Below are 68,399 nucleotides of genomic sequence, written 5' to 3'. Positions count from 1 at the left end.
CTTAAAGCTGAAAAGACCTTAGCACACAGTCCAACTGCCTAGGAAACAGAGGTCCAGACCTGAGGTTATATGGTTAGGTAGAGACAGAATTTAAAGCTGTCTAGACTGGGGGTTCTTTCCAGACCACCTACTCTCTCACACAGTTGGAAGGAAAAATCCCTGAGAGGCAAGTACTGTAAGGACAGAGAACTAGCCTTGGAATTAAGAGGACCTGGGTTGAAGTCCTACCTTTGACATATCCTGGCTGTATGACCCTGGCCAAGTCACTTATCCTATTCATTGGTCTCTATCCAAAGCAGGCTTTTCAGCCCTGGAGGATCCCTGGTCCTCTGAGATCCCAGCCCAGGCACTGCTTCCTCCATATCATTGGAGGAACCCTTTAGGAGCATAGGATGTAGCCCTGGAAGCGTCCTTAACCGTCTTCTAGTCCATCTCTGGGCCTAGGGGAAATGATTTGTCCAAAGTCACGGGGGTGAGAACTCCAGCTTCCCAGGCCAGGGCTCTCCCTGAAGCCTCTCTGGGCCTCCTCGAGGGGGTTAACAGGAGATTAGCTATGTAGATCTATGTCTCTCTAGCAGTTTTCCAAGGGAAAGGGCTTATGTCTGAACACCCATACTTAGCTCTTCTAACCTCTGGGGACAATCCTCATCTTGGAAAACCCCAAATCATAGGTTTCCTGTCCCTCTTGCTCTGTTTGCCACTCCACCTTCATAGAGTGGGTTTTGTTTTAGAGTTCGGAGGGGAAGGTCTGAAAGGAAGAAGCTTAACTTGGTGGAGGGAAAGAGGTGTCTCAGTCTAAAGGCATTGAGGTGAGAGAGACAGGGGGACAGCAGGTGGGCTGACAACACACTCCCTTTGCCAGAGCAGGGTCCAGCATCTGGTGCAATGGACGACTCACCCTGAGGACTGACATCAACATTCCTTTTTAGAAAGTCATCCCAGAAATAAGCAGTCTTCAGGGTAGTTAGAATCAGTCCAGGAAAATAAAATCCACGGGCAAGGCAATTAAAAACAAGAATGTTCCCTGTTGTCTCAGGAGTTCACTGAGCCACCCAAATGGCACACGCCCTGGCTCCAGAGCAACATTAATTTTGTTTAGTTGCTCAGTCACGTCTGACTTTTCACAGCACACCAGGTCCTTCCATCCACCAGTGTCTCTCCAAGTCTGTCCACGTTCCCGTTCATTGTTTCCATGATGCTCTCTAACCATCTCCTCCTCTGCTGTCCCTTTCTCCTTTTGCCCTCGATCTCTCCCAACATTGGAATCTTTTCCAATGAGTCTCATCTTCTCATTATGTGACCAAATCAGTTCAGCTTCAGCTTCAGTATTTGACCTCCCAGTGAACAGACTGAATTAATTTCTTTAAGTATTGACTGAGTTGATCTCCTTGTCATCCAAGGGACTCTCGAAAGTCTTCTCCTGGGGGCAAAATTAACTCGTACTGCCTCAGGTGTGTTTATAACTTCTTTGTTCACAACAGTCACTGATGGCATTGTGGGAGACTGAGGCAGGGGCGTGGGGTGGGAGGGGGTGAGGATTAGATAATCACTCAAGCCTCCCCAGTTCCACCAGGATCCTGGCCCCTAACAGGCAGGTCACTGACTCCATGCCCATTGTTCCTAAGTGAGCAGGTGATGTTTGGAATCAGTTAGAAGCACCTTCCATTGGCAAGATACCAAAGAGAAAAGCAGGGTTTTCAAGCCTTCCAGTTCTTAGCAGATCTTGAGTCTGGGCTCGGGGTTTCCAGAGGCCTCATGGCCTGAGTTACTGAGTCTTCATCTAAAGTCTAGCCCTGCTAAATCCATGAATTGAACCCCAGTTGCTTAACTCTGCTATGTTGTCTACAGAGGCCCATGACAGAACCAGATTAACATGTGATTGGGAAATATTAAACAAAATAAATGAAAATGCAATAAAACATAGGAAATCATACATTAACATTATCTATGTTAACCATATATTAACATGATGTAAGTCAGTCTGCGACCCACAAGAGAGCTTTATGTACAGTTTCCTGGCTTCCATTTCTATTTATGTTTGCCATGACTGGTCTGAGATACCTGGAGTCTGGGCCTGGAGTCAGGAAGATCTGAGTTCAAATCTGGCCTCAGACACTCACTAGCTGTGTGACCCTGGGGAGCGTCACTTAATCTCTGTTTGCCTTAGTCCACTTGAGAAAGGAATGGCAAACCACTCCAGTATCCTTGCCAAGAAAACCCCATGGACAGCATTGGTGTCCACGAGGTCACAAAGAGTCAGACATGGTGAATAACAACCACCAGTGGTCTATATTCTTTTATGCATCTCCAGGTTAAGTGGCTATGGGGTCTATCCCATACTGAACTCTGCCTTTCCTATATTGCTTGGGTTCAGGGCAGCCTATATGCTGCCTGAAAACTGCCCAGGTCTGGGAGAGATTGTAAGGACTCTGGCCAACCTATAAAAGTTGGATTAGAAGTTGTTTGTTGCTTTTATCGATCCAGTGCCAGGAGTAAAGTACCATATCCAACTAAGTATTCTTTGTCAACTCCCATGGAAGAGGCAACACCATCAGGCCATCATATGACGAGGGTAGAGGAAGGAGGCAGTGTTTGGGGGTAGAATGGGGGCTTAGAGAAGATTCTGATTTGAATTCTCACACCCAGAGAGTGAGCTGCAGTCGACACAACATCCAGAGAGAAGTGGGGCTGGGGTGGCGAGGAGGCTCGGGGCACAGAAGGGCATCTGCTCTTGGAAGGCCCTTTTGATTGTGTAGTGGCCTGCCATGACACAAAGAGTCATGAACAGGGCCTGAATAGGACCAGGTTAGGGACTGCGGCGCCACCTGGTGGTGGTATGTAAATGTCTCAGCTTAGCTCCAAAAGCTCTCTTCAGTCTGGTTCCATCCATATTCCCAGGCTTATCTCATACTCCGCCTCTTCATACAGTCTACTAGCAGCTCCCATATCTCACAGGCCAATGCCCATCTCTGGGTCTTTGCACCAAATGGCACACCTGGAAGGTATTCCTAGATTTAGCATCAGAAGGAATATTAGAGGTCACCAGATTAATCCCAGCCATTCAGTTGACAGATGAGAAAACTGTAGTCCTGCATGTTGTGAGATGTAGCAGGGGGATGTTACCATGTGTGGCTTGAAGAAAGGCAGAATAGACATCTCTAGCCTCCTTTCCCCCCACCCTTCTTCAAGGGACACATTCATTCCTGCCAAGAAGGGGAACAGGAAGTTGGGGCCAGAGGCCACGCTGCTCTCCTCAAAGAGAGGGGGCACCAGGCTAGAATTCAGTCTATCTGCTCACCTAAATACTACTAGTCTAGGGGATTTGATCAGGTTCAATCTAACTTCTGATCATCATTGCACTAAATGGGGGGAAGGAGAACCCCAAGCTTTATAGTCAAGGCTTGACTCCTTTCCCGCCAAATACCAGTTCCACAATGAACACAAGTAGCAAGTAGCAAAGAAAGCCATTTAATCCAAATCATAGCGAAGCAGAAATCAGAGAAAGTATGTATGGGAGAACATGTGCCAGACAGTACGGAGTGAAGGACCTCTCCCACTCATCTCAGCTGAGAGATTATCCTCGATCTCACCCAAAGGGAAGTTCCCTGAAGTCTCTAGGGGAGCACACTGAGGACAGGGACATGATGGAGACTGAGAGTCCTTTCGTGTCTTCTCAGAGTCTTTTCCTTCAGCAGCCTGAAGTGGGATTGGCCTTTGCCATCTTCTCTCTCAAAGTTGGAAGCCAGCTGCACCTGAAAAAAGACTGGATGAGAATGAAAACTGAAACTCTTTTGCTCTCACCAATCCTGTTCTGCCCCTCCTGGAAGGCAGGTTATTCATCTCTTCCAGTAAAGAGAAAGTTCCATGCCAATGGGCAGCTAGACAGTAAAGCAGATAGAGCACTGGGCTTGATATCAGGAAGACTCATCTTCAGGAGTTCAAATCTAGCCTCAGACACATACTAGCTGTGTGACCCTGGGCAAGTCATTTCACCCTGTTTCCCTCAGTTTCCTCATCTGTAAAATGAGCTGGAGTAGGAAAGGGCAAAACCATGCCAGTATCTCTCTGCCAATAAAACCCAAATGGGGTCACAAAGAGCTGGACACGACTGAACAGAGACAACTCATACCAATGGCTCACCTGTGAAGTGCATGGAAGGGAAGGACAATGGGAAATTCATAATGCAAAATAAAAAGGCTTTTCAAAAATAAAATCAATGTATTTAGAACCAAAAGATGAAAAACTGGGATTTTGAATGAATGGATGAAAAAGCGTTAATTAAGTGCCAACAGTATGCTAAGTGCTACGGATACAAATAAAAAAAGCAAGAGAGTGTCTGCTCTCAAGGACCACCCACTCTAATTTGAGGAGATAGCACAGCAGAGAGTTTAGCTGCAGGTGAGAAAGAAAGATCCAGAAGTCCCAAGAATCTGGAAAGGCCCCAGGGTCTTCAGGATACATCGGCAGATCAGATGACAGTGTCCAGGACTCTGAAAGGCCAAGAGGCCAAGCACACAGAGGGCCTTGGGATGCCATTGCAGAGAGAATGGCAAGACCTTGTGATCCTTCATCTTAAAGTTTATAGATGATGGTTCCTAGCTCATCTAAGTAGTATAAACAGCCATGTCCATTCTTTAGGGAGGGGGGCTTGGCCTACCAACATTGGGAAGCAGGGAGCTGAGGAACTGATCTCAGGGACTGACTGGTGTGTGGATTCTGCATTCCATCCCACACAGGTGGGGCTTGGGTGGGCCATCTACAAGGGAGGGAGAGGGGATGGGAAGGAAAGCTGGGGAAGAAGGGGCCATACTGTCCTAGCCTTGATACCCAGATGAGATCTGGAGAGCCTGAGCCCAGGATGCTAGAAGGGGGTAGAGAAATGTTGGCACCCTGAATAGGATTAGACAGCTTTAGTATGGGGTAGGTGGGGGGAGGAATGAAGAAAAGGAGACACATGTTTGCATTCCATTTCCAGATGAAAGTCTGACACCTCACATTTATAGGAAATCAACACAAATATCTAAAATTAAGAACCATTCCCAAGAGGACAAGTGGTCAAAGACTACGACAAAAATTTTTCAAAACAAAACATACAAAGTATCGATACACCTGAACAAAATATTCAAAATCACCAGTAATAAGAGAAATACAAATTTTAAATCCCTGAGGTATCACCTCAAAGGCATCTAGCGAACAAAAGATATTGAACACCTCATACTTATCAAAAATAACAAATGCTGGAGGGGATGAGGGAAAATAGGTACATTAATGCATTGTTGGTGGAGTAGTGAATGGGTCCGACCATTCTGGAGAACAATCTGGAACTAGGTTCAAAGGGCTATAAAACCATGCATCCCCTTTGGGGTCCAGCAATGCTACTGTAGGTCTATAGCCCAAAAAGAGTAAAGGAAAAGGAAAAGGGCTTACATGTAAAAAAAATACACAAAGATTAATAATACAAAATATAAAGGCTTTTCAAAAATAAAATCAATGTATTCAGAATCAAAGGATGAAAGACCAGGATTTTGAATGAATGAAAAAGTGTTTATTAATTACGGCAGCTCTTTTTGCGGTGGCAAAGAATTGGAAATCGAGGAGATGCCCATCAATTGGGGAACGGCTGAACAAGTTGTGGTGTGTGATTGTGATGGAGTACTATTGTGGCATAAGATGACAAGGGGAGGTGCTTTCAGAAAAAACATGGCAGGACCTACATGAACTGATGCAAAGTGAAGTGAAAAGAACCAGGAGATTGTTGGGCACAGTAACAGCAATATTGTACTGGTGATCAACCATGAAAAACAGTGATCAATACAGTGATCGGAGGTAATTCCAGAGGACTCATGATGAGAAAATGGTATCCATCTTGAGAAAGAGAACTGATGAGCTCTGAGTGCAAACTGAAGTATAATTTTCTCACTTTTTTGGCTTTTTTATGGTTAATATGGGAATATGTTTTGCATGATTTCACTTGTATAACTGATATATTGTTTTCCTTCCCCCACTGAGTGGGGGAAGGCTCGGAGGGATGGAGAGAATCTGGAACTCAAAATTGAAAAAGAAAATAATGTTAAAAATAAATTAATAATGATAAAACAGAAAGATAAAGAGGGGAAAAAAGATGTCCAACACTAAGGAACCCATTAATGAAGGCTGGAGAAAGACCACTGAGGAAAGTCAAGCTAAGATGATTAGCAATAATGAAGAGAAAAAAGCCAGGATGGTAGCCAGATGGGATAGGAGGGCCAAAGGAAGAATTCCTTACAGTTGAGAAACCTGAGGATGTTTGTAAGCAGATGGGAAAAGGCCAGGGGAAAGGGAGCTGGTGAAGGTACAAAAGAAAAAGAGGAATATGCTTGTAGATAGATTAAGAGAGCGGAAGCTCCCTGCAGGCAAGGATCGTCCTGCTTTTGCATTGGTATCTCCAGTGCCTAAGATGGTGCCCAGAATATAGGAGGTGTCTTATAAATGTTGTTGATCGACTGACCTCTTCTTTGCCAGAATGTGATGTGGTCCAAAAGGGAGCTGAGAACTTTTCAGTGAATGCTTCCCAGTCAACAAATATTTACTATGTGGTTACTATATGCCTAACACTGGGTAAGTATTGTGGGTGATAGAAAAGAATGCAAGACAGCATCTGCTCTCAAGTAGTTATAAGTCTTTTGTGGAAGCCAAAGTTTGTAGATGAGACAAGATGAAGCAAATAAAAAAAGCAAAAGATAACATATAAAGCAATCCTAAATCATGCAGCCAGTGACTTAAATGTTGCATGAAACCTTGATCCTAAGGTGGCCATTGCAGAACGGCTATGGGGTATAAGAGTTGGAGGGTGGAAAGGGGCATGGCTGAGTTCTGCAAAGGGAAAGAAAATATTTAGATAAGCAAAGGTTGTCCCAGTCAAATTGGTTGGTTGATTGGTCCTTTGCCTCAGTTTCAACATCTGTAAAATAAGCTGGAGAAGGAAACCACTCCAGTATCTTTGTCAAATGGAGTCATGAAGAGTTGGAAAGGACTGAACAACTGACAACAACAAATTCTTATTAGCTATTATTGTCATTCTAAGCCCGTGTTCCCTCTTTTGAAAAAATGCGATCATTAACCTCATTTCACAAGGTTGTTTTGAGGATCAACTTCAAACCTTTTTTTTAAACTGAACTCTGGATAGGGTGCTATAAACATGAGGTTCTGTTATTATTTCTCCTATCTTTTAAAGTCTGACAGTCATTTTTTCTTTATGAAGGAGACAGGATACAGGACTAAAAATCATGCTGGGGAGAATGGGAATTTTGGATTTTTTGCCTTGCTTGTTGGAAGAAACCTTTTGAAAACCAGGGAGTCAGTTCCAAAACTGTGCATTTTTATGGATTAGTCTTCCCAGGAAACACTGATAAGGATGGTTTCTGCATCTCCAGGTTGTGAAAAACCTGGGGAGGCAGTGCCAGGGTAGAGAGAGCGCAGCAGATCAACGAGGAGGAACATTTCAGGGAAATAAAAATCACTGAAAGGAACACTCTTAGCAAAGTGAGAGGCCATCAACCTGATAAGTATGAGAGAAGATGCAGCCAAAGGCCAGCACTCTTTCCTGAACAGATAAGGTTAGTAGGAAACAGGCTGCAAAATTGTCAAACACATAGAAATTGGTTTTAGGCTGTATTCAGAACCGAGTAAATGTGATATCTAGACAAAGAAGATATTGTCTAATTGTGAGGAACTTGAGAAAGCCTTCAATTACAGTCAGATCTCTTTGGAAAGTACTGGTTAGAAACCTTATGGATGGAAGCATATGGGAAAGTCTCCAGCAGGAGGGAAACCTTACTAAACATTGGAGAGAAGTCATACTAAAAACAGGATTTGTATAAGCACTTTAAGGTTTACAGAGATCTCATGGGACCCTCACAGCAACCCTGGGAGGTAGATGCTAATTACGATTCCCATTTTACAGCTGAGGAAACTGGGGAAGACAGAGGGTGTGACTTGTCCAAGATTACACAACTAGTCAGCGTCTGAGACTAGATCTGCACGTGGGTCTTCCTGACTCGAGGTCTAGTACGCTATCTGCTGCACCATCTCGCTGCCTCTTATAAGTAGAATGAATGTGGATTTGTCCTTCATCAGAGACTTCACGTTGGAAAGAGACCATGTGAATGTAAGGAATATGGGAATGGCTTCCTTCCATACGCCTGCCAGAGTACTCATCTTACCCACCATAAATCGACCAACAAATCAATTAATAAACATTTACTAAGTGCCTACTATGCGCCAGGCTCTAAGGCGCTAAGCTCTCATGAGAAAATTCATACTGGAGAGAGACCTTATGAATGTAATCAACATGGGAAGGTGTTCCATCTGAGCACGCAATTTATTCAACATCAGAAACATTGTGTATGCAATGAACATGAGAAGGCCTTTTGAGGAAGTTTTGGTGTTGTTTAGTCATTTTCAGTCATGTCTGACCTTCCGTGATCCCATTTGGTCTTTTCTTGGCAGAGAAACTGGAGTGGTTTGCCATTTCCTTCTGCAGCTCATTTTATATTTGAGGAAACTGAGGTAAACGGGGTTAAGTGACACAGCTAGTAAGTGTCTGAAGCCAGATTTGAACTGAGGAAGACAAGCCTTCCCAATACAGGCCGGCACTCTAGCTGCCCCTCTGAGGAAATACACATCTTACTCTATGTGAGAGAAATCTTATTAATATAATGCAATGAATATGGAAAACCTTCCATCATAGGACAGTGTTTACTCATCATCTAAGAATTCATAATGGAGAATGACTTTATGAATATAATAATTGTGCATAAGAAGGCCTTCTGCCAAGGTCCTTGTCTTATAGACAGAGATTACATACTGGAGAGAAACCTTATAAAAGGAATGAATCTGGTTGGGCCTTGTGCAGATAGACACAACTTCTTACACACACAAGAATTCATAATAGCCAAAAAAACTACTAATGGTTCAAACATGGGAAGGCTTTCTTCAAAAGAAAGTACCTTATTCAACACTAGAAAATTCATTCTTACCAGATCTTAAACTACATTACAAGGCAATACTTATCAAAACTACCTGGTACTGGCTAAGAAACAGAAAGGTGGGTCAGTGGAACAGAGTGGACACACAATACACAGTAGTAAATGATTATAGTAACCTCGTGTTTGACAAAAGTAAAGAGTTAAGCTTTTGGGATAAGAATATACCATTTGGTAAAAATTATTGGGAAAACTGGAAAGCAGTCTGGCAGAAATTGGGCATAGATCAATATCTTATACCATTTACCAAGATAGAGTCAGAATGGATACATGACCTCGATATAAAGGGAGATGTGGCGTAAGAAAACTAGAAGATGGATGACATTACCTACCAGACTGACGGACAGAAGAATTTATGAATAAACAAGAGATACAGAGCATCATTGTAAGATGTAATAATTTTGATGACATTAAATTTAAAAGGTTTTGCACAAATAAAACCAATCTAGGCAAGATTAGAAGGAAAGCAGAAAATTGGGGAAAAGATTTTATTGACAGTTTCTCCGATAAAAGTCTTATATCTCAAATATGTAAGAACTTTGTCAAATTTATAAGAATGCAAATGATTCCCCAATTGATAAATGATCAAAGGATACGAACAGGCAGTTTTTCTTTTTCTTTTTTTTTTTTAATTTATTTATTTAACATATTTAGTTTTCAGCATTGATTTTCACAAGAGTTTGAATTACAAATTTTCTCCCCATTTCTACCCTCCCCCCACTCCAAGATGGCGTATATTCTGGTTGCCCTGTTCCCCATTCAGCCCTCCCTTCTGTCACCCCACTCCCCTCCCATCCCCTTTTCCCTTCCTTTCTTGTAGGCCAAGATAAATTTCTACGCCCCATTGCCTGTGCATCTTATTTTCTAGTTGCATGCAAAAAAATTTTTTGTTGTTTTTGAACATCTGTTTTTAAAACTTTGAGTTCCAAATTCTCTCCCCTCTTCCCTTCCCACCCACCCTCCCTTAGTAGTCAAGCAATTCAACATAGGCCACGCATGTATCATTATGTATAACCCTTCCACAATACTCATGTTGTGAAAGACTAACTATATTTTGCTCCTTCCCAACCCATCCCGCTTTATTGAATTTTCTCCCTTGACCCTGTCCCCTTTCCAAAGTGTTTGTTTTGATTACCTCCACCCCCATCTGCCCTCCCCTCCATCATCGCCCCCCCTTTTATTTTTATTTTTATCTTCCTCCCTCTTCTTTCCTGTGGGGTAAGATACCCAATTGAGTATGTATGGTATTCCCTCCTCAGGCCAAATCTGATGAGAGCAAGATTCACTCATTCCCCCCTCACCCTGCCCTCTCCCCTCCTCCCACAGAACTGCTTCCTCTTGCCACCTTTATGTGAGATAATCCACCCCATTCTATCTCTCCCTATCTCCCTCTCTCAGTATGTTACTCTCTCATCCCTTAATTTGATTTTATTTCTTTTAGATATCTTCCCTTCATCTTCAACTCACCCGAACAGGCAGTTTTTCAATGAAGAAATTAAAACCATACATAGTCATATGAAAAAATGCTTTAAATTTTTGATTAGAGAAATGCAAATTAAATCATCTCATACCTATCAGATTGGCTAAAATGATAGAAGGGGAGAATGACAAATGTTGGAGGGAATGTAGAAAAACTGGGACATTAACACCCTGTTCTAAAATATTTATAGCTGCTCTCTTTGTGGTAGCAAATGTTTAACAACTGGCTCTCAGTGTGTGGGAGGGAATGCACAAAGCACGCTTTTAAGTTTAATCTGCAGTATTAACATTTTCTCTATCATTTTTGTAAGCCTAGACAATCAACAAAACAATAAATGACTCTTGATTTGTAGCATTTGCTGAATTCTGAGGTGTAAAGGCTCACACTGAAAATTTAACAATCAGCTCTCCTGGCTCCAGCCTACCCCTCAAAGTCACCTAAAAGCAAAGAGGTGAAAGGATAGACAGATAGATAGACAGATAGATATATAGAGAGATGGACAGACAAATAAGCACTGCTACTTGAAAATTCTCAGAACCTGCCTTTACTAACTCTAATCCACTAGAGTATGAGTTCCTTGAGGGCAGGAACTTTATTTATTTATGTATTTATTTATCTATCTATTTCTTTCTTTATTTATTTGATTCCCCAGTGCTTTGCACAGTACCTAGAATGTGATCGGGCTAAGTGAATGCTTGTTTGATTGCTTAACTAGCACTGGTAAATCTAAATCAGAGTTTCCCAAACTTATTTGGCCTACTGCCCCCTTTGTAAAAAAATTTACTCAGTGCCCCGCTGGAAATCTACTTTCTTCAGCCCTGTAATGTTTTTATAAAATTTCACCATATATATACATATATATATATATATATATATAATGACACATCTTAAATTTAATAATCTACTATAAATTTGTGGGGGGTTTCCTGCATTTAAATTTTGATGATGCAATATTGTGTCATGTAACTGTCCAGTATCATATTGTAAGCAAGTCATTACAAGCACATATCCCTGCTGATGCATGCTGTACTGCTTGACAATGCACAACTCACTCAGCTGCCAAAGCTGGCTTATTAAGACCTGTCAACAGACTTGAGCACTGATTGGTTATAACTTACATTTTGTGTTTATTTGGAAAATAAGGTAATCACTATGACTTTAGCTCTGTTACACAACAGATGAAATACGTACTAATGGTTTTTTCAAAGTTTTCTTCTCTTATCTTCCTTCCTTATGCTTCCACTGCCCTCTTATTTTTATTCAATGCTCCCCAATTGCACCTGAGGCTACTACCATCCTCCTGGATTGTTCCAGCACCCCACAAGGGGCAGTATCACTCACTTTGGGAACCTCTGGTAAATCTTCCGCCTATGCCCTTGATTCTATCAGCAGCTGCCTATAGCAAACCATTCCTTACTCCAGTATTAATCACCTCTCTCTTACACATGTTCCATCTACCCCTCTCCACTGACTGCCTTGTTGTTGTTCAGTCATGTTGTGACCCAATTTGGGGTTTTCTTGGCAAAGATACTGCAGTGGTTTGCTATTTCCTTCTCTAGGTCATTTTACAGATAAGGAATTGAGGCAAACATGGCTAAGTGACTTGCCCAGGGTTACACAGCTAGTAAATATTTGAGACCAGATTTAAACTCAGGAAGATTAGTTTTCCTGACTCCAGGCTGAATGGTCTATCCACTGCAGTGCCACCTAGCAGGCCAGTAAAGATGCTTTGCAATTTCCTGGAAATGATCTGGCCCACTCTCCTCCTCTTTTTCAACCCTGGGCCTAGTTCATTATCCATCTTTTTTCCCTATCCCAGACATACATCCTACTATCCATTCATAAGCCTGTTGAATCTGAATAATAGACATTCTTCATCCATTTGATTTTTCATGTGTAGATGATCAGGCCAAATTCCTTAGAGTGATTATAGATCTTAACCGGGAGATTGTTCTACTGGGTCAAAAAAACTGTAAACAAATTCTAGAGCAGCAGAAGCCACAAAATGACAGTGAAACAGGTTTCCAGCCCAAGACAATCTGGAAGGCAAACAAGAAGGGTCTATTGCACCTGGCCCAGAACAGAGTGCAGCCCAGAGTGGGCCACGCTGGCACAGAGGGGGCTGGAGCAGGCCTCGGGGCACTGAATCACTGGCAGCTGTGGCGGTTTCCAGACTTCTCAACCCCAAAATGCCAAAAACAGCTTTGAAGGTCAGTGGGAAACGTCTCTGGGTGAGAGAGGAACATGGTACCCCAGGGTGGCAGCAGCCACTGCCGCAGGGGTGGTTGCTTCTGGAGCTCTCAGCCTATAGACGGTGGTAGAATCGAGCAGCTGATCTGGGTTGCAGTCCTGTGTGGCAGTGCTGGGGCAAGGAGGAGTGCTGGCGTGGCAGAGCTTGTAGCTGGGGAGAGGAAATCCTCCTCACAGTTCCAAGGCAGCAAAGCGTACTTGTGGTTGCTCACAGACCAGAGCATAGGCCAGGAGAGGGGTAAATACTTCTCTTTTGATTATACCACTTTGGAAGAACTGAAAATTTACAGGTCTCTAGAAATATCTCTGAAAATAGCTGCACAAAACCCGAGAAGCTTGGGGCAGTATGCCCTCCTCTTAACAAAGAGCTCAAAAATCAAGTAATTGGCTAGGAAAATGTGCAAACAGGGGAAAATAAATCTATAGGTTACTTTCATGTGAAAAGATATTTTCTTACATAGTGTACAGAGTACTGGGCCTGTAGTGAGGAAGACTCATCTTCCGGAGTTCAAATCTGACCTCAGACCATACAAGCTGTAGTAGGCAAGTCACTTAGCCCTGTTTGTCTCTGTTTCCTCATATGTAAAAGGAAATGTCAAACCGTTCCGATATCTGCCAAGAAAATCCCATGGACTACATCCATGGGGGTCACATAGAATCAGACGCAACTAAACTGAATGACAACAACAACAAACATACAAACATATAGAAGGTGGTGTTGTTATTTTGCTATATTTACAGTTTGACTGTTTTTGATGGGAGGGGACAGAAGATAGGACTCAGTGTAATGCAGGAGAAATGAAGGATATTTATGGTTTTTTCTTTCAGATTGGGAGCTTAGCCTCCAACCCTAGCTGTTAGCTGCCAAGATGGGCATTTCTGTGGAAGAATTATCCCAGGAAAGGTTCACAAGATATGCTGACTTTGTTGCCAAGCTGGGAGAAACCTGGGAAGGAGGTGACAGCTTAGAGACACCAAATAGTGAAGAGAAACCTTGTGAATGTAATCATTGTGGGAAGGCCTTCCATCAGAGGACAGGACTAACTAATCATCAAAAAAGTCCATACAGGAGATAAACCTTTTGAATGTAACATCCGTGGGAAGGCCTTCCGCCGGAGCACACACCTTACTCAACATCAGAGAATTCACACTGGTGAGAAGCCTTATGAATGTAAGAAGTGTGGAAAGGCCTTCCACAGGAGGACAGGACTTCATGAACATCAAAAAATTCACACTGGAGAGAAACCTTATGAATGTAATATATGTGGAATGGCCTTTCACTGGAGCACGGGACTTCTTCGACATCAGGCAGTTCATACTGGGGAGAAATCTTATGAATGTAACATATGTAGGTTGGCTTTCTTTGAGAGAAAGTCGCTTGCTCAGCATCAAAGGACTCATACTGGAGAGAAACATGATGAATGTAATACATGTGGGATAGCCTTCTTCAAGAGAAAATCCCTTACATAACATCAGCGAATTCATACTGGAGAGAAACCCTATGAATGTAATGAATGTGGGAAGGCCTTCTTCTGGAAGGCAGGTTTTATGTGCCACCGGATAGTTCATAATGGAGAGAAACCTTATAAATGTGACAGATGTAGTAAGGCCTTCTCTCAGAAGGCAGGACTTATTCAACATGAGACAATTCATACTGGAGAGAAGTCCTACAAGTGTAATAAATGTGGGAAGGCCTTCTGGCAGAACACACATCTTGCTCAACACCAGAGTGTTCACACTGGACAGAAACCTTGCGAGTGTCATGAATATGGCAAGGCCTTCTCCCAGAAGACAGGACTTACTCAACATGAGAGAATTCATACTTGAAAGAAATTTTAGGAATGATGTGTATGGGAAAGTGTTCTGTAGGAATGCATAACCTTTTCAACATTATATAACTCATTTGGGAGAGAAACCTTTTGGTTTTGGAATGGTTTTCAAGAGCAAAAAATTCAGTTGATATCAGAGGAGTTATACCAGAATGAAATCTTACGAGAATAAAATTTTATTATATTAAAATATATCTCAGAAATAGTTGTACCAAAGTACATCCATGTTTTACTCAAAAATTTAGAATTTAAACTAAAAGAAAATCTTATAGACGAAGCTGTCCTGGACTTCTGGCTATTCTAAACTTTCTCTCTCTCTGGAAGCCCCCCAATCTTCCTTCCTCCTGTGGTTACAGAAGATGACTTAGATGATTCACTGACAACATTGTTGATCTCACAAATGTCACTCAGTTCTTTGACTCTAAACTCCGGAGAACCATCCCCAATTTCTCTTTCTTCATTCTGGTCAGAGGGGCGGGCAGAGACATAAGGCTAAATACTCTGTGTATGCCCTTGTTCCCATTCCCTCCTGCATACTCCAGGCCCTTCCTCTAGCACACATCTGTTCTCCCACGTACTTTTCATCTGTCACTCTCTATTGCCTCTTTATCATCTGGTTAAAACATGTGCTAGTCTCCTTTTATATTTGGGGGGTTTTTCCTCAACTTGGGTAATATAGTGAATGCTTAACAGCCTCGATACCCTCTAGCTGTCTGAATAAGAGGGAATAGTAGAGTATCCTGTCTCTCCCTCACCTTTCTCTTTCCAGGACTGTGCTGGGATTGTCAGAGGAATATGAAGTGACTTTCCATTATTCAACAGAACAAGACCATCTTGATTCAGTGACGCCCTTGAGGGGTTATATGGATTGGACCAAAAAACATGGCATTCTTTTCACTGAGAAAGCTCCCATGAAGGAAGACTTGGCTGGCAAGTCCAGTGTGTCTACGACAGTTATCAATCAATTTGGAACCTCTTCAGAAATAATTGTGTGTCATATATTTCAGATTATTGTCAATGATTTTAGTCTCATCATGTAGGGATCATTTTTGAGAAGTAGGTTGTCTTCTGAGATACAAATTTCCCCTCCCAGTCCCCATTAAATACTTCCCTTGGGCAAAATGGCATCTCTATTGAGATTTAACTGAGTCTAGGCAGTACCAGAAGTCCCTGAGAATGCTGGCCCTCAGCAGGTCTGCAATGTGGCTGGCTTACTAATGGTGCTTACACAGATAGAATGTGGAGATAATCATAGTAACAATTAGCTTAGCTCTTTGGCATTTACAAAGTGCTTCACAAATGCCATCTCCTTTGATCCTCACAACAATCTTCTCAGATGGGTTCTAGATCAGAGAGAGCTGGGGCCCTGCCAAGGACCCCACAGCAGGACTAAGTGTCTGAGCTAAGGTTGGAGCCCAAGCCCTTCCTCCTTCATCCAGTGTGTTGTCCTCTAGGCTGGTGCCATGCTGTTTCATGTAAGCCATGAGCCTGGGCCACCTAAGGATAAACAAATCTCTTCATGAGGTTATGTCCTCTTACTTTGTAAGCTCCTTTGAGGGCAGGGACAATTGCCAAAGAAAGTACCAGAGTGCCTAGATATCTTAGAAGAGTTCAAGCATCTGGATCAGATGAACTCTGTCCTGTACCCCTTTGGCAGTCTGGTGAAGCCTATGGACCACTTTTCAGAATAATGAGCCCTGGATACAGAGGCTGGAAGATCTGAGTTCAAATCCCACCTCACATACACACTGGCTGTGTGACCCCGGGTAAGCCCCCTAACCTCTGTCTGCCTGTTTTTTCAACTATGACATGGGCATAATATTAGCACGGCTACTTCCCAGGGGTTTGTGAGGAAAAAATAAGATACACACTGTGCTTTATAATACACACACAGTGGGGCAGCTGGGTGGCGCAGTGAGTAGAGCACCAGCCCTGGAGTCAGGAGGACCTGAGTTCTAATTTGAACTCAGATACCTGACACACTTACTAGCTGTGTGACCCTGGGCAAGTCACTTAACCCCAAATTGCTTTCCCCCCTCCCAAAAAAAGGAAAGGAAAAAAATAAAATACACACAGTGCTTTATAAACCTTACAGCATTATGTAAATGTTGGCTACTATTGTTACAAAATAAAAGAGAATTAGTTATCAAAATGGTTTTTGAAAACAAGTTCATGGGGGGCAAGATGACGGAGTGGCAGGAGGCACTGAGGGAGTTCGTGGCAGTGACCGAGGTGGAGGAGGACCGGCCCGCTTCTTCCTTGAGTCGGCCGGATGGGACCTGCGGATTGCCCTGGCCAGCTTTTATGAGGATGGAGGTGATGAAGACCTTGTTTCATGTTCCCAGCCAGCACCCAGTTCAGTGTCCAGAGGCACAGTGTGTCCAGTGACAATAGGGTGACATCATTCAGAGACCTTGCTCATTCCCAAGATGATGATGATGATGAAGAGGGTCAAAGGTTTTACTCCGGAGCCTCAGAGAGACGTGGACAGCAGATTGTTGGTCCCCCAAGAAAGAAAAGCCCCAGTGAGTTGGTGGAAGATCTCTTTAAAGGTGCCAAGGAACATGGAGCAGTGGCTGTCGATTAAATGGCCAAAAGCCCTGGCGAGAGTGGCAAGCCAAAACCGTTTTCAGGGCGCAGATACCGTCTTGGGGCAGCTCCAGAGGAGGAGTCTGCTTACTCAGCAGGAGAAAGACAACTTTCTGGCCAAGATGTGGAGGACAGGTGAACTTGGACATGGAGGACCATCAAGATGAGGACTTTGTAAAGCCCAAGGGAACCTTCAAAGCATTCACTGGTGAGGGTCAGAAACTGGGCAGCACTACCCCCCAGCTGTTGAACACAAGCTCTCCAGCCCAGCGGCAGAAAATGAAGCCAAAGTCAGTTCCTCCATTGCAATCGATGAGTCAGAGCCCATGACCAACATTCAAATCTGGCTTGCTGATGGCGGGAGACTGGTACAGAAGTTTAATCACCTTTACAGGATCAGCGATATCCAGCTTTTCATTGTCGACGCCCGGCCAGCGATGGCAGCCATGAGCTTTGTTCTTATGACCACCTTTGCCAACAAAGAGCTGGCTGATGAGAGCCAGACTTTGAAGGAGGCCAACCTGCTCAACACTGTCATTGTCCTGCGGTTAATATAACACCTGCCCTCTCCCCCCCTCCCCTACACACACACTCTCCCTTTTCCTCTTGTTTCTGTCCACAATTGTCTGCTGCATGCAAGCGTCACGGCCCTATGTGTGCACTGTGCAGCTCACTGTCATGTCTCCCCTTAGTTCTGGGTTCCTACACCTCCGTTGGACATTTTGTTCTATCTTTAGTTGCATTTACTGGGTTTTTGTGATGATCAGTGAACTTTAAAAAATATTTAACAAAAACAAAAAAATTTGAAAGGAAAAAAAAAAGAAAACAAGTTCATGGACCCTTGGTTAAGAATACAACCTTCAGGATGCAAAGAATTTTCAAATGCAATTATGATACACTGTCCTTGAGCTTTGAGAGATCATTAAGAAAGGGAACTATACATACCACTACAAGATTGGGAACAAGCAGTGGATTCTGAAAACTGTTGGTCAATGACCTTGACTTCCCATCCAAATTCTAGAATGTAGTATTAAAGGGGTGATTACTAGGAACCCCTAGGAATAGAAGCGGTGATCCCAACCAGCATGGCTTTACCCAGAACACGTGCCATCAGAGCAGCTCTTTTTCCTTCTTTGACAGGACCTTACAATGGTAGATCAAGAACACTACTCAATTCTTTAAGGAAGCCAGGAGAACCACACCTAGGGGAACATCACGGGGATTCCACAAGAGGAGGAAAGTCCCTGAGGCACCAAGCAGCTATGAATCGCCCCTTTGCCACACAAGATCTTCAAGCCGGAGCCTCCTTACTATGAGCTATTCCTATTTCATGCATTTAAAACCATTCTGAGGCTTCACCAGACTGCCAAGGGGGTCTGTAACCCAAGAACCCCTGCTCTAGAGAGGAATCAGCCTCTCTCAGGGGCCAGCTCTTTGTAGCCGATGACAATCTCTGGGAAAATCACTGAAATCTCAGGTTTCCCCCAAAAGGGACGCTCATCTTCCCATCTGCCCTGCCACTGCCTCCTAAGGTCCTGGACACCTAGCACCTGCTCTGTCACTGTGTTCCAGAGACAAGCGGTACTGTGACCTGGCCCACTGATGTAACCTAGGGTCCTTGGGCCTTGCCATCCACCCCTCACTGACCCCTTTGCATTTCCAGCCCTTTCTTTGCTCCACCCAGCAGGACTTTCATTTGTGTGGGCTCCCCCACTTAGAGGGTGTGGTCCTTGAAAGAAGACGGATTTCCATTGTCCCGTTGGCATTCCCAGTGCTTGGCACACAGCTGGCACTTAATAAATGCTCATTCCTACCTAAGCACATAGATGCAGAATAAGTACAAAGTTGCTGAACAGAGAAGGGTCTCGTGGTCGGGCAGATGGCCGCGCTGGAGCCGTGTCTGGGGCAAAAGGGGCTTAGTGAGGTAGAGAGGAAAAAGGAGCCATGAGCAAGGTCAGGGGGAAAGCCCTTCAGGCCCAAGTCGAGGATGCAATACGTGGTCTCCCCATCCCTGGGGACTTTGCCTCCAATGCGCATGCTCACAAATCTGGAGCCAGGGAACTAGGTTTCCCAGAAGGCTTTGCCGGCTAGAAGGAAGTGATTAATTCCCGGCCCCGCCCCCTTCCGTTTTACATAAGTTCCTTCCCCAGCCACCTTGTTGGCACCGGAAGTCAGCCACTTCCGGATCTTACACCGCTCTCGACTACCCGGATTGTTCTCCGGCCCCTCCGTGGGGCGGGCTCCGGGACGGACCAAGGGCTGACCCCGCTGGAGAGCGAGGTAGGTCCAGGCACGGCCTCGGGCGCCATGTTTCCCGGTCTTTCTCTTGGTACATGGGGCGATGTGGGGGGGTGGGAAGGAAAGGCGGGTGGTGTGCCCGCGGCCCTTGGCTGATCGCCGCTCCCATTGGCCGGTGAGGGGGCGGGCCAAACGCCTTATCCAATCAGAAGTGGTCGCCGTCCCACGCTCTCACCTTCTCTCCCGACCATGTCCGGACGTCACCACTGACAGTTACCAGGGCTTTTTTGTAAGTGACGCGTGGGAAGGGGACTGACCCCGGCGCCACGAGGCAGTTCTTCAGGGACCTGAAGACTCCTGCCGTGACACGGCGCCCCTCTTCCCCAGACTTCCTTCTACTTATTAATCGCCTACTGCGTACCGGGTACTGGGCTAAGCGCTGGGGATACTAAGAAAGGCAAAAGTCAGTTCCTGCCCTGGAGGAGCGCTCAGTCTAATGGGAGAGACAGCAGGCAAAAACCTGTGAAGAAGCAAGATAGAGAATGAATGAAGCATTTATCAAGTGCCAGCTGTGTGCATAGCAGTGTTTTCAGTGCTAGAGAAAGAGATGCCAGACAGCCTCCGCTCCTCGGGAGCTTACAGCCCAACGGGAAGACAGCAGGCAAAAACCTGTGAAGAAGCAAGATAGAGAATGAATGAAGCATTTATCAAGTGCCAGCTGTGTGCATAGCAATGTTTTCAGTGCTAGAGAAAGAGATGCCAGACAGCCCCCGCTCCTCGGGAGCTTACAGCCCAACGGGAAGACAGCAGGCAAACACCTGTGGACGAACAAGATGGAGCCAGGGGCCGGCAGAAAGGGGAGCCCTGGAAGGTGGGGTTTTAGCTGGTCCTTGAGGTGAGCCAGTGTCACCAGGTTGAGTCTCCCAGCTTTTTTGACTAATGCCTTTGACTCACAGTATTCTAAAAGTAAATAAAAACCTGCGCAGAAGATTTTAAAAACTAGGGTTTACCAGCCGCCGCCACCCCCACCCTGCCTGCTTGTACGTTAGACTTGAGTTTCTGGATCCAAGTGAAGAGTTGATGATCGTTCCAGTTGCATTCCTCGTACTCAGTGCTCTGGTCTATCCTTTCTTCTTCTCCTCTGTCCTCTCCCTTTCTTCCTTTTCTCCCCTTCTTCCTTGTCCCCCTCGCTTCCTCTTCCACGCATTCTTTTCGCCCCCTTCCATTCTCTTCTCTTTGTCCTCTCCCATCTCCCCACTGTCCTTTGTCCGGTTGTTCTCTTCCTCCTCCAGCCTCATCTTCCCATCTATCCTCTCCAGCCTCTTATTCACTTCTCTCTCCATCTGCCTTAGCCCCTCCTTCTCTAGTCTTCCTCCTCTTCATAATCTTTCCTCTAGTCTAGTCCTAACCTGTTAGTCATCCCCTTCACCTGACCCCATTGACTGTTTCCCTCCTGTTCGCCTTGTCATGTCCTTGACCTCCTATCTTCATCTGCCCCTCTTCTCTCCTTTTCCTCCCTTTTTCTATATTCTCCAGAGACCCTCTGGAGCCCTTTCCATCTCTTAGATTCTGGGTTTTTGATCTCTTCTACTCATTTTTCTCTTGTCCCTCTTTTCTTTTACGCATTACCCCTTCCCTTTCGCAGTCTCCCTTTCCAAACAAGAAGGAAGTCATTATCTCCTCTCCTATAAACTCTTTTTCTAGAAACATGACTTTTTCTACTAAGCACACTACCATCTTCCGATAAGTTCCAAACCTTAAAATCATCTGTGGCCTTTCCTAATCCCTTCCCTGTATGACCAATCAATAACCAATCTTAGGAGCATAGATTTAGAGATGGCTCTCTGCCTCTCTTTTCACATTTCTTTCCAGAAAAACAGTCATTTATGAAGCACTAAGCACAGCCAATATGCTGAAGGCAAAAGACAAAACTCAAACAGTCCCTGCCATCAAGTTTACATTCTAGCAAAGGAAGCAACATGTAGACACATCAGTAAACTCAGAATTGTTGTTCAGTTGTGTGTAATTCTTTGTGACCCCATTTGGGGTTTTCTTGGCCAAGATGCTGGAGTGGTTTGCCATTTCTTTCTACAGCTCAATTTACAGATGAGGAAACTGAGGCAAACAGGATTAAATGACTTGCCCATAGTCATACAGCTAGGAAGCATCTGAGGCTGAACTCAGGTCTTCCTGACTCCAGACCCTGTGCTCTAGCCACTGTACCACCTGGCTCCTAGGTGCCCAGACTCAAAATAGTTCATAGAAAGACACTGGACGTGATTGTCCACTTGGGGAGGCTGAAGCTGGTGGATCCCTTGAGTTTGGGAGTTCTGAACTGCCAGAGTGCTATAGCAGATGGGGGTGTCTACATGAAGTCCCATATTGGTGTGGTGAGCCCCTGGGTGTAGAGGGCCACTGAGCTGCCCCAGGAGGGTTGAGCCAGCCCAGCCAGAGAAATGGAGCATGTTAAAGCTTCTGTGCCATTCAGTTTGGTGATGGGCCCTGGGAGTGGCCACCGTACTTTTAGACTGGGCAAGCTAGGAAGACCTCATCTCACGATTAAATACATTCAATTTTTTTTCTAAAAGTAAGAGATATTTGGAAGAGAGAGTGGGGAAGGGGTCACTAAAGACCCCTTGTAGGAGGTGGCCGAGCTTTGAAGGAAGCTCCAGATTCTGTGAAGCACAGGTAAGGACAGAGGAGATTTGTTCCCAGAAGGAACCACCAGAATGTTTTTAGACAGGAATGATGTGATTTAGAAAGGTCACTGTGGCAGTTGTTTGGAGCATGGAGTAGAGAGGGAGAGAGATTGACCAAGGGAAATCAGGTGATTGCAGTGTCCACAAGAAGTGATGAAATATGAAGTAGGGTGGGACTTCTCTGGGTAGAAAGGGAGCTGCTGAGCATTAGAAGTGAGACTTGGCAGTGGGTGGGCATGTAGGTGGGGATGGGGAGGACTGGCATCCCCTGGTGTGTACTCAGGTGGTGCCTGGGGAAGGGTCCCTCCCCTGTCCTCTCCCCACATTGCCATGGCCTGTGTTGAGCCTCTCCTCCCATGTTATTCTACAAGGTTCCCACCTGCTCCTCTGCTCTTCTTCCATACCCTCCCCTGCCCATCTTCTAAAATCACCTCCCTGAGGGCCAAGTGGGAGTGTCCCTCCCCTACTCACCAGTGACCAGCAAAGCACCAGTGACTGCCCGTTGTAGAAGGCTTATCTCCCTTTGGCTGCCCAGGCTATGCAGACTTGATTCCCATCTTTACTCATTACTGATCTAAGTGCAGCCAGGTGTTGTCAGTTGTGACTTAGTGGGGGTTTTCTTTCCATAACTATGACATACACAGAGAGACCTTCCCACCAATTTCAGATCCAAGCTGCTCCCTCTTCCTGAACTAGACCTTTGGGCAGCTCGATGGCACAGTGGATAGAGCACCAGTCCTGGAGTCAGGAGGACCTGAGTCCAAATCTGTCCTCAGACCCTTGACACTTACCGGGTGACCCTGTCACTTCACCCTGATTACCTCACACATCCAAAAAAGGAACTAACAAACTAGATGTTCCATGGCCTTCTGTCTCCAGGCATTCCCAAAAGTGCCCACAGCCCTGGGGCCTAGAATTCCCTTTGACCTTTGCCTCTCAGGCACCCCCTCCTGTGCAGCCACCCCCAGTGGTCAGTACTCCCTCCCTGCGCAGGCTGTCTGGTGCCTACTTTGTGCACGTTGGATTGCCCACCAAAACGTGAGCTTCTTGAAACCAGGAACTGGTTCGTTTCCGTCCTTACTTCCTCAGTGCCCGGAGCAGGGCCTTGGACAAACTAGATGCTTATTAATTCAGTTGTTATTGAACTGAATCCTGGGAGCGGCTCCCGAGCTCCCTCTGATGTGCACCTCAACAGCTTGGTGTGTGGGCACTTCTAGGTCTGCGGTGTAGACACCTCATGGAAGGACCAGTCCTGCTCACGGTCTCCTTTTTCTCCTTAGCTCCAACTTCTGAGAAGTCTGCAAGGTGACACAATGGCTCCTGTGCTCCTGCCCTCCAGGGATCACCAAGTACGTGAGAGTTTCCTTTTTCCTTAAATGACATCTTGGGTCTTTTCCATCTCCTATATCCAGTAAACTTGCTCTTTCAGAGAATCATAGATTTAATCCAACTCCCCATGTTTTATTGTGTTTCCTTCTTAAAAAATTATTTGAATATCACTGTCACTTCTCAGCATCTCCCTTTCCCTCCACCCCCCACCTTTCATTCTAATAAAGAGAGTCCATTAAGCCCCAGCTGTCAGAGCCTCGGGTGAGCCTGCCGGTGTGCGCCGTCCTCTCTGGGGAGAGGAGAAGCATCAACTTCATCCTTTGTCTCTTGGAATCCTGGTTTGGCATCAGTTAGCCTGAATTCTGGAGTCTCTTAGTGTTGTTTTCCATTATGTTCTTAGAGCGTATTGTCATTATTCTGTGTATTCCGCTTTCTTCACTCTTCATAAGTTCATTCATTTTTTCTAAATTCCTTACGTTCACAGGATCAAAGAATGACAAGGCATTTACTAAACCTACTAGGCGCCAGGCATTGAACCAAATGCTGAAGACGCAAATGTAAACAGGACAGTCCCCACCCTCAAGGAGCTTATATCTGAATAGGGAGAGACAATACCAGGAGGGGGGAGGGTAAAAGAAAGAGGGGTATAGGATGTGTGTAAATAGCTCAGAAAGCATGTGGAGGCCTGTGTGTGGGCAAGATAAGGCCGGATTCCCCTGGTATAGAGCCCATGGCTCCAGGGAGAAGGGTTTGAGGAAGATAGGGAGAGGCCAGGTGACATGGTTTAGAGATGGTTGGGAATTGGATGGGACCTAAGCAGCTGTAGCCAAAAAAGGACCCCAACCCCAGCACACTGAATAATGATGACGATGGCTGTGCTGGAAGACGTAATGGAGGGAGCCCATTCCTCTTGGGGAGATAGCGTTATTAGGAAGCTTTTCTTTCTGTCATTCCTCACCTTGCCCTTTTGTGACTTCCACCTATCAATGCAAGTTCAGCTCCATGGGGCCAAACAGTGAGTCTGATCCCTTTTCCTTGGGACAGCCTTTTAAATGCTCCACTCCCCAAGTCTTCTCTCACCTGAACATCTCGATTCCTTCAGCTGATCTTTGTACAACTTGTACTCTCAGGCATTCCCCTCTCGGTGGTCTGTCCCATCTTGCTAAGTGTGGTGCCCAGAAACTGATGGTGCTGCTGATGTGGTCTGAGCCAGGCAGAAGCCTGGGGCTCTGCCTCCCTCTTCTCTCTTCTGTCACAAACCCAGGAGGGAATTGGTCCTGCCTCCCCAGGCTCCCATCCATTCTGCCTCAGTGGTTCCTCGAAGGTGTGGAGATTTGTATAGAGAACAGAATCCCCCTTGTTGGTACTTGCACCTTTCTGAGGATGAAATTATCATTTAGGCAAATCAAGAAGTTATTGGCTTCTCTGCCTTTTACAGAGAGAAGTCCTCTAGCAAACAGCTGAATAGGTGAAATCATTCTCCCTGCCCCATCATGCCTAGGTACCCAGTTCATCATCTCTTTCCCAAACTCCACCTCTAGATCCATCCCCACCTGCCTCCCATTGGCTTGGCTTTGTTGGAACAGTCTCCAAGCTTTCTGTAAACCTGCTTTCTCTCTATAGCTTCTCTCTGTTTTATGTGGTAGTCTTTTTCCGTGCCTTCACTAGGATTTTTTTAAAAGAGTTTATGTTTAAAAGGTGGTCTTGCCTTTTATTGTTTTGTCTCTCCAGGAAATAAAATTGTTTGTTGCCTCTTACTCAATTTCCAGGCTTCTTATGGCAGTTTGTGTACCAAGCCTTGTTAAGGACACATGTATGATGCATTGTGTGAGCAGTACCCCTCAGATGGCCTCAAAGACAAATACTCACTGGACCCTCTACCCTTAGCCTGCTGCCACCTAATTAATTCTTTATCTCTCTGAGTTCAAAAGGCAATCCACGGGTATGTTCTGGAATGACCTCGCAGATTACTAAAAGTACGAAACTCTCTCTGCTTAGCTCAAGCCCCCACCTTGGAAGAACTGGGGACATCTCTTCAGTCAGGTTTTCTTTTTTCCCTTCATGTCCAACACTGAATTGATTGGCATTAAGAAACTTCACTGTTACCAGCCATGAGATATATTAACAGAAACAGAATAAATTTAACAGCCATGAAGGGAGTTGGACCCAAAGTCTTCTCTGTGCCCTGTGAAAGCTAGGGAAGGAGGCTGCTGATTAAATAAAAGTCTTCTTGCCTGCTGGTTGTTAATTGTCTCTGTGTCATGGGAAGTAGGACTGGCAGAGCAGTGCCTACCAACAGATCCTTGGAGACTTTCCTGTGGGTTGTTGTCATCTCATATTTCTTCATTTCATAATTGCGTGTTCATATCTTTGTCTGTTGAGGAATGGCTCCTGTTCTTTTATATCTCTTTTCATATCAATGCCCTCTTACAACCTGAATATCAGACTTTTCACCAGAGGAGGAGAGGACCACCGATCTAGCGGCGGCAGGGTCCTCAGGCCAAGTGACTGGTTCATGGTCACACTGTGAGCATCAGAAGCAGAATTTTAACCCAGATGCTCTGGCTCTGGAATTTTTCACCTCTCCCTTTGCCTACTCTTGACCTCCTCATGACCTCCAGCCCCTTGACCCCTCAATTCTGCCCCAGGCCATCTGCCCTGCACTGGAAACTCTTCCCTCTTCTCTCTATCTTCACCCCTTAGTGAGCCAATTCAGCCCCCCACCATCTTCCTCTCTTGAATCCCTCACCTCCTTATATCATGGATTATGCCCAGCCAGGCCTCAGTGTAGACCACTCCCACCATCTGTTGTGTTTATGCCTATACACCCACTGAATTAAGGTGGAGAAAATCATACAACCATTGTGACTGGGTCCCCTACCAATGTATGATACACAACGTCAACTGGGCCCTCTCTGCTGCTTGGCAGTCATATTTTACCTCTCATCACCTCACTCTCTTGCTCTCCACCAAGGCTCTTTCAAGGCTCTTTTCTCATCCTTCTTCAATCTCCTGTGGCTCCCTCTTCCCCAACCCTTTCAGCTGAGAACTCTGAGAGCATCACTGAAAAAAGTTGGGTCCATTCACTGGGAGCTTCCTTTTCTCCCGTCCTTCAGGTCCCCTCTTTGGCTTTGTTCCCAAGCTGCCCCCCAGGACTTGGAATCGGGGGCTAGAACAGTGTGGAGAGGACAGACCCTCAACAGAACTTTGTTTAGACTTTTCCTTTGAGTTGGGACTTTGGGTGCCAAGAGGAAACCTGGAATGACAGTGTGGGGAGAAGGACCCTCCCTCAAGAAGTGCTTCACTTGGACACTCTGATTGGTTGAAGAGATTAACTTACTTTGACCTAGGGGGACCATGTTACATTGTAAACAAGTATATCGGGGATGATACTGAATGATATGTTTTGTTATAGTTCCTTGATTGATTGAGGAGATTAATGTGCTTTAATCTAGGGGTGGAGGGTATATTGTAAACAAGTATCTGGCAATGACACTGAATGATATATTTTGTTTTGTTGTGAATGATATGTTTTAGTTTCCTGACTGATTGGATCACAGTGTATAATGCTTCTATTTGCTCCAGGATCCATGGCCATTTAATTTAGATTTTTGTTAGGCCATGGATCCTGGAAGGGGTGGAGTATAATATTAATTAAGTTGGAACATTTTTTACTGTTTTAGAATGATAAATTAAGTGACTTTGATTGAGCTTTACTAGGTTCAGCCCCAGGCCCAAACCCCTGTCTTCTAGGTTCTAAGCCTGTGGTGCCATGAAGCCCTCAGGGTCCAAAGGGTAATTGCTAAGACCAGATCCAATAGTAGGAGCCTAATTTCTGGTCGCTTAGATGACGTTTGATGATGGCTAAAGAGTGTATAAAAAGAGAGAACGGAGCTATTTGCTTGGGGCTCTCACTCATGGAGGAGTGTTGATGTGGAGACTCTGGGCAGCTGTAGTTAAGAGCTCTCTAGCTTGTAAACCCACTTGGTAACTATGAATTGTATTTGGTCTGTTTATAATGTATATTTGTAATTTGTTTGTATTTGCTCTGAAGTTCAGGGTGCTGGCTTTTTCCCCTGCTCTGAGTGAATGATATTTGTATGTTGGATTGAAATAAGATAGTTAACCCCTTAATGTTGCTTTCATTAGTAAAGCAGACCAAAAGAAACTGTGCTGGCAGCATTCTTGTTGTTGTGCTTGTGTTGGTCTTTCACCCACACAGCAGCTACTAGCCAAATTGTTGCAACACACCCATCCTCCCATGTCTGTATAATAAAGGGGACCCAAGTATGCAGAAATATATTTGGTATTTCAGAAATTGGTGACATTCAAGGATGTGGCCGTGGAATTCACCCCAGAGGAGTGGGAGCACTTGCATTGTTTTCAGAAAGCGCTGTACAGGGATGTCATGCTGGAGAACTATAGGAATCTGGTCTGCCTAGGTAAGAACAGCATCCCCCTTTGTTTCATATTCTTCCCATTGGAGGTATTTTGCTTCCATCATTAATAGCTACCATTTATACAGCACTATTTGTATAAGTTTTCAAAGCACGTTACAAATATTATCTCATTTAACGCTGGGAGATAAGGGCTGTTATCCCTACTTTTACAGATGAGGGAACTGAGACAAGCAGATGGAAGTAACTTCTTCAGGGTCACACAAGTAGTAAGTGTCTGAGGCTGGATTAGAACTCAGATTTTCCTGACTTCAGGCCCAGCCCTGTATGCACTCTGGCACCCCAGTACATGCTGTAGGCTTCTCTAGTGAAGGGGATTTCTCATCTTGTAGAAAACAGATATGGTTCATTCTTTTGTGGATGCAGGATGGGAAACTTGGGAAGGTATTTTGGTGTGTACCAGTGGCAGGTGGCAGCTTGGGCTCCTGCCTCTCACTCTGATCTGACAGCTCCAAGATTCTTCCCTTCAGACTCTGAAGATATGAAATGCCTCTTTCGTCTGAGCCTATGTCCTTTCCCTCCTAGTTAAGGGCATTACAAGGTCCTTACAAGGTCCTCGTGTCCTTGTCTAGGGCTAGGCCTTGCTAAACTAGCCTTTTGTCTCCAAAGAGATGCTGGTCACATCCTGAGTGTAACTTAACACATTTCCTCTTTCCACTGATAGGGCTGGCAGTTTCCAAGCCACATGTGATTTACCAGTTGGAGCAAGGGAAAGTACCTTGGATGCCAGAGGGTGATATGCCAAGAGCTCCCTACCCAGGTAAGTGAATGAGACCCCAGTCAGTCATTACCAGCAACACCACAGCTAATCATTGAGGGGGAGAGAAGGCTGAGAATGTTGGCCAGGGAGGTCTCCTTCCGAACTCCCTCTGCCTGGGAAGATGAGCAGAGGCTGTCCCTGGTGAGCTGGTTTGGCTTATCTGCACTGAAATAAAAGGCTTCCTGACACCCCACCTCAACCCCCCCCCCCCCCCGCAACACACACTCCTACCCCATACAGCCCTCTGTTCTCATATGTGAAGAGTGTTTTTAGGAAGTGTTAGCTTGCTCTTTTCCAGCTTACTGCCCTTCTTCAACAGCCATTCTCCTTCCCATCATTATTCACTCAATATCCTTTTTTTAATGTGTGTCTTAACCCAAATTACACTTTTTGTGTGTAGTATTTGTGCCAAAGCTATCCTGTTAGCTTACATGACACCCTCTGGTCAGTTTCTTAGTGAACATTTTACAAGGATTATGTTGCTGTAATAATGTGTTCCACATGTGTGAAATGCAAAGGGCTTAAGTGCCAAACAGAGTAACTTGGATGTGATTTTAGAGAATTAAAGAAAACTCCATGAATTTTTTGAGCAGGGGAATGAAATGGTCTGACTTGTGCTTAAGAAATATCACTCTGATAGCATGGGGTGTATGGAAGAAAGATGAGAGAGACTAGTGGAATCGAGACTAATTAAGGCCATCTCCAGGTAGTGCTGGTGAGAAGTGATGAGACTCCAAACTACAGTAGCAGCCATATGAGTGGAGAGATGTATGTGGAGGTAGAATCAACAGGAATTCACAAGTGATTAGAGGGAGAGTTAGGTGTCTGGATGACACTCAGGTTGGGTACCTTGGTAATTTGAAAGATGAAAGTACCCTTGACAGAAATAGGGAAGTTAGGAAAAAAGGTAGATTATGGGATTCAGTTTGCTTCATTTGGAAAATGTACCTATTTCACAAGGTTGTTTTGAGGATAATTATTTTTATAAAATATAATTGACTAAACAAACATAAAGCAGAATATGTTTGACAACAGTTTTGTTTAATGGAGGAGAGAGAACACAGGTCTAAGTCTTAGGCAGAAGAAACAGAAAATATTTACTTTATTAAAATTTTCTTTCAGATTGGGATACTAGACCTGAAACCATGGAGTCAGCCCCAAAGATGGATATCTCTATGGAAGAATCATGTCAAGAAAAATTCACAAGGAGTGGTCTCTTTCTTTCTAAGTTTGGAGAAGCCTGGGAATATAATGCCAACTTAGAAAAGGAGCAGGGAAGTAAGGAGAAACAGTCAAGGCAAATTAAAAACACCCCAAAGAAAGCTCCCCAAAAAGGAACAGGACATGTATATAATAAATATAATAGAGGCTTCTATCTAGGACCAATCCTTTTCCCCCAACATAGAGTATCTGTTGAAAAGAACCTTCATCAGTGTGATGTTCACAAAAAGAACTGTAGATTCTATTCACACTTGAATAAATGTAATAGCATCTACTCAAAGAAGATGTTTTCTAAGTTTAATGAATGTGAGAAATTCTTTAGTTATAATTCAGACCTTAATGACAGCCATAGAATACATCCTGGAGTGAAACCATTTGGAGGTGATGAATGTAAGAAGGCTTTGCCCAATAGCATGAACCTTATCCAACATCAAAGAATTTCTACTGCAAAGAAGCCTAATGAATGTAATGTATGTGGAAAGGTCTTTAGTCAAAAGACAGGACTTACTCGACATCAGAGAATTCACACTGGAGAGAAACCATATGAATGTAATGAATGTGGAAAGGCATTCAGCCGGAAGACAGGACTTACTGAACATCAAAAAATTCATAATGGAGAGAAACCTTATAAATGTAATGAATGTGGAAAGGCCTTCCGGCAGAGAATACGCCTTATTGAACATCAGAGGATCCACACAGGAGAGAAACCTTATGAATGTAAGTCATGTGGAAAGGCCTTCCGGTGGAGCTCAGAACTTACTCGTCATCAGAGAGTTCACACAGGAGTGAAGCCTTATAAATGTAATGAATGTGGGAAGACCTTCTGCCGGAGGACAGGACTCACTCAACACCAGAGAATTCATACTGGAGAGAAACCTTACATATGTAAAGAATGTGGGCATGCCTTCCGTCAGAGAATACGACTTATTGAACATCAGAGAATTCATACTGGAGAGAAACCTTATGAATGTAAGGAATGTGGGAAGGCCTTCCCCAGGAGCACAGAACTTACTCAACATCAGAAAATTCATACTGGAGAAAAACCTTATGAATGTAATCTATGTGGAAAGGCCTTCCGGTGGATCACAGAACTTAATGAACATGAAAGAGTTCATACTGGAGAGAAACCTTTTCTCTGTAAAGAATGTGGGAAGACCTTCCGCCAAAGAAGAAGCCTTATTCAACACCAGAGAATTCACACTGGAGAGAAACCTTATAATTGTAATGAATGCGGGAAGGCCTTTCGGTGGAGCACAGACCTTACTGAACATCAGAGGATTCATACTGGAGAGAAACCTTATACTTGTAAAGAATGTGGGAAAGCCTTCCGTCAGAGAGCACCACTTGCTCAACATCAGAGAATTCATACTGGAGAGAAACCTTATAATTGTATTGAATGTGGGCAGGCTTTCCGATGGAGAACAGGACTTACAGAACATCAGAGAATTCATACTGGAGAGAAATCTTATAATTGTAAAGAGTGTGGAAAAGTTTTCCACCAAAGAACACGTCTTGCTCAGCATCAGAGAATTCATACTGGAGAAAAACCATATAAATGTAATGAATGTGGGAAAGCCTTCCACCGAGGCACACATCTTACTCAACACCAGAGAATTCACACTGGAGAGAAACCTTATAAATGTAAAGAATGTGGGAAGGCCTTCCGCCATAGAACACCTCTTGCCAAACATCAGAAGATTCATACTGGAGAGAAACCTTATGAATGTAATGAATGTGGGGAATCCTTTTGCCAAAATGGAGAGCTTAGAAAACACCAGATAATTCATTCTGGAGAGAAAATTCAGGAATTAGGAAAGGGCTTCCTGGATCAGCTGATTGCTTAATCAGCATGAGTGAATTTGATTTCAGGAAACTGAATGTAATGAATATGGAAAGTTCTTCCTTGAAAACAGACATGGTAGGAATCATATTGGACAGAAACTTTGTGAATGCAATGATTTTGCATTTAAGTAGCGTGAGCAAGATTTTAGCCAAAGCACATATTCTTTTAATATTAAAGAATATAAAAGGAAATCCCTATAAATGAAGCAAATTCCTGTCTTATTTCTCTGGCTATTCCAAACCTTTTTCTCCTTAAGACCACAGGTAGCTCCTTAAATCTTATGAAGACAATATACAACGTGTGTGTGTGCATGTGTGTATGTACACATATATTTATATGTAAGCTCATAGCAAAGGTATTTATGAAACTGAATGGTAAGAACAGTAGTTGTAAAACCCTCCTACAACCTGGGGTACACTCACAAAACTACAGAATGTCTGTGGGAAGAGTGACCACCAACCTGGAGTGTAATAGGAATAAGGCATACATGTAAGGAAACACACATGGCTAAGGCCACTCTTGCCCCTTGTATGCCAAGGACTAGGGGTCTTTTCCTTTTGGAGCCCTATCTATAGCTCAAATCTTGATTACCAAGGTCAATATAATATATTCTTTACTGAGAAAATTATGGTAATCTTATAGTTGTTCACTCCCTTAACTCCCAGTCCTCCCAAATCCCCACAGCTTTCACTCCAAACTGTCTTCCAGTCACAGAAGAATATGTAGACTTTGCTAAGGCTAAATCCTTGCCCTGTGCTCTTGATCTTATCCTTTCCTTACTATTCCAGAACCTTATTCCAGTACACATGCCCTCGCGATCTCTCTTTCTTCTCTCATACGCACAATCTCTCTCTCTCACTCGCTCTCTCCCTCTCCCTCTGTGTGTGTGTGTCTTTCATCTTCAGTCTTCAAGTAAAGACTAAAATCTTTACTGGTTTTCTAGCTATGCACAAACATACCCCAATTCTCCCAATACCAAAACAGAAACAAACCCCAAATCCTCATGCAGCTATACTTTTTCTGCAGTTTACATCCTATATATCTTCTGCTCTTCACTTCCAAACTTCTCTTAAAATTTTTTCTTATACACATTTTCTGTAATTCCTCATCACCACCCCTATCTCTACAATGCCTTGCAGTCCAGTTTCTTCGCAACCGTTCACCTAAAACTGCTCTCTTAAAAGTCATCATGGACTTCCTAATCACAGTATTCAATAGCCAAAAACCCCTTTCTTTCTGAAGTCTGACACTATTGATTGCTAACTTCCTTTTGCATACTCTCTCCTTGTCTTCAGAGACATTGCACTTACTAGATTTTCATAAGATTTTGTATGTTGGATTTTTCCCCTTTACTGCTTATTTTTATGTTCCATAGCCCTTTAAGGGGGCTGTTCCCCCAAGCTTTTAACCTTGGCCTTATTTACTTTTGCTACTCTCCCCATTGGGTCTGTCATTGGACTTCCATTTGGGGAAAGGGCCTACGACAGCCATTCCTCATTCTCTAGGCTTCACCACCATTCCCCCAAGTTGGCATCTCCTTCCCTTCCCCCCACTTATCACCTTTTGTTTTTCACCTTATCTTCTGTATATTATCCTCCTACATTAGAATGTAAGCTCCCTGTGGTCAGAGACCTTTTTTTTTTTGGCATATATTTGTATCCTCAGGGCTTTGGCACATAGTAATAAATGCTTGTTAGCTGACTGAAAAAAGATCCTCAAAAGTGTGTCAGAGGCCAAAGTGGGAAAATTAAAGTGGCGTAGAGAAGGTGTGACGTAAGCAAAACCTTTTTCACCTCAACTGTAGTTTTACAGAAAACCTTCACCAGCTTCAGTTTTATTTGGCCTTTCTTAGAAGAAAGAAGCAAACACTTCAAAGAGGCAAATTTAGGCTTGATGTTTGGAAAGCCTTCCTAACAACTCAAGCCATCCAGATTGGCTTCCTTAACAAGTGGTGATCCTGCTCTCATTGGAGGTTTCCTATAGGCACAATCTAGATCAGAGCTTCTTAAACTTTTTACACTTGACCCCTTTTCAAGTTTCAGCAGCATTCATTGGCATTGCATGATGTGACAACATGCTCAGTGCAAAGTGCGCATGCTTTGTGTTCAGAACCAAGGCTGCAGGGAAGTTCTGCAGTGCAGCAGGGGCAATCATTGCCAGAAACACCTTGGATTCATCACGCATTTGATTTTGAATTAATTTTTGGTCATTACACATTCAGAAACCTTTTATTGTTGCCAAATTTTTCATGACCCCATATGGTCAAGACCCACATTTTAAGTATTGCTTTTTTAGATGACACACTTGTCAAGTGTATGGTAGCAGGAGTTCCTCTTTGCCCATGGGTTGGATTAGATGGCTGCTGAAATCCTTTTCTACCTAATTCATATCAAATTCAGGAATGATTTCTATATCAGTAATAAGAAATTCTCTTTAAAAAATTTTTTTTGTAATGTAATTCAGTGGTTACCATATCAGATGCCTCCCTGTTGTAAACGGGAAGAAGGTACTTAGGATGTATAGGCATGAAAGTCCTATGTAGTGTACAAATCTTGATCTCATCTATTATTTGTGATCCATATTTCCTGTATTTTTCTCTTTTTTCTTGACTTCCATCTACAATACTTTATAAACATTTTACCAAAAATAATGTGATTTTTTGGTAAACTTTTTATGTTAATTACAAATGAGAGAAAAAAAAACATCGTCATGTACACAGCAGACCATAAGAGAGGATTCAGTATAAAAAATAAATATCCATTTTAAAGCAACCTATATAGTAAATACCACACATTGTTTTTAAAGCTGCCCAGCTTTTCTTTGCTTCCTTGTTGGTTTTCTTTTGTTCTCTGCTGTGCACTTTTTACTTTTCCCTTCTCCCCCAACCCTAAAGAAGGCTACAATTAAGCATGGAGATATATATATATACACACATACATACATACATACATACATATATATATATCCATAGGTATGTAAACATACACCTATATACACTGATACACCTATATTGAGACTGTACTATGCTTTACTATCTCCTATCCTCTGTTTTTCTGAAGGTGGATCGCGTAAGTCCAAGTCTTTCAATGCTTTTCTAAATCAACCAGCTCATTATTTCCTATGCCACAGCAGTATGCCAACTCAACCACATCCTATCTGAGAGATTGGCTATGAAAATTTTCCTCCTCCCCCCCCGCCTCCATTTTCTACATTTCTTTCTGTTCTTGGCTATATAGGTTTTATTTATGCAAGAAATTTTTCATTTAAAATAATCAAAATTATCCTTTTTACACTTAATGCTCTTGCCTTATGCATAGTTTAAGGTCTGGTACTGCTGACTCTACTTCCTTTACATCTTTTTCCCCTGGTTTCTTTGAAGTTCTTCCAAATGAACTTTTTATTCTTCCAAATGAACTTTGTTATTATTTTTTCTACCTCAGTAAATTAAATTTTTTTTTAGTAATTTAATTGGGATGACCTTGAATAAATAGATTATGTAGGTAAAATTGTCATTTTAAAAATTACATTGGCTTTACCTACCCATGAAAAATAAATATTACTTTATTTAGATCTGAATTTATTTGTATAAAAAGTGTTTTATGTTTATGTTCATGTGTAGTACCAACAGCCAGCAAGACACGCCACAGAGTATAAGTTTTAAATGGAGAATTTTATTATCCAGCGTCCATTCAGGGGCAATTAACAGCCCAAATCAAAACGGCCCCGAGTTGGGGTGCAGAAGTCGTTTTTATACAGAAAAATCTAGGTGCAGTGGTTAATTATCTCTAGAAACTTACATATGTTATTTTTAGCAGACTCAGCAAGCCTGTGTTATTTCACTTTTTATGACCATGATACAAGAAGAGGAACTTCCTCAATAGAATAGATTGTAAATACAACAAATCAGATAGCTGACAAAGTGTCAACTGAAATTACAACCCAAGACCTCTGTGTCCAATTTGCCATTTACATCCCACAACATGGTATATGCTCATAAGATAAGGATAAGAAACAGTCACATAATTCAAGAGAGTGTCTGGGGCTGAGGCTTTCATCCTTAATGGCCATAGAAAGACCAAGGGATGCTCCAGCTGGGTTTGTTGACACAAGATAGAGACATCTCTGAGCCTGCTCAGGAAACAAAGAGACTGTTAGCATCAGGCTTTTCCTCTGGTTAATTAGTCTACATTCCTTAGAACAGTCACGGGGCCCAGGGACATTTGCTGAATGTCAAATGGCAGGAACTAAGTCCGTTTTTCTTATGCAAACTGGGGTTTTTAGTAAGGGGCTGGGGGCAGGGTTTTTCTAGCAATAGCTGGCTGCTCAGGCATCACACATGTAGTTCCTGTGTCTGTTTTGGCATGCATATGCTCAGGTATTTTATACTGTCTAGGTATTTTAAAACAATATTGAATAATATTGCTGACACATCATGTGTAGTTTCTCTATTTTTCAACTTTGATTAAATCTATTTTAAGTTTAACTTTGAGATGATTACTATTCCTGCTTTTTTCACATACTAAATTCTATTCTCACCCTTTATTTTATCTTTGTGTGTATCTCTCATTTTTATAATGTTTCCTGAAAGCAACATATTGTTGAATTCAAATTTTTAATCTACTATCCATTTCCACTTTATGGGTAAATTCATCCCATTCACATTCTAAGCTACCATTACTTGTATATATTCCTCCTTCCTGTTTTTCCTCACTATCCTCCTCACTCCTCTACTTTACTTCTACCTGCTACCTTGACCTCCTATTATTTAACCTACCAACCCCCTAAGAGTCCCTCCATTATCCTCTCCCCTCACCTTATCCCCTTGTTCTCTTATTTCTTTCTGAATTTAGAAGACTTTTATACACTTCTGGATATATATGTTGTCCCCTCCTTAAACTGTTCCCGATGAGAGTAAGGTTCCCGCCCTCCCCATGCTATCTTCTTCTGTATCAGTTTTTCCTTAATGCCTCATTTGTATGAGAGAATTACTACTTTTTATCTCTCCCTACACGGTTTTATTTTTCTAGAATTACCCCATCACACTCAGCTCAGCACATGCCTTTCAAACTACCCAAGTTATGATGACATTCATAAGAGTACTGTTAATATTTTCACCTCAAAGTAAACAATTGGACCTTATTAAGTACCTTATAATTGGTCTTTAATGTTTACCTTATATTTCTCTTGGATGTTTTATGTTGAATTTTTCCTTAAGTTCTGGTGTTTTTGTCACAAAAACTTGAAAGTTTTTGAGTTTATTAAATGTCTTTTTTTTTCCTTCAGGATTATACTTAACTTTGATGGGTAATTACCCTTGGTTTTAACTCCAGTTCTTTTGCTCTATGGAATGTAGTGTTCTAAGACCTATGGTCTTTCAAGGTAGTAGCTACTAGGTTTTGTGTAATCTTTATTGTAATTCCATGATATTTAAATTGGTTTTTTTCTTGTTTCTTCCAATATTTTCTCCTCAACCTGGGAGCTTTGAAGTTTGGCTATGCTATTCCTGTAAGTTTTTCTCCTGGTATCTCTTTTAGGTGGTGATCTGTGGGCTTTTTCTTTTTTTACTTTGCTTTCTTGTTCTAGAACTTCAGGGCAATTTTCCTTGATAGTTTCCTGTAATATTGTACCAAGATTCTTTTTTTTATAGTAATTTTCAGGTAGTCTGACTATTCTTATATTATTTCTCCAAAATCTGTTCTCCAGATCAGTTGTTTTTCTGATGAGATAATTTACATCCTCTTCTATTTTTTCATTCTTTTGATTTTGTTTTATCATTTCTAGGTGTCTTAGAATGTCATTAGCTTCCCCTTACCCAATTCCAGTTTTCAAGGAATTATTTTCTTCCTTAAGTTTCTGATTCTCTATTTCCAGTTCATTGACTTTCTTTTCATAATTTTCTTGGATTGCTCTTATTTTTTCCTAATTTTTTTCCTCCATCTTATTTGATTTGAAAGTCCCTTTTAAGTTCTTCCAAGAACTCTTCTTGTGCTTGGGAGCATTTGATATTTTTCATTGAAAAAGGAATGGCTTTTTTAGCTCCATTATCTTCCTCTGAATATGAATCCAGGTCTTCTCTATCCCCATAGTAACATAGTTCTGTTCTTTCTCCTTTGCTTACTTTTATTTGGCATTTGAAGAGCAGTTCTTTGATTTGGGCATCTAAGGGCCATGAAAACAAAGCCTGTGAATTCTCCTTTCTACAGACATCCTTTGAGGCCATGAGAAATAGTTCTCATCCTGTTTCAGGCCTTACCTTCCCATCATTTCTATCAATCTTATGTTAGATAGACAAGGCTTCCTACTGAACCCTTATAATACTTCAGCCAACTTACTGGAAGGAATTTGTTGTGTAATCTGACAAGCACAATCTATTGTCACTCTTTTGGGATCTACCTAGACCCCATCTAGGTCTTTCTCAGATCAAGTGATCCTGAGATTTTTGCCCCTCCTAGGAGATAATGTCATCAGTGATGACCCTCATTGCATTGGAACTGTCCCTTCTCAGCTCTGGGCCCCTTGTCAATGAAGAGAGCCATTTGCTTTGAATGAGCTCACATTTCCTTTGCAAGGCTACTCCTTTGCATTCCACAGTCCGGGGGGGGGGGGGGGGGGAGTCCTACCTGGAAAGAATTCAGATACTCAAGCCTTCTTTCAGTCAAAGTGGCAAGGTTTATTGTAATACCAATAGAACAGGCTAGATTCCTAATGAATCTGCAATTTGATGGAGGTGAGATTGATACTTATGTACAAAAAAGGAACAATGAAAAGATCTGGATGGGATTAAGGAGTGGTTAAAAAGCCTGGGGTGGCCAGGACAGTGAAAGAAGCTAAGTGATCTGCTGTGGGTCAAAAGTCACTGGGAAAGGACTATTAAGTATCTAGGTGACCTGGGATGGTCCAGATACCTCAGGTGGGTATGGCACTAGTGATCTGGGCTGCTGAAATGTGTGGGAGAATTCAGGGACTGGGTCACTTTCAAAGACATCGTCTTTTTCTTCTAGGGGTCTGGGCCATCACCCCATCGCATAGATCCTCTGTACTGGGTGGTAGGGGTCACAAAACCTCTATGAGTAAATTGTAATCCTGTCTCTTTAGTGTCTACTATTTAGGCTGATATTTTATTTGGGGAAAAGTACCTTTCCATTGTGATACTTGAGTAGCCAGCTATTGCTAGAAAAACCCTGCCCCCAGCCCCTAACTGCAAACCCCAGTCTACATAAGAAAAAAACAGACTGAGTTCCTGCCGTTCGGTGAGTGTCCTGGGCCCCTAAGACATTTCCAAGGAATGTAAGCTAATTACCAGGAAAGCCTAACGATCTTCCTTTGTCTAACTGAGTGGGCTGAGAGATGACTCTATCTCCTTTCAACAAACCCAGCTGGAGCATCCCTCGGTCTGCCTATGGCCTTGAAGGATGAAAGCCTCAGCCCCAGATATTCTTTTGAATTATATGACTTCTGCCTTATCTTGAGCCTTCCTTGTTGTGGGAGTTATGGCAAGATGGACACAGGGATCCTGGGTTGTAATTTCAGTTGACACTTTGTCAGCTATCTGATATGTTGTATTTACAATCTATTCAGGAGGTTCCTCTTATTGTATCATGGTCATAAAAAGTGAAGTAACACAGGCTTGCTGAGTCTGCAAAATGACAGTTCAAGAGATAATTAACCACTGACTGTATTCTCTATATAAACTACCCTTTCCCTTCAAACGGGGCCATTGATTTGGGAAGACCCCGATGGCCGCTGGCTAAATAAATTCTCCACTTAAAACTTATACTCTTGTGTGTCTCACTCGTTTCTGGTATAACACCATAAACAGAGTTCAGGTTGTGTGGGGTACAAGACCCCTACCAATATGAAATCAAAATTCATAAAATAAAGAGGTGTCTCTAGGAGGAACAGAAAATAATTTATTCAATTCTCGCGAGAAAGGGGCATGGCCTTCACTAGGATGGACTAGCAGAAGGAGGCGAATCACAAAGGCAAAGCACCAACATATATCCTATTGCAAAAGAACTCCCACCCACCACTACCCCTCCTCTCCATTGGCTGGAAGGCAGGCTTACAATCTAGGCATGAAAAGCTAGACAAGGAACCAGGAAATCGAGTATAGCCAATCCGAAGCATATCTCCTTATTTAGTAACTAGCTGCTGATGTGACAATAATATGGCTAAGGTAAAGAGGAGGAATGAGGAAACAGGGAGGGGGCTTCCTGGAGCAAGGAATGAACAACCCCTATGCAGTCCTTTTCGTCCTTATTTGGTAACATCTCTGTGCCAGCATGAGGGGAGAGAGAGGCACTTATTGCCCCAGGAATCACATTCCTACAAGGTTAAATCCCAAGTCTATCCCATCCTCTCAATGCCCCTGCTTATTCCAGAAATAAAAAAAGTAATTTTTATATTTTCTCTCTCTGTGAAGTCTTCACAAGAATTATCCCCCACTCAAGGTTATCCTTAAAATGCCACACCCTGAATTCTGGAAAGAGATACCATGATTTTATGTGCCACTGACTATCCTAGACCATAAGTTTTAGGATATGTTGTAATATTTACCCATATCACTACTCCCAAGCCTTAATTCTGGTCCAAGAAAGCTCTTTGAAATAAGCCCTATCCTTAGCCCCTGCCATTGGCCTTCCAAATTATGAAAAACTTCACCAAGATTGCATTTCTTGGGGAATCCTGACAGACTCAGTGACAGGCACAAAACTGTAGCCTACTTTAGCAGCAATCTGGATCATTTAGCAGCAAACTTGCTCATTATCTTTGATTTGCTGTTCGGTTGCTTGAGAAGGTGGTCTTGGACCTGAGAACACCCTTTCCTAGTTGTCGTTGTTCACTGTCAGAAATATGCTTGACACTGAAATTCAGGTATCAGGGACAATTTATTATTATTGAAGAGTTCAAAGGAAACATTACTGGCCAGGAGTGGACTCTGCCCTTCTCTAGGAAGGGGGAGTGGGGAGTACAGGAGTGAGACCAACTTTATTCTCTTAGACTGACATAGATTGATGTATCATCAGCTCAGTACCTCCCCTTGGAGAGCAGATTGGTCTGCTCCCTTCTGGGTTACAATCTTCCCTACATGCCCTTGGCATGTTCTTTCCTTGGTATGTACAAGCATGTCCCCGCTCCATACGTTCCATGTTCAAAAATGGTGGAAAATTCCTCCCTTTGGTTGTGTGAGGTAATATTCTATTAGCCAATTTAATGCGTAGTAGCCATTTTACCCAGTTTTCTCTTTAACCCTGACCATTATCTGGCCAGTTTAGACCAGTTTTCCTAACATCCTGGGTCTTCAGTTTCTGCAAAACCACAAACTCTATTCCCATTGACTGGGGACCCTCATCCCGGTTAATTTTTACTCCTTCTTTGTTCAAGTTGACACTTCATTAATTATTCTGTGGAACTTAATTAACTCTTCTGTGGAAACAACTTTTACCCATCTCTCACATTCACAGATTTGTGCCTCTCCTTAGAAGAAAACCCAGCAGATTTCCAATTCTGGGCCCAATAAATATGAGAATGTTCTACAGTCCAGTAGTAATATCACCCTAATCCACTGCCCTGTTCTTAATTCTGCTTTCTTCTTGCCTACCCACTCTAACTCTGGGCCTCATGACTATATTTCCATTTCTGCATGGTTCCTTACTCCCAAGTTTGACTTGCAGGATGTTTCTCTGCAAAACCCTGGCCTTATCCTCTAGGTAGAAGGCTCTTACTTCAAGGATGGTTAGTTACAGGACATTCTGTCTGCTGTGTTGGAAACCTTTTCATTCTCCTAGGTCCACACTGCCCAAACTACTGAACTTACTATGTTTACCCACCCATGCCTTCATTATTGCTCAAAGCCTAGACTGTAACCATTCATACAGATTCAAAATGTGCCTGTGGTGCTGGGCATGACTCATCAAATCTGAAAACAGAGGGTCCTTCATTCCATCTGGCACTCAGATGACTAACAGTTGTTAGGTTAACAGTTCTGTTATATAGCATCATATTATCCTCTATAGCAGTGACAAAATTCAAAGCGGATATAAGCCCCTTAGGGACTCCTGATGCTTGATCAAATACAACCCAGCCATATTCTTCTACAATTGATAGTATCACTAAAGAAAATGACCTAGCTGACTGTTTTGTCAGGCACGTGGGTCTTTCTAGGCCTCAGGCTCCTAATTCTGTTCTTGTTTGTCCATCAATAGATGGGTCACCGCTGATCACTTTTGTACCTAGCTCTCTCCAAGAACAGATATCAAATAAGAGAAATGGCTTCATGCAAGGTGTTCACTGACAAGGACTCTGCCTAGTGCTCCCTGAAAGGGCTGCTTAGTAGTGCCTGGAGTGCTACTTCTGCTCAACCATCTGATCCATTCTGTAGCTCATGGGAACAAAGGGAAATGGGTCCTACAGTACAGAAAGATTGGTTTGCCCCAAGTCTTCCCTTCTTGGCACAAAGGTGCTGTAGTGCCTGCCCAATATGTTTGGCCCACGACATTGGCCAGTGGGTAAAGAGCTCCCCTGCCATCGTTCGTCCACCATGGGGACCCTTTGTAAATTTGATCACTTGAGAGATGCTTCTACAAATATTCTTGTTCCAGTACTCTGGATGGGCTAGTTAGTCAAGCACTATGCTAAGCACTGGAGATACAAGGAAAGGCAAAAATAGACCCTGCCCTCAAGGAGCTCACCTTCTAATGGGGGAAGACGACATGCAAACCATTATGCACATACACGCACAATACATGGTAAATAGAAGTTTAGTTCAGAGTGAAGGGATGAGCAGTGAGGGATGGGGAGGGGAGAGAGGCTGGAAGGGATCTCTGGCAGAAGGTGGAATTTAAGCTGTCTCGGAGGAATCCAGGACATAGATGAGGAGGGAGAGATTTCCAAGCATTGTGGACAGTCAGTAAAAATGCCCCAAAGTGGGAGATGAAGTGTTTTGGAGGAACGACCGGGAGGCCAGCATCACTGGATCAAAGATTATATGGAGGAAAGTAGGGAAGAAGACTGGGAAGGTAGAAAGGGGCCAGGTTGTGAAGGACCTCAAAAGCCAGAAGATTTTAATATCCCAGAGGGAAAAGGAGTTTACTAGGTAGGAAAGAGACATGGTGCAACCTGCCCTTTAAGAAAATCACTTTGGGGGCAGCTAGCTGGCACAGTGAGTAGAACACTGGCCCTGGAGTCAGGAAGACCTGACCTCAAATCTGGCCTCAGACACTTGACACTCTCACTAGCTGTGTGACCTTGGGCAAGTCACTTAACCCCAATTGCCTTGCCTTCCCCCCTCCAAAAAAAAAAGAAAGAAGAAAATCACTTTGTTAGTTGAGTGGACAATAGACTGAAGTGGTGACTGTCTTGAAATAGGAAGACCAACCATGAGGCTATTGCAATAGTCCAGGTGAGAAGCGGTGAGGGCTTGACATGACCAGGGTGACAGCAGTGTCAGAGGAGAGAAGGAGGCATATACGAGAGCTATGAAGGTAGAAAGAGCAAGACTTGACAACAGATTGGATTTAGGGGTGAGAGAGAGGGAGGGAAAAGTTGAGGTTAACACCGAGGATGTGAACCTGGGTGACTAGAAAGTTGGCGGTAGTCTCAACAGCAATAGGAAAGTTTAGAAAGGGAAAAAAAGAGAGGAAAGTTTTGGGGAAAAGTCAAGAAGCATTTATTTAACACCTACTGTGTGGCAGAGGCTACTAAGTGCTGAAGATACAAAGAAAGGTGAAAATAGTCTCTGCCTTCAAGGAGCTTACAATCTAATGGGGAAGGAACATGTAAACTGGTATGCATGAATAAGGCATGTACAGAATACTTTGGAGATGATTGGAGGAATGGCATTAAGGGGGATGGGAAAAAGTTTCAGATAGAAGGTAGGATTTTATTTCAGATTTTGTAATATCAATTAAGTTGGAACTTTTTTACTGTTTTAGAACGATAAATTAATTGTCTTTCATCGAGCCTTACTAGGTGCAAAGCCCCAGGCCCAAACCCCTATCTACTAGGTGCTAAGCCTATGTGGGCATGAAGGCCTCAGGGTAAGGGGAGTTGCTAAGACCAGAGCAAACAGTAAGAGCCTAAGTTCTGGTCGCTCAAATGACATTTGATGACAGCTAAAGAGTGTATAAAAAGAAAGAACAGAGCTATTTGCATAGGGCTCTCACTCTTGAAGGTGTGTTGGTGTGGAGACTCTGGGCAGCTGTAGCTAAGAGCCCTCCAGCTTGTGAACCCGGATGCTGGGACTTTGTTAAACCCTGGTAACTATGTATTGGGATTTGAATCAGACAAGGGAAATGGCCTCCTGCTGAAGCTACAACCAGAGCTGTTCCGAAGATGTCAGGATTCCTTTTGTGTCACTCCCACCAAGCCCTCCTCATGACTTTTTGTCCTTTGATACTCACTCAGTTTTTGAGTTACGTGGTCATTGTGTGCACCTGATTCTTCTGGTTCCCCTCTTTTCACTTGGCATTCCTGATGCATTGCAGATTTCTTTGTGGTACCCATGGTGGATCCACTTTAATTTTATTATAATGTTCCACGACATTAATGTCACAGTGTCCCTTCTAATTATACATTTAGATCACTTGCAGTTTTTTCCAGTTATGAATAAGGTCATCATGAAAATCACTGCATACATAGCTTTTTTGTGTGCTTTGTGTTGGGATGTAAAAGTAAGCTCTTTGAGTGCAGGGAAGCTTTCCCTTTTATCATTCAGCACTCAGCACAGTGCCTGGCACCTAGGAGGCCTTTAGTAAATGGATGGGCATTGATTATTGATTGATAATTCTCTCAGCATGTATTCCCATCATAGAATTATTGAGTCGAAGGCTATCCTGGTGGGATTGCAGAGGAAGGCAACCCGGAGTGTGAAGCTCTTGGGTCTGTGACCTGTCATGACTAGTTGAGGGAACTGGGGATATTCAGGCTGGAAAAGAGAAGACTAGAGCTTGATGTGGGGATGGGGGAGATGAAGGATCATTTTCTTTAAGTATGTGAAGGGCTGGCCTCTGGAGATTGGTTCTGTTTGGCCTCAGTGGACCAAGCCAGGAGCAGTGGACAATGAGAGCTGCCAGCAAGTGGTGCGGGCCGCCCTACAAGTGGTGGCTCCTTCTCCCTTGGAGGTCTTCATACAGAGGCTGGATCATCACTCACCATGGATGGAAGAGGGAAGATTTCCTCCATGTGTAGTTCAACTAGGTGGCTGCTGATGCTCCTCTCCCTTTTAAATCCTGTGGATCTGATCCCATAGGATCTTGTAACCTTGTACTACACCCTTCCAGATTGCTCTCCAAAAGCGTTTTACAAAATTGCATTTCCCCCATCAGTGAATGAGTATCCCTGTTTGTCCAGCAGTTATTCCTCCCTATTTGGTGGGGGTGAGATGGCGCCTCTGAGCAGCTTGATTTAGCATTCTTTTAACTAATAGTGTGTTTAAGCAGGTTATCAAATGATTCTTAGCATCTTTTGTTTCTTCTTTTGAAAACTAGCTGTTCATATCCTAGGTGGCATTGCAGTGGGTCGAGTGCCGGGCCTAGAGTCGGGAAGAGTTCAAATCTAGCCTCAGACACTTACTAGCTGTGTGACCAGTCCTGACTCCAGGCCTGGCATTCTAACCACTGCACCACTGAGCTGCCCCACACCCACAGATACTGTTGTGGTACTTCTGTCAGAAAGAAAATGAGAGTCTCGTCTGGCATGTCCTATTTTGGGTGAAGCCACAAAATCACTACTTTTTTCTCTAGATATTCACTAACTATCCCTTAAAGTAAGCACTTCTCAAAGTGTGGTCTGTGGGTCTCCTAAAAGGGGGATCACAAGGTCAAAACTATTGTCATTAACAACACTAACCAATTACATATCTGTGTGAGGCCAGGTTTTCTTCAGGTGAAACTTCAGCCAAAGCCGCAGTATCACAACAGAATGAATGCAGAATAAGAGCGGGGAATCCGGATACCTTCTTTTGAGCCAGACATTAAAGAGATTTACAAAAATATGTAAAATAATGCCACTCTTCTCACTATTTTGGGGGGAGAACACATAGTTGTTTTTCTTTTGTGTGTGCGTGAGGCAATTGGGGTTAAGTGACTTGCCCAGGGTCACACAGCTAGTAAGTGGCAAGGATCTGAAGTCAGATTCGAGCTCTGGTCCTTCTGACTCCAGGGCTAATTTTCTATCCAGTGTGCCACCTAGCTGTCCCTACAATTAATTTTCACAAAAAACATTATTTATGTTGTAATGGGTTTATTATTTTAAGTGAGTAAATGTTTAACATTTTTTGCTCAGTTTTAATGTCTAATATGGTAAATATTGTTGGCATAAGCCACATGAACAAAAGCTCCTTGGGGTTCTCAATAATTTATGGGTATAAAGGGATCCTGAGACTAAAAGAAGTTTAAGAATTGTTATCTTTAAAAATAGGTTTTAAAAAATGTCATAACTGACCTATGTAACTCACAAGCTTGTTTTGAGGATCAGAGTGAGAGCTCTTCTAAGCTATAACTATACATATGTATAAGGTGGTACAGTAGAGCACCTGACCTGAAGTCAGGAAGATCTGAGTTCAGATGTGGCCTCAGACACTAACTAGCTGTTTGATGAATTTTGTGAACCTGGAGAAGTCATTTGACCCCTGTTTGCCTCAGTTCCTCATCTCTCAAATGGGGGCACCCTGGAGAAGGACATGGCAAACCATTCCAATATCTTTGCCAAGAAAATCTCATGGACTACAACCATTGGGGTCACGTAGAATCAGACGCAACTAAACTGAACAACAACAACAACAAACATACAAACATATAGAAGGTGGTGTTGTTATTTTGCTATATTTACAGTTTGACTGTTTTTGATGGGAGGGGACAGAAGATAGGACTCAGTGTAATGCAGGAGAAATGAAGGATATTTATGGTTTTTTCTTTCAGATTGGGAGCTTAGCCTCCAACCCTAGCTGTTAGCTGCCAAGATGGGCATTTCTGTGGAAGAATAATCCCAGGAAAGGTTCACAAGACATGCTGACTTTGTTGCCAAGCTGGGAGAAACCTGGGAAGGAGGTGACAGCTTAGAGACACCAAATAGTGAAGAGAAACCTTGTGAATGTAATCATTGTGGGAAGGCCTTCCATCAGAGGACAGGACTAACTAATCATCAAAAAAGTCCATACAGGAGATAAACCTTTTGAATGTAACATCCGTGGGAAGGCCTTCCGCCGGAGCACACACCTTACTCAACATCAGAGAATTCACACTGGTGAGAAGCCTTATGAATGTAAGAAGTGTGGAAAGGCCTTCCATAGGAGGACAGGACTTCATGAACATCAAAAAGTTCACACTGGAGAGAAACCTTATGAATGTAATATATGTGGAATGGCCTTTCACTGGAGCACGGGACTTCTTCGACATCAGGCAGTTCATACTGGGGAGAAATCTTATGAATGTAATATATGTAGGTTGGCTTTCTTTGAGAGAAAGTCGCTTGCTCAACATCAAAGGACTCATACTGGAGAGAAACATTATGAATATAATGCATGTGGGATAGCCTTCTTCAAGAGAAAATCCCTTACATAACATCAGCGAATTCATACTGGAGAGAAACCCTATGAATGTAATGAATGTGGGAAGGCCTTCTTCTGGAAGGCAGGTTTTATGTGCCACCGGATAGTTCATAATGGAGAGAAACCTTATAAATGTGACAGATGTAGTAAGGCCTTCTCTCAGAAGGCAGGACTTATTCAACATGAGACAATTCATACTGGAGAGAAGCCCTACAAGTGTAATAAATGTGGGAAGGCCTTCTGGCAGAGCACACATCTTGCTCAACACCAGAGTGTTCACAGTGGACAGAAACCTTGTGAGTGTCATGAATATGGCAAGGCCTTCTCCCAGAAGACAGGACTTACTCAACATGAGAGAATTCATACTTGAAAGAAATTTTAGGAATGATGTGTATGGGAAAGTGTTCTGTAGGAATGCATAACCTTTTCAACGTTATATAACTCATTTGGGAGAGAAACCTTTTGGTTTTGGAATGGTTTTCAAGAGCAAAAAATTCAGTTGATATCAGAGGAGTTATACCAGAATGAAATCTTACGAGAATAAAATTTTATTATATTAAAATATATCTCAGAAATAGTTGTACCGAAGTACATCCATGTTTTACTCAAAAATTTAGAATTTAAACTAAAAGAAAATCTTATAGATGAAGCTGTCCTGGACTTCTGGCTATTCTAAACTTTCTCCCTCTCTGGAAGCCCCCCAATCTTCTTTCCTCTTTTTACAGAAGATGAGTTAGATGATTCACTGACAACATTGTTGATCTCACAAATGTCACTCAGTTCTTTGACTCTAAACTCCGGAGAACCATCCCCAATTTCTCTTTCTTCATTCTGGTCAGAGGGGCAGAGACATAAGGCTAAATACTCTGTGTATGCCCTTGTTCCCATTCCCTCCTGCATACTCCAGGCCCTTCCTCTAGCACACATCTGTTCTCCCACGTACTTTTCATCTGTCACTCTCTATTGCCTCTTTATCATCTGGTTACCAACATGTGCTAGTCTCCTTTTATATTTTTGGGGTTTTTCCTCAACTTGGGTAATAAAGTGAATGCTTAATAGCCTTGATACCCTCTAGTTGTCTGAATAAGAGGGAATAGTAGAGTATCCTGTCTCTCCCTCACCTTTCTCTTTCCAGGACTGTGCTGGGATTGTCAGAGGAATATGAGGTGACTTTCCATTATTCAACAGAACAAGACCATCTTGATTCAGTGATGCCCTTGAGGGGTCATATGGATTGGACCAAAAAACATGGCATTCTTTTCACTGAGAAAGCTCCCATGAGGTCATTGTGTCATGCTTGAGGATGAGACTGAGGCAGAGCCTTGGGCCCTAGCAGGAGAGCAGACGACTGTAACAATAGGACCTAATTTCTGGAGTTTTATTCTTTGACTTTTCTTCCTCTATTTCTCCTCCTCGCTGACTGCTGAGGGATTGGAAGCTTTTCAGTCCCCCTCCAACTCACACTCTTTCCTGCTGGCACCTCCAGTTACTGGCACTTCCCTTCTCTCTTCCCTTCCTTACAGTAGCAAGTGGAGAAAGTAGTGAGCAAAGAGACCCTCGCTGACCTTCTGATGTGGCAGAACTTGGAATCTGGAAGACATGGATTGCCTCCTGCCTTCAGGGTCAGCTGATGAGGAGCAGGCCTGGTCTTCGCACATAACCCCACTTGATGAGAGATAGTTGGTGGGGGCCTTTTAGACTCGTCTTCTAGAATCATTTCAGTGCCTTTCATTTTCCTCTACTTGATCAGGAGAGTAAAGACTTGGCTCATTCCCCTGAATAGCCAGAGGAGTGGAGTTCTCTGTATCCTCCTCGCCTTGCTCCCTGATGGGCTAGGGAAGACTTGCCTCGCAAGTCCAGTGTGTCTAGGACAGTTATCAATCAATTTGGAACCTCTTCAGAAATAATTGTGTGTCATATATTTCAGATTATTGTCAATGATTTTAGTCTCATCATGTAGGGATCATTTTTGAGAAGTAGGTTGTCTCCTGAGCTACAGATTTCCCCTCCCAGTCCCCATTAAATACTTCCCTCAAGCAAAATGGCATCTCTATTGAGATTTGACTGAGACTAGGCAGTACCAGAAGTCCCTGAGAATGCTGGCCCTCAGCAGGTCTGCAATGTGGCTGGCTTACTAATGGTTCTAACACAGATAAAATGTGGAGATAATCATAGTAACGATTAGCTTAGCTCTTTGGCATTTACAAAGTGCTTCACAAATGCCATCTCCTTTGATCCTCACAACAATCTTCTCAGATGGGTTCTAGATCAGAGAGAGCTGGGGCCCTGCCAAGGACCCCACAGCAGGACTAAGTGTCTGAGCTAAGGTTGGAGCCCAAGCCCTTTCTCCTTCATCCAGTGTGTTGTCCTCTAGGCTGGTGCCATGCTGTTTCATGTAAGCCATGAGCCTGGGCCACCTAAGGATAAACAAATCTCTTCATGAGGTTATGTCCTCTTACTTTGTAAGCTCCTGAGGGCAGGGACAATTGCCAAAGAAAGTACCAGAGTGCCTAGATATCTTAGAAGAGTTCAAGCATCTGGATCAGATGAACTCTGTCCTGTACCCCTTTGGCAGTCTGGTGAAGCCTATGGACCACTTTTCAGAATAATGAGCCCTGGATATAGAGGCTGGAAGATCTGAGTTCAAATCCCACCTCACATACACACTGACTGTGTGACCCTGGGTAAGCCCCCTAACCTCTGTCTGCCTGTTTTTTCAACTATGAAATGGGCATAATAATAGCACGGTTACTTCCCAGGGGTTTGTGAGAAAAAAATAAGATACTATACACACAGTGCTTTATAAATCTTACAGTGTTATGTAAATGTTAGCTACTATTGTTATAAAATAAAAGAGAATTATAGTTATCAAAATGGTTTTTGAGAACAAGTTCATGGACTCTTGGTTAAGAATACAACCTTCAGGATGCAAAGAACTTTCAAATGCAATTATGATACACTGTTCTTGAGCTTTGGGAGATCATTAAGAAAGGGAATTATACGTACCACTACAAGGTTGGGAACAAGCAGTGGATTCTGAAAACTGTTGGTCAATGACCTTGACTTCCCATCCAAATTCTAGAATGTAGTATTAAAGGGGTGATTACTAGGAACCCCTAGGAATAGAAGCGGTGATCCCAACCAGCATGGCTTTACCCAGAACACGTGCCATCAGAGCAGCTCTTTTTCCTTCTTTGATAGGACCTTACAATGGTAGATCAAGAACACTACTCAATTCTTTAAGGAAGCCAGGAGAATCACACCTAGGGGAACATCACGGGGATTCCACAAGAGGAGGAAAGTCCCTGAGGCACCAAGCAGCTATGAATCGCCCCTTTGCCACACAAGATCTTCAAGCCGGAGCCTCCTTACTATGAGCTATTCCTATTTCATGCATTTAAAACCATTCTGAGGCTTCACCAGACTGCCAAGGGGGTCTGTAACCCAAGAACCCCTGCTCTAGAGAGGAATCAGCCTCTCTCAGGGGCCAGCTCTTTGTAGCCGATGACAATCTCTGGGAAAATCACTGAAATCTCAGGTTTCCCCCAACAGGGACGCTCATCTTCCCATCTGCCCTGCCACTGCCTCCTAAGGTCCTGGACACCTAGCACCTGCTCTGTCACTGTGTTCCAGAGACTAGCGGTACTGTGACCTGGCCCACTGATGTAACCTAGGGTCCTTGGGCCTTGCCATCCACCCCTCACTGACCCCTTTGCATTTCCAGCCCTTTCTTTGCTCCACCCAGCAGGACTTTCATTTGTGCGGGCTCCCCCACTTAGAGGGTGTGGTCCTTGAAAGAAGACGGATTTCGATTGTCCCGTTGGCATTCCCAGTGCTTGGCACACAGCTGGCACTTAATAAATGCTCATTCCTACCTAAGCACATAGATGCAGAATAAGTACAAAGTTGCTGAACAGAGAAGGGTCTCGTGGTCGGGCAGATGGCCGCGCTGGAGCCGTGTCTGGGGCAAAAGGGGCTTAGTGAGGTAGAGAGGAAAAAGGAGCCATGAGCAAGGTCAGGGGGAAAGCCCTTCAGGCCCACGTCGAGGATGCAATACATGGTTTCCCCATCCCTGGGGACTTTGCCTCCAATGCGCATGCTCACAAATCTGGAGCCAGGGAACTAGGTTTCCCAGAAGGCTTTGCCGGCTAGAAGGAAGTGATTAATTCCCGGCCCCGCCCCCTTCCGTTTTACATAAGTTCCTTCCCCAGCCACCTTGTTGGCACCGGAAGTCAGCCACTTCCGGATCTTACACCGCTCTCGACTACCCGGATTGTTCTCCGGCCCCTCCGTGGGGCGGGCTCCGGGACGGACCAAGGGCTGACCCCGCTGGAGAGCGAGGTAGGTCCAGGCACGGCCTCGGGCGCCATGTTTCCCGGTCTTTCTCTTGGTACATGGGGCGATGTGGGGGGGTGGGGAGGAAAGGCGGGTGGCGTGCCCGCGGCCCTTGGCTGATCGCCACTCCCATTGGCCGGTGAGGGGGCGGGCCAAACGCCTTATCCAATCAGAAGTGGTCGCCGTCCCACGCTCTCACCTTCTCTCCCGACCATGTCCGGACGTCACCACTGACAGTTACCAGGGCTCTTTTGTAAGTGACGCGTGGGAAGGGGACTGACCCCGGCGCCACGAGGCAGTTCTTCAGGGACCTGAAGACTCCTGCCGTGACACGGCGCCCCTCTTCCCCAGACTTCCTTCTACTTATTAATCGCCTACTGCGTACCGGGTACTGGGCTAAGCGCTGGGGATACTAAGAAAGGCAAGAGTCAGTTCCTGCCCTGGAGGAGCGCTCAGTCTAATGGGAGAGACAGCAGGCAAAAACCTGTGAAGAAGCAAGATAGAGAATGAATGAAGCATTTATCAAGTGCCAGCTGTGTGCATAGCAGTGTTTTCAGTGCTAGAGAAAGAGATGCCAGACAGCCTCCGCTCCTCGGGAGCTTACAGCCCAACGGGAAGACAGCAGGCAAAAACCTGTGAAGAAGCAAGATAGAGAATGAATGAAGCATTTATCAAGTGCCAGCTGTGTGCATAGCAGTGTTTTCAGTGCTAGAGAAAGAGATGCCAGACAGCCCCCGCTCCTCGGGAGCTTACAGCCCAACGGGAAGACAGCAGGCAAACACCTGTGGACGAACAAGATGGAGCCAGGGGCCGGCAGAAAGGGGAGCCCTGGAAGGTGGGGTTTTAGCTGGTCCTTGAGGTGAGCCAGTGTCACCAGGTTGAGTCTCCCAGCTTTTTTGACTAATGCCTTTGACTCACAGTATTCTAAAAGTAAATAAAAACCTGCGCAGAAGATTTTAAAAACTAGGGTTTACCAGCCGCCGCCACCCCCACCCTGCCTGCTTGTACGTTAGACTTGAGTTTCTGGATCCAAGTGAAGAGTTGATGATCGTTCCAGTTGCATTCCTCGTACCTGGAGCTCAGTGCTCTGGTCTATCCTTTCTTCTTCTCCTCTGTCCTCTCCCTTTCTTCCTTTTCTCCCCTTCTTCCTTGTCCCCCTCGTTTCCTCTTCCACGCATTCTTTTCGCCCCCTTCCATTCTCTTCTCTTTGTCCTCTCCCATCTCCCCCTGTCCTTTGTCCGGTTGTTCTCTTCCTCCTCCAGCCTCATCTTCCCATCTATCCTCTCCAGCCTCTTATTCACTTCTCTCTCTACCTGCCTTAGCCCCTCCTTCTCTAGTCTTCCTCCTCTTCATAATCTTTCCTCTAGTCTAGTCCTAACCTGTTAGTCATCCCCTTCACCTGACCCCATTGACTGTTTCCCTCCTGTTCGCCTTGTCATGTCCTTGACCTCCTATCTTCATCTGCCCCTCTTCTCTCCCTTTCCTCCCTTTTTCTATATTCTCCAGAGACCCTCTGGAGCCCTTTCCATCTCTTAGATTCTGGGTTTTTGATCTCTTCTACTCATTTTTCTCTTGTCCCTCCTTTCTCTTACGCATTCCCCCTTCCCTTTCTCAGTCTCCCTTTCCAAACAAGAAGGAAGTCATTATCTCCTCTCCTATAAACTCTTTTTCTAGAAACATGACTTTTTCTACTAAGCACACTACCATCTTCCGATAAGTTCCAAACCTTAAAATCATCTGTGGCCTTTCCTAATCCCTTCCCTGTATGACCAATCAATAACCAATCTTAGGAGCATAGATTTAGAGATGGCTCTCTGCCTCTCTTTTCACATTTCTTTCCAGAAAAACAGTCATTTATGAAGCACTAAGCACAGCCAATATGCTGAAGGCAAAAGACAAAACTCAAACAGTCCCTGCCATCAAGTTTACATTCTAGCAAAGGAAGCAACATGTAGACACATCAGTAAACTCAGAATTGTTGTTCAGTTGTGTGTAATTCTTTGTGACCCCATTTGGGGTTTTCTTGGCCAAGATGCTGGAGTGGTTTGCCATTTCTTTCTACAGCTCAATTTACAGATGAGGAAACTGAGGCAAACAGGATTAAATGACTTGCCCATAGTCATACAGCTAGGAAGCATCTGAGGCTGAACTCAGGTCTTCCTGACTCCAGACCCTGTGCTCTAGCCACTGTACCACCTGGCTCCTAGGTGCCCAGACTCAAAATAGTTCATAGAAAGACACTGGATGTGATTGTCCACTTGGGGAGGCTGAAGCTGGTGGATCCCTTGAGTTTGGGAGTTCTGAGCTGCCAGAGTGCTATAGCAGATGGGGGTGTCTACATGAAGTCCAGTGTTGGTGTGGTGAGCCCCTGGGTGTAGAGGGCCACTGAGCTGCCCCAGGAGGGTTGAGCCAGCCCAGCCAGAGAAATGGAGCATGTTAAAGCTTCTGTGCCATTCAGTTTGGTGATGGGCCCTGGGAGTGGCCACTGTACTTTTAGACTGGGCAAGCTAGGAAGTTAGGAAGACCTCATCTCACTATTAAATACATTCATTTATTTTTCTAAAAGTAAGAGATATTTGGAAGAGAGAGGGGAAGGGGTCACTAAAGACCCCTTGTAGGAGGTGGCCGAGCTTTGAAGGAAGCTCCAGATTCTGTGAAGCACAGGTAAGGACAGAGGAGATTTGTTCCCAGAAGGAACCACCAGAATGTTTTTAGACAGGAATGATGTGATTTAGAAAGGTCACTGTGGCAGTTGTTTGGAGCATGGAGTAGAGAGGGAGAGAGATTGACCAAGGGAAATCAGGTGATTGCAGTGTCCACAAGAAGTGATGAAATATGAAGTAGGGTGGGACTTCTCTAGGTAGAAAGGGAGCTGCTGAGCATTAGAATTGAGACTTGGCAGTGGGTGGGCATGTAGGTGGGGATGGGGAGGACTGGCATCCCCTGGTGTGTACTCAGGTGGTGCCTGGGGAAGGGTCCCTCCCCTGTCCTCTCTCCACATTGCCATGGCCTGTGTTGAGCCTCTCATCCCATGTTATTCTGCACTGTTTCCACCTGCTCCTCTGCTCCTCTTCCATACCCTCCCCTGCCCATCTTCTAAAATCACCTCCCTGAGGGCCAAGTGGGAGTGTCCCTCCCCTACTCACCAGTGACCAGCAAAGCACCAGTGACTGCCCGTTGTAGAAGGCTTATCTCCCTTTGGCTGCCCAGGCTATGCAGACTTGATTCCCATCTTTACTCATTACTGATCTAAGTGTAGCCAGGTGTTGTCAGTTGTGACTTAGTGGGGGTTTTCTTTCCATAACTATGACATACACAGAGAGACCTTCCCACCAATTTCAGATCCAAGCTGCTCCCTCTTCCTGAACTAGACCTTTGGGCAGCTCGATGGCACAGTGGATAGAGCACCAGTCCTGGAGTCAGGAGGACCTGAGTCCAAATCTGTCCTCAGACCCTTGGGTGACCCTGTCACTTCACCCTGATTACCTCACACATCCAAAAAAGGAACTAACAAACTAGATGTTCCATGGCCTTCTGTCTCCAGGCATTCCCAAAAGTGCCCACAGCCCTGGGGCCTAGAATTCCCTTTGACCTTTGCCTCTCAGGCACCCCCTCCTGTGCAGCCACCCCCAGTGGTCAGTACTCCCTCCCTGCGCAGGCTGTCTGGTGCCTACTTTGTGCACGTTGGATTGGCCACCAAAACGTCAGGCACCCCCTCCTGTGCAGCCACCCCCAGTGGTCAGTACTCCCTCCCTGCGCAGGCTGTCTGGTGCCTACTTTGTGCACGTTGGATTGCCCACCAAAACGCGAGCTTCTTGAAACCAGGAACTGGTTCGTTTCCGTCCTTATTTCCTCAGTGCCCGGAGCAGGGCCTTGGACAAACTAGATGCTTATTAATTCAGTTGTTATTGAACTGAATCCTGGGAGCGGCTCCCGAGCTCCCTCTGATGTGCACCTCAACAGCTTGGTGTGTGGGCACTTCTAGGTCTGCGGTGTAGACACCTCATGGAAGGACCAGTCCTGCTCACGGTCTCCTTTTTCTCCTTAGCTCCAACTTCTGAGAAGTCTGCAAGGTGACACAATGGCTCCTGTGCTCCTGCCCTCCAGGGATCACCAAGTACGTGAGAGTTTCCTTTTTCCTTAAATGACATCTTGGGTCTTTTCCATCTCCTATATCCAGTAAGCTTGCTCTTTCAGAGAATCATAGATTTAATCCAACTCCCCATGTTTTATTGTGTTTCCTTCTTAAAAAATTATTTGAATATCACTGTCACTTCTCAGCATCTCCCTTTCCCTCCACCCCCCACCTTTCATTCTAATAAAGAGAGTCCATTAAGCCCCAGCTGTCAGAGCCTCGGGTGAGCCTGCCGGTGTGCGCCGTCCTCTCTGGGGAGAGGAGAAGCATCAACTTCATCCTTTGTCTCCTGGAATCCTGGTTTTGCATCAGTTAGCCTGAATTCTGAAGTCTCTTAGTGTTGTTTTCCATTATGTTCTTAGAGCGTATTGTCATTATTCTGTGTATTCTGCTTTCTTCACTCTTCATAAGTTCATTCATTTTTTCTAAATTCCTTACGTTCACAGGATCAAAGAATGACAAGGCATTTACTAAACCTACTAGGCGCCAGGCATTGAACCAAATGCTGAAGACGCAAATGTAAACAGGACAGTCCCCACCCTCAAGGAGCTTATATCTGAATAGGGAGAGACAATACCAGGAGGGGGGAGGGTAAAAGAAAGAGGGGTATAGGATGTGTGTAAATAGCTCAGAAAGCATGTGGAGGCCTGTGTGTGGGCAAGATAAGGCCGGATTCCCCTGGTATAGAGCCCATGGCTCCAGGGAGAAGGGTTTGAGGAAGATAGGGAGAGGCCAGGTGGCATGGTTTAGAGATGGTTGGGAATTGGATGGGACCTAAGCAGCTGTAGCCAAAAAAGGACCCCAACCCCAGCACACTGAATAATGATGACGATGGCTGTGCTGGAAGACGTAATGGAGGGAGCCCATTCCTCTTGGGGAGGTAGCGTTATTAGGAAGCTTTTCTTTCTGTCATTCCTCACCTTGCCCTTTTGTGACTTCCACCTATCAATGCAAGTTCAGCTCCATGGGGCCAAACAGTGAGTCTGATCCCTTTTCCTTGGGACAGCCTTTTAAATGCTCCACTCCCCAAGTCTTCTCTCACCTGAACATCTCGATTCCTTCAGCTGATCTTTGTACAACTTGTGCTCTCAGGCATTCCCCTTTCGGTGGTCTGTCCCAGAACGTCGTTCAGTGTGTCATCATCTTGCTAAGTGGTGCCCAGAAACACTCATGGTACTGCTGGTGTGGTCTGAGCCAGGCAGAAGCCTGGGGCTCTGCCTCCCTCTTCTCTCTTCTGTCACAAACCCAGGAGGGAATTGGTCCTGCCTCCCCAGGCTCCCATCCATTCTGCCTCAGTGGTTCCTTGAAGGTGTGGAGATTTGTGTAGAGAACAGAATCCCCCTTGTTGGTACTTGCACCTTTCTGAGGATGAAATTATCATTTAGGCAAATGAAGAAGTTATTGGCTTCTCTGCCTTTTACAGAGAGAAGTCCTCTAGCAAACAGCTGAATAGGTGAAATTACTCTCCCTGCCCCATCATGCCTAGGTACCCAGTTCATCATCTCTTTCCCAAACTCCACCTCTAGATCCATCCCCACCTCCCTCCCAGTGTCTTGCCTTTGTTGGAACAGTCTCCAAGCTTTCTGTAAACCTGCTTTCTCTCTATAGCTTCTCTCTGTTTTATGTGGTAGTCTTTTTCCGTGCCTTCACTAGGATTTTTTAAAAAGAGTTTATGTTTAAAAGGTGGTCTTGCCTTTTATTGTTTTGTCTCTCCAGGAAATAAAATTGTTTGTTGCCTCTTACTCAATTTCCAGGCGTCTTATGGCAGTTTGTGTACCAAGCCTTGTTAAGGACACATGTATGATGCATTGTGTGAGCAGTACCTCTCAAATGGCCTCAAAGACAAATACCCACTGGACCCTCTACCCTTAGCCTGCTGCCACCTAATTAATTCTTTATCTCTCTGAGTTCAAAAGGCAATCCACAGGTATGTTCTGGAATGACCTCGCAGATTACTAAAAGTACGAAACTCTCTCTGCTTAGCTCAAGCCCCCACCTTGGAAGAACTGGGGACATCTCTTCAGTCAGGTTTTCTTTTTTCCCTTCGTGTCCAACACTGAATTGATTGGCATTAAGAAACTTCACTGTTACCAGCCATGAGATGTATTAACAGAAACAGAAAAAAATTTAACAGCCATGAAGGGAGTTGGACCCAAAGTCTTCTCTGTGCCCTGTGAAAGCTAGGGAAGGAGGCTGCTCATTAAATAAAAGTCCTCTTGACTGCTGGTTGTTAATTGTCTCTGTGTCATGGGAAGTAGGACTGGCAGAGCAGTGCCTACCAACAGATCCTTGGAGACTTTCCTGTGGGTTGTTGTCATCTCATATTTCTTCATTTCATAATTGCGTGTTCATATCTTTGTCTGTTGAGGAATGGCTCCTGTTCTTTTGTATCTCTTTTCATATCAATGCCCTCTTACAACCTGAATATCAGACTTTTCACCAGAGGAGGAGAGGACCACCGATCTAGCAGTGGCAGGCCAAGTGACTGGTTCATGGTCACACCGTGAGCATGAGAGGCAGAATTTTAACCCAGATGCTCTGGCTCTGGAATTTTTCACCTCTCCCTTTGCCTACTCTTGACCTCCTCATGACCTCCAGCCCCTTGACCCCTCAGTTCTGCCCCAGGCCATCTGCCCTGCACTGGAAACTCTTCCCTCTTCTCTCTATCTTCACCCCTTAGTGAGCCAATTCAGCCCCCTACCATCTTCTTTCTTGAATCCCTCACCCCCTTATATCATGGATTATGCCCAGCCAAGCCTCAGCCTACACCACTCCCACCATCTCTTGTCTTTATGCCTACACACCCGCTGAATGAAGGTGGAGAAAATCATACAGCCGTTGTGACTGGGTCCTCTACCAATGTGTGTTATACAGTGACAGCTGGGCCCTTACTGCTGCTCAGCAGTCCTACTTTACCTCCCTTATCACCTCACTCTCTCGTTCTCTACCATGGCTCTTTCAAACCTTCTCATCCTTCCTTAACCTCCTGTGGCCACCTCTTTCCCAACCCTCTCAGCGGAGAACCTTGAGAGCATCACAGAAAAAAATTGGGGCCATTCACTGGGAGCTTCATCTTCTATCCCTCAGGTCCCCTCTGCCACCTCCTTCACCCATCTCACAGGATGAAGTAGTCTCACTCCTCACCAAGGCCAAGCCTTGTCTTTGTTTAGATGACCTCATCCTATCCTGTCTCTTCCAACAGGTTGTTCCCTCTCTCTGTCATCCCCCCTTTCACTAATTTTCAATCTCTTCCTCTCTACTGGGTCATTCTCTACTGGCTACAAACTTGGCCATGTCCCCCGTCGTGAAAAAATGCTCACTTGATCTTCTCATTCCCACTGTCATCTTGCCTCTTCTGCCCTTTGTGGCTGAACACCTAGAGGAGGCATGTACACTAGGGGCCTCCCCTTTCTCTCCTCTTCACCCCTTATAGACCAGCTTCTGACCTCATCATTCCACCAAAACTGCTCTCTTCAGAGTGACTGGTGATCACTTAGTTGCCAAATCCAGTGACCTTTTCTCCATCTGCATCCTCCTCGACCTCTCTGCTGCCTTTGACCCTATGGATCACTCTCTTCTCTTGGATTATCTCTTCTCTCTAGGTTTCCAGGACACCCTCTCTTTCTCCTGGTTCTCCTCCTCCCTCTCAGATCGCTCCTTCTCTTTCTCCTTCACCAGACCCTCCTCTAGATCACACCCTCTAACTAGGTGTCCCTCATGGTTCTGTTCTGGTTTCTCTTGTCTTGTCTTCTCCTCTTCTCTCCCCCTATACCACTTCTCTGGGTGGTCTCCTCAGTTCTCATAGATTTAATGGCCATCTATATGCTGATGATTCTCAAGTCTGCCTTCCCTGTTCCACGCTCTCTACTCACCTCCAGGTGACTTTCAGACATCTTTAACCATATGTCCAGTAGGCATCTCCAAGTCAGCATGTTCAGAGTGGAATCCATTATGTTTTCCCCAAACCCTTTCTCCCTCCCATCTTCCCTATTACTGATGAGGGCAACACCATCCTCCCATTCCCTCAGGTTTCCAACCTCAGAGTCATTCTCGACTCCTCGTTGTCTTTCATGCCCCCCCTCATGCCCAGGCTGCTGCCAAGGCCTGTCACACCTTCACCCCTGGAGCATCTCTTGGATACGCCTCCTCCTCTGACACTGCCCCACCTTGGTGCAGGCCCTCATCGCCTCACACCTGGACTGTTGCAGTAGCTTCTGGTGGGTGGGGAGGAGCTGTCTGCCTGCCTTAGGTCTCTCCCCACTCCAGTCCATCATCCACTCAGCCACCAAAGAGAGTTCACTGAAGCACAGGTCTGATAATCTCACCCTCCCTCCCTCTGTCTTGCCTCTTTGAGCAAATACAGATTGCTCTGTTTGGCATCAAAGCCCTTCAAAACCTCACTCCCTCCCACCTTTCCAGTCTTTTTACACCATATTCCTTCCCCACATGTACTCTCTGCTCCAGTGACACCGGCCTCCTGGATGTTGTGTGGACATGACCCTCCATTTCTCAGCTCTGGACATTGTCCCTGGCAATTCCCATGCCTGGGATGCTGTGCCTCCTCTGCTCTGATCCCCGACCTCTCTGGCTTCCTCTAAGTCCCAGCTAAAATCCCACATTCTACAGGAAGATTTCCCAACCCCTCTTAACTCCAGTGCTTTCCCTTTCTTAATTATTTCCTATTTATCCTGTATATAGGTCAGTTTCTATGTATTTGTTTGCATGTTGTCTCCTCCACTAGATTGTCAGGTCCTGGAGGACTGGGACTGTCTTTTGTCTCATTATGTATCCCCTGTGCTAATAGCAGGCATATAATAGGTGCTTAATAAATGTTTATCAGGGGGTAGCTAGGTGGTGCAGCGAGTAGAGCACCGGCCCTGGAGTCAGGAGGACCTTAGTTCAAATCTAGCCTCAAATCCAGACAGTTGACACACTTACTAGCTATGTGACCTTGGGCAAGTCACTTAACCCCAATAGCCTTGCCTTCCCCCCTCAAAAAGATAAAATAAAAAAATAAAATAAATGTTAATCAATAGAGCCAAGATTCTTTGTTAAAAAGATTTTTCTGCAGTTAACCATTTACCTTCTGACGCATTTATTTTGCTTATTCAAAACTTCAAAAATTATTCACTTTGACTTCTATGATCATCTCTGTTCCTTAGTTAAAAATTGTCCCCCACCTATAATCATGAAAATTGTCTCTCTTTTCCTCTAATTTATTTATGACACGACTTTCTGTATTTAGGTTTTGTATTCATTCGGAGCCCAGGTGGTGTGAGGTGTTGGTCTAAATCTTATTTCTGCCAAATTACTTTCCAGTTTTGCCAACCATTTTTGTCAGTTAAGGAAACCTAACCCAGTCATTGGCTTGGGTTTTATTAAACACTATACAACTCAGAGGTTCAGAATAATTTTGCGGATTAAATGAAGAAGGGAAGGAAGGAGTGAAACACTTATAATACATTCACCATTTGCTAAATACCAGATGTACACGTAGCAAAGCAAGATTACCCACGCTCTCAAGGAGTTCGCATCTTGACCGCACCTATGGAGTGGATGAAAGGATCCCCTGGTGTTGAGAGTGAAACTAAGGGTGGGTCAGATTGGCCATTTCCTTCTCCTGAGGCAGACAGGGTATATCGCCAGATGAGAGGACAGTCCTCGTACCCAGAGGGTGGCAAGGCACCCCACATTCCTACTTTTTCCATTATTTCCCTCGGGATGCTTGACCTTTTTTCTCCAGGTGAATTTTGATAATTTTCTCTAAATCAGCAAATCAGGACGATGATGAAGTTCTACATTTGGCTTCCAGAAATTACCTTCACTAGGATAGGTTAGAGAAGATGTAGTGAGACACAGATCCTAAGGAAATAGGAGTCTCAGAGAACTTTAAGATGAAGAGGAGTAAAGCACGCAGTGTGACAGTAAGAAAAGCCGCCTGTCCTCTTCTGCCTTCAGACTGGAAGGAGAAATAGGATTTCACAACCGGCTGCCCTGCTCATGTCTGAGAAGTACGTAGTCATCACAAAGAGTTATTAAAGTGGAACAGGCCCAGAAGAAGGCAGCCAGGGTGGTGTGAGGTTAAAAGGTCATTTGGAGGAGCTGGGGTTTTTTAGTTCTGGAGAAGGGAAGATAACAATCTCCAGGTATTTAAATGGCTGTCATATGAAAGGGGCAGCTAGGTGGTACGGTAAGTAGAACACTGGCTTTGGAATCTGAATTCAAATCCAGCCTCAGATACTTCCTAGCTGTGCGACCCTGGGCAAATCACTTAACCCTGTTTGCCTCAGTTTCCTCATCTGTAAAATGAGCTGGTGAAGGAAATGACAAACTGCTCTCGTATCTTTGTCAAGAAACTCCCAAATGGAGTCACGAGGAGTCAGATATGACTGAGAAACAATAGCACATGGAAGAAGGATTAGACTTGTAATGTTTGGTCCCTACAGACAGAACTAGCAACAAGAGTGAGCTTAGGTTCAATGTAAGAATAAAATTCCTAAAAACTGGAGCTTTCTGGAAGTAGAGTAGGCAGCTTTGCGGATGTCCTCCACGGAGGGCCTCATGCTGAGGCTGCAGCCCCACTATGGGGGATTCTTTGATTTGGGTTGGACTTGGTGGCTTCTGACGGTCCTTCTATATATTAGATTGAGTTATTCTGTTAAAAACCAACTGCACCTATCCTCCCATGTCTGTATGAAACAGGGAACCCAAGTATGCAGAAATATATTTGGTATTTCAGGAATCGGTGACATTCAAGGATGTGGCCGTGGAATTCACCCCAGAGGAGTGGGAGCACCTGCACTCTTTTCAGAAAGCGCTGTACAGGGATGTCATGCTGGAGAACTACAGGCATCTGGTCTGCCTAGGTAAGAGCAGCATCCCCCTTTGTTTCATATTCTTCCCATTGGAGGTATTTTGCTTCCATCATTAATAGCTACCATTTATACAGCACTATTTGTATAAGTGTTCAAAGCACGTTACAAATATTATCTCATTTAACGCTGGGAGATAGGGGCTGTTATCCCTACTTTTACAGATGAGGGAACTGAGGCAAGCAGATGGAAGCAACTTCTTCAGGGTCACACAGGTAGTAAGTATCTGAGGCTGGATTAGAACTCAGATTTTCCTGACTTCAGGCCCAACACTGTATGCACTCTGGCACCCCATTACATGCTGTATGCTTCTCTAGTGAAGGGTATTTCTCATCTTGCAGAAAACAGATATGGTTCATTCTTTTGTGAATGCAGGATGGGAAACTTGTGAAGGTATTTGGCGGGTGGCAGCTTGGGCTCCTGCCTCTCACTCTGATCTGACAGCTCCAAGATGATATGAAATGCCTCTTTCATCTGAGGCTATGTCCTTTCCCTCCTAGTTAAGGACATCTTACCTTACAAGGTCCTCGTGTCCTTGTCTAGGGCTAGGCCTTGCTAAACTAGCCTTTTGTCTCCAAAGAGATGCTGGTCACATCCTGAGTGTAACTTAACGCATTTCCTCTTTCCACTGATAGGGCTGGCAGTTTCCAAACCACATGTGATTTACCAGTTGGAGCAAGGGAAAGTACCTTGGATGCCAGAGGGTGATATGCCAAGAGCTCCCTACCCAGGTAAGTGAATGAGACCCCAGTCAGTCATTACCAGCAACACCACAGCTAATCATTGAGGTGGAGAGAAGGCTGAGAATGTTGGCCAGGGAGGTCTCTTTCCAAACTCCCTCTGCCTGGGAAGATGAGCAGTGGCTGTCCCTGGTGAGCTGGTTTGGCTTATCTGCACTGAAATGAAAGACTTTCTGACACCAGCACCCCCATGCACACGTGGCTGTGCACATGTGCGCGCGCGAGCACACACACACCCCTACCCCATACAGCCCTCCATTCTCAGATGTGAAGAGTGTTTTAGGAAGTGTTAGCTTGCTCTTTTCCAGCTTAATTTATCACCCCTTCCTCAACAGCCATTCTCCTTCCCATCCTTATTCATTGAATATCCTTTTTTTAATGTGTGTCTTAACACAAACTACACATTTTGTGTGTATTGTCTGTGACAACGGTATCCTGTTGGCTTACATGACACCCTCTGGTCAGTTTCTTAATAAACATTTTAAAGGTTTATATTCCACATAATGTGTGAAATACTAAGGGCTTAAGTGCCAAACAGAGTAACTTGGATGTGATTTTAGAGAATTAAAGAAAACTCCAGGAATTTTTTGAGCAGGGGAATGAAATGGTCTGACTTGTGCTTAAGAAATATCACTCTGTTTTTGTAGTAGCAAAGAATTGGAAATCGAGGGGATGCCCATCAATTGGGGAATGGCTGAACAAGTTGTGGTATATGAAGGTAATGGAATACTGTCTTATAAGATATGGGGATGATACAGACTTCATAATAACCTGGAAAAACCTACGCAATATAATGCTGAACGAGGGTAGTGGAACCAGGAGAATATTATACACAACCACAGATATATGGATTCTGTGATGACTAATCCTGATAGATTTCGCTCTTCTCAGCAATACAAGGTGCAAAGACAACTCCAAAGGACTCGTGATGGAGAGAGCTATCTACATCCAGAGAAAGAACTATGGAGTCTGAATGCAGATTGAGGCACTCTGTTTGCTCTCCTTTTTTTTTCCTCTTTCGTTTTTGCTTTTTGTTGGTTTTGGTTTTTTTTTTTGGTTTGGTTTCTTCTTTCTCATGATTCATTCCATTGGTCATAATTCTTCTTTACAGTTTGACTTTTGTGTAAATAAGTTCAATGTGAAGTTATATGTAGAAGATAGATCAGATTCCATACAGACTTGGGGAGGGATGGGGGTGGGGGCAGAAAATCTGGAACTCAAAGTTATGTGGAACTGAGTGTTGTAAACTAAAAATAAAAAATCTTAATTATAAAAAAAAAAAGAAATATCACTCTGGTAGCTTGGAGTGTATGGAAGGAAGATGAGAGAGACTGGTTGAATTGAGACTAATTAAGGCCATCTCCAAACTAGAATAGCAGCCATATCAGTGGAGAGATGTATGTGGGGGTAGAATCAACAAAACTTCACAAATGATTAGAGGGAGAGTGAGGTGTCTGGATGACACTCAGGTTGGGCATCTTGGTAATTTGAAGGACAGAGGTAGCCTTGACAGAAATAGGGAAGTTAGGAAAATAGGTAGATTATGGGATTCAGCTTGCTTCATTTGGAAAATGTAGCTATTTCACAAGGTTGTTTTAAGGATAATTATTTTTATAAAATGTAATTGACTAAACAAACATAAAGCAGAATATAAGTTTGATGACAGTTTTGTTTAATGGAGGAGAGAGAACACAGGCCCAGGTGTTAGGCAAAAGAAACAGAAGATATTTACTTTATTAAAATTTTCTTTCAGATTGGGATACTAGACCTGAAACCATAGAGTCAGCTCCAAAGATGGACATCTCTATGGAAGAATCTTGGCAAGAAAAACATGCAAGGAGTAGTCTCTTTCTTTCTACCTTTGAAGAAGCCTGGGAATATAATGCCAACTTAGAAAAGGAGCAGGGAAGTAAGGAGAAACAGTCAAGGCAAATTGAAAACTCCCCAAAGAAAGCTCCCCCAAAAGGGACAGGACATGTATATAATAAATATAATAGAGGCTTCTATCTAGGACCAATCCTTTTCCCCCAACATAGAGTATCTGTTGAAAAGAACCTTCATCAGTGCGATGTTCACAAAAAGAATTGTAGATTCTATTCACACTTGAATACATGTAATAGCGTCTACTCAAAGAAGATGTTTTCTAAGTTTAATGAATGTGAGAAATTCTTTAGTTATAATTCAGACCTTAATGACAGTGGAGTAAATGGAGTGAAACCATTTGGAGGTGATGAATGTAAGAAGGCTTTGCCCAATAGCATGAACCCTATTCAACATCAAAGAATTTCTACTGCAAAGAAGCCTAATGAATGTAATGTATGTGGAAAGGTCTTTAGTCAAAAGACAGGACTTACTCGACATCAGAGAATTCACACTGGAGAGAAACCATATGAATGTAATGAATGTGGAAAGGCATTCAGCCGGAAGACAGGACTTACTGAACATCAAAAAATTCATAATGGAGAGAAACCTTATAAATGTAATGAATGTGGACAGGCCTTCCGGCAGAGAATACGCCTTCTCGAACATCAGAGAGTCCATACAGGAGAGAAACCTTATGAATGTAAGTCATGTGAAATGGCCTTCCGGTGGAGCTCAGAACTTACTCGTCATCAGAGAGTTCATACTGGAGAAAAACCTTATGAATGTAACATATGTGGAAAGGCCTTCCGGTGGATCACAGAACTTAATGAACATGAGAGAGTTCATACTGGAGAGAAACCTTTTCTATGTAAAGAATGTGGGAAGACCTTTCACCAGAGAAGAAGTCTTATTCAACACCAGAGAATTCACACTGGAGAAAAACCTTATAATTGTAATGAATGCGGGAAGGCCTTTCGGTGGAGCACAGGCCTTACTGAACATCAGAGGATTCATACTGGAGAAAAACCTTATACGTGTAAGGAATGTGGGAAAGCCTTCCGTCAGAGAGCAGCACTTGGTCAACATCAGAGAGTTCACACTGGAGAGAAACCTTATAATTGTGATGAATGTGGGAAGGCCTTTTGGTGGAGCACAGCCCTTACTGAACATCAGAGGATTCATACTGGAGAGAAACCTTATACATGTAAAGAATGTGGGAAAGCCTTCCGTCAGAGAGCACTACTTGCTCAACATCAGAGAATTCATACTGGAGAGAAACCTTATACATGTAAAGAATGTGGGCAGGCTTTCCGATGGAGAACAGGACTTACAGAACATCAGAGAATTCATACTGGAGAGAAATCTTATTAATTGTAAAGAGTGTAGAAAGGTTTTCCACCAAAGAACATGTCTTGCTCAGCATCAGAGAATTCATACTAGAGAAAAACCATATAAATGTAATGAATGTGGGAAAGCCTTCCACCGAGGCACGCATCTTACTCAACATCAGAGAATTCACACTGGAGAGAAACTTTATAAATGTAAAGAATGTGGGAAGGCCTTCCACCGTAGAGCACCTCTTGCCAAACATCAGAAAGTTCATACTGGAGAGAAACTTTATGAATGTAACGAATGTGGGGAATCCTTTTGCCAAAATGGAGAGCTTAGGAAACATCAGATAATTAATTCTGGAGAGAAAATTCAGGAATTAGGAAAGGGCTTCCTAGATCAGCTGATTACTTAATCAACATGAGTGAATTCATACTAGAGGAAACTGAATGTAATGAATATGGGAAGTTCTTTCTTGAAAACAAACATGATAGGAATCATTGAAGAGACACTTTGTGAATGCAATGATTTTGCATTTAAGTAGCATGAGCAAGATTTTAGCCAAAGCACATATTCATTTAATATTAAAGAATATAAAAGGAAATCCCTATAAATGAAGCAAATTCCTATCTCATTTCTCAGTGGCTATTCTAAACCTTTTTCTTCTTAAGACCACAGGTATCTCCTTAAGTCTTATGAAGACAATATGTGTGTGTGTGTGTGTGTCTGTGTATATATATGTTAGCTTGTAGCAAAGGTATTTATGAAGCTGAATGGTAAGAACGGTAGCTGTAAAACCCTCCTACAACCTGGGGTACACTCACAAAACTACAGAATGACTGTTGGAAGAGTGGCCACCAACCTGGAGTGTAATAGGAGTAAGGCATACGTGTAAGGAAACACACGTGGCCAAGGCCACTCATGCCCCTTGTATGCCAAGGACTAGGGGTTTTTTCCTTTTGGAGCTCTATCTATAGCTCAAATCTTGATTACCAAGGCCAGTATAATACATTCTTTACTGGGAAAATTATGGTAATCTTATAGTTGTTCACTCCCTTAACTCCCAGTCCTCCCAAATCCCCATAGCTATCACTCCAAACTGTCTTCCAATCACAGAAGAATATGTGGACTTTCCTAAGGCTAAATCCTTGGCCTGTGCTCTTGATCTTATCCTTTCCTTACTATTCCAGAACCTTATTCCAGTACACATGCTCTCATGATCTCTGTCTCTTTCCTTTCTCTCTCTGGCGCATACACAATCTCTCAATCTCTCTCTCTCTCTCTCTCTCTTTTTCTCTTTCTCTCCCCCCCCCCCCACCTCCCTCCGGTTGTGTGTGTGTGTGTGTGTCTTTCATCTTCAGTCTTCAAGTAAAGACTAAAATCTTTACTGGTTTTCTAGCTATGCACAAACGTGCCCCAATTCTCCCAATACCAAAACAGAAACAAATCCCAAATTCTCATGCAGCTATACATTTTCTGCAGTTAACATCCTATATATCTTCTGCTCTTTACTTCCAAACTTCTCAAAATTTTTTCTTATACACATTGTCTATAATTCCTCATCACCACCCCGATCTCTACAATGCCTTGCAGTCCAGTTTCTTCGCAACCATTCACCTAAAACTGCTCTCTTAAAAGTCATCATGGACTTCCTAATCACAGTATTCAATAAGCAAAAAACTCCTTTCCTTCTGAAGTCTGACCCTATTGATTGCTAACTTCCTTTTGCATACTCTCTCCTTGTCTTCGGAGACATTGCCCTCACTAGATTTTCATAAGATTTTTTGTGTTGGGTTTTTTTTCCGTTTACTGCTTATTTTTATGTCCCATAGCCCTTTAAGGGGGCTGTTCCCCAAAGCT

General features: G+C 43.9%; 3 protein-coding genes and 1 pseudogene across 3 annotated transcripts; all 4 read left to right on the top strand.

Annotated features, from left to right (window-relative positions):
- Positions 1–16,766: 16,766 nt before the first annotated feature.
- On the top strand, positions 16,767–17,728 carry LOC118834412 (annotated as a pseudogene).
- A 1,322-nt stretch (positions 17,729–19,050) lies between these two features.
- LOC118848900 (zinc finger protein 345-like) lies at positions 19,051–32,019 on the top strand. The gene is made up of 6 exons (XM_036757979.1): positions 19,051–19,076; positions 19,322–19,451; positions 23,389–23,457; positions 27,753–27,879; positions 28,559–28,654; positions 29,777–32,019. The coding sequence occupies exons 1-6, from the start codon at positions 19,051–19,053 to the stop codon at positions 31,717–31,719; spliced, it is 2,391 nt and encodes a 796-aa protein (XP_036613874.1). The 3' UTR covers positions 31,720–32,019.
- On the top strand, positions 31,725–47,635 carry LOC118848818 (zinc finger protein 3-like). Its single transcript, XM_036757874.1, has 3 exons — positions 31,725–31,793; positions 46,970–47,156; positions 47,373–47,635. The coding sequence occupies exons 1-3, from the start codon at positions 31,725–31,727 to the stop codon at positions 47,633–47,635; spliced, it is 519 nt and encodes a 172-aa protein (XP_036613769.1).
- Positions 47,636–51,205: 3,570 nt separating this feature from the next.
- On the top strand, positions 51,206–67,139 carry LOC118848726 (zinc finger protein 883-like). Its single transcript, XM_036757773.1, has 6 exons — positions 51,206–51,231; positions 51,477–51,606; positions 55,649–55,717; positions 62,475–62,601; positions 63,243–63,338; positions 65,101–67,139. The coding sequence occupies exons 1-6, from the start codon at positions 51,206–51,208 to the stop codon at positions 66,579–66,581; spliced, it is 1,929 nt and encodes a 642-aa protein (XP_036613668.1). The 3' UTR covers positions 66,582–67,139.
- Positions 67,140–68,399: the final 1,260 nt, after the last annotated feature.

This window comes from Trichosurus vulpecula, chromosome 1 (genome assembly GCF_011100635.1).
Source record: "Trichosurus vulpecula isolate mTriVul1 chromosome 1, mTriVul1.pri, whole genome shotgun sequence".
Taxonomy (NCBI): Eukaryota; Metazoa; Chordata; class Mammalia; order Diprotodontia; family Phalangeridae; genus Trichosurus; species Trichosurus vulpecula.
Note: the sequence above shows the minus strand (reverse complement) of the source record. Positions and strands in the feature narration are given on the sequence as shown.

Bases quoted from the DNA above. Each gene is read 5' to 3' on its own strand.
- LOC118848818 (XM_036757874.1), top strand. From the start codon at position 31,725: ATGAGTGAATTTGATTTCAGGAAACTGAATGTAATGAATATGGAAAGT. The intron at 31,794-46,969 runs GTAGGAATCATA...ACTGGTGAGAAG, and splicing joins CTTCCTTGAAAACAGACATG to CCTTATGAATGTAAGAAGTG. The intron at 47,157-47,372 runs GTAGGTTGGCTT...GCCACCGGATAG, and splicing joins ATCTTATGAATGTAATATAT to TTCATAATGGAGAGAAACCT.
- LOC118848726 (XM_036757773.1), top strand. From the start codon at position 51,206: ATGGCCGCGCTGGAGCCGTGTCTGGG. The intron at 55,718-62,474 runs GTACGTGAGAGT...TTGGTATTTCAG, and splicing joins TGCCCTCCAGGGATCACCAA to GAATCGGTGACATTCAAGGA. The intron at 62,602-63,242 runs GTAAGAGCAGCA...TTCCACTGATAG, and splicing joins CAGGCATCTGGTCTGCCTAG to GGCTGGCAGTTTCCAAACCA.
- LOC118848900 (XM_036757979.1), top strand. From the start codon at position 19,051: ATGGCCGCGCTGGAGCCGTGTCTGGG. The intron at 23,458-27,752 runs GTACGTGAGAGT...TTGGTATTTCAG, and splicing joins TGCCCTCCAGGGATCACCAA to AAATTGGTGACATTCAAGGA. The intron at 28,655-29,776 runs GTAAGTGAATGA...ATTTTCTTTCAG, and splicing joins GCCAAGAGCTCCCTACCCAG to ATTGGGATACTAGACCTGAA.